The sequence below is a fragment of the Cinclus cinclus genome, chromosome 18 (assembly GCF_963662255.1).
Source record: "Cinclus cinclus chromosome 18, bCinCin1.1, whole genome shotgun sequence".
Classification (NCBI taxonomy): Eukaryota; Metazoa; Chordata; class Aves; order Passeriformes; family Cinclidae; genus Cinclus; species Cinclus cinclus.
The window spans coordinates 14,125,620-14,197,708 of NC_085063.1; positions in this window are offsets into that span (position 1 = coordinate 14,125,620).

The window sequence follows — 72,089 nt, forward strand, 5'->3', positions numbered from 1 at the left end:
GCCTGTCCTGCTCACTGGAGTAGAGGCAGCAGTTCTAACCCAAAGCTGTGGTAAAGCTGTAGTAACTGGGGATGCAGGAGGATTTTGGGGATGGCAGGAGACGTGGGGGCTGAGCAGGGAAGGCTGAGAAGTGCACCAGGCGTTCCTCAGCAGAGTCAGACTCCTAAGGGCCTCCAACCTATTTAAAAAGGATCATCATTCATCAGCACCATCATCATTATGTGCCGGATCGGGAGGAGGAGGGGAGTGATAATCAGCAGGAGATGATCAGTGCCTTATCACCCAGATCCTTCATTTTGGTGCTTAAACTGCAGGATTCTTTTGGGAGAGATAATTCATATTTTATCATTAAAAGTGCTGATCATAACCTCGTTAATAGATGGGTATTGCTAACACACACAAAAAGAGCTAACGTGATAAAATGTGAGGCTTCTATTAAATTACTTAAACTAGTTTACCTCACCTCGCCATCCCTCCCCTCCCTGCTGCTCCCATGCCATCACAGACACTGCTTGTACATGGCACACAAAATCTATAAACTCTTTCCAGGAATACAAAAGCATTCTCTATGATGTTGATAAGAAACAGGACAGTCACTCTCCCCTGACATATTTGTTCTTTAAAAACAAATCAATGGTGCAGGGATTTGGCACCTGAATGCAGAACAACGGCTTGATGAGGCAAAGATTGTCTTCATTAAGGACATTAATATTCATAGAGAGTAGAAAATCTGACACAAGAGAGGACTCACTAACCTTTTCTCATATTAGATTTTTACTTCTTAACACAATTACAGTCCGGCAATGACTTAATTAATGCTGCTTTTTGTCAGACTGCTTTAAAGAGCTGTCAATTTGGTCCTGCAGAGGCTGTCAGTGAAAGAGAAAGACAGTCATCTAGGCTAAAAAGACACAGGAAGAAATTCAAACACTTAATAACATTCAAAGTGCTGTGCAAAGTCACATATCAACCTGTATTAAGGGGAGTTTTTGTGTTTCCTCCCCTCGTACTCATGGTAATATTTTCCAGGTGGAAAGGGGGCTCAGCAAGGCCAGGGTTTGAGTTCCAGAGCACCAGGGCTGTCCCCAGTGCTCCGTGGGGAGCAGAGGCACCAAGAACCACCCCAGCAATCCTTAGGAACTGCCAGCAGAGGATCCTGCTGCAAAGGAAAAAAAAAAAAAAAAAAAAAAAAAGGTAAAAAAGGTTTGAGCCGTTCCAGCTTCTCCTTCATCCTCCAGCAGCAAGGGAAGGGTTTGGAAAAATCAGTCCCTGTAAGGCTGGAGGCTTCTGAACTGCTGTGGGGTTTTTAAGGTTTGGAAGTTGGTCCAAGGCTCCTTCCCAGCCCCAGTGAGCTCAGCTGGTGAGTGGGGAGCTCACCAAGGTGCAGGAATTCACCTGCTTGCAGTCACTGGGCCTTAATCTAAATAGATCTATAGGGAAATATTGCACAATTTTTTCACCTATGTGAAAATGAGCGTGGTGCTGGAATGTGAGCTCTGCTTAGATGTTGATTATTTATTAAGCTAATAAATATATTTTATTTAAAAATTTAAAGCACAATATTAAAAATATATATATTTTTAAAATCTACATTAGATTGGAGAAAGTTCACAATCTGTTTATTTTTTTTTTTTTTGCAACTGTTTAGAATCATATCATAATCAATACCTCAAATTGGGTGATTGAGTCCAGTTCCCTGCACCTCATAGGACCACCTAAAACTAAACTGTGGCTAAGAGTGGCATCCAGAATTTGTTGCACACCTGGGCTGGACTGTGATGCCCAAATAGGATGTTAAATCCAGCTTTACATCACATGTGCCATTTAGTTCTGGGAGCTTTGTTGGCTCCTTTGAGTTTATTTTAGTAAGTGGCTTAAGGGAATAATGTAAAAAAAAAAAAAATAATGTTCTTTATATACCAGCACAATAATAAAAAAAAAAATGTCAGGTAAAGCACACACCAACTTTGTATGTCATGTTCTAGAAGGATAATTATCTAGAAATGTAATTATAACAAGCACCTGATTTAATCAGCATGGTTTGATCCCTGTCAGAGGTACAGGGGACCAAAGGAGGGATGGATCAAAAGACATTGCAGAAAGTCTGGAGATGTTTTTTTTTCACGTTGAGTTTCAAATGTGAAATGCTACTTTCCATGGTGGAAAACGTCATGAAGTGCATTAAAATTCAAGCTGCAATATCTGCCCACAGGGTGTGGGGCTGTGCCATGAGCCCCCAACCCAGCTGCTCTCAAACAGAGGCACACCCATGAACCTCCTCTGGAAATGGTCATTTGTTAACTCAGGCACAGCTCCTGTGCTTGGTTCAGCTCTTCACTTGCTAATGCAACATGGGAAGGGAGAGGCAAGCTTTTGTAGAGATATAAATGTGACTCAACTTTTAAACTATTTACCTTATAAGCTGCTTATGAGGCACAGACCTCCTTTTCTCTGAAAGCCACAACAAAAAAAACCAACTTGTCTTATTTCAGAGAACACAGACAAACGTCCTAAAGTTTTACTGTTTGGAATATTTCACTGTGTGTGTGTGGAGGGGGGCTTGGCTTTCTGGAAATGGGGCCACACCTACAAGAAATCTGTCTCCATTCCAAAAAAAATCAGGCAAACATGGAGAGAACCTGAGGACTGGATGTGATGAGGACGTGTTTTCCTCCCTGGGAAATGTTATTTGCTTTGCAGAGTGGAGTCCTGGAAGATTTGGGCAGAACTGAGTTATGCAGTCTTAGTATGATTGAAGAACTATCTTGTTGACAAGTGCAGAACTGTAGATTGGAATCCATTAGCTAAAAGGGCCCACAAACATTTGAATAATGGCACTCACATTTTTTTTCCATGGGTTTATCAAACAAAGAATCCAACCAAAAAAAAAAAAAAACCACTTAGAATCTTGGAGTTGCAGTTTAAAGAGACTGAGTTGAATTTCCTTGCATTATAGATAAGAAAGCTTTATATTTTTCTTTTTTTAAATCTCATATTAGAAAGGGGAGGTTTGGTCTGTGCTTCTGCACTTAGAGCTGTGTATTTTTGGCAGCTGAAAAAAAAAGTGTGACTATTTTGTCATAAACATAAATGCCTTCTGCTTAAATCCAAGAGGAAAGCCATCACACGGATTCGGTATCGGAGCTGGAAGGAGCAGTGCTGATCCCTCTGGGACCCAGCCTCACCTCCAGGGAATTCTGCTCACCCTTGGGACGCTCTGCCTGCTCTCATCACCCCTTCCAAGTCTGCTCTATCCCGAATTTGTGCCAGAGCTGGCCAGAGTGAGGGTGTTGTGGCTGGGCTGGTGCTGGGGTGGACCTTCAGCAGAGTTCATGAGTGTGTAATTAGCAGCTGCCTCCTGAACCAGGGCATTGATTCCATCAGGAACGTCCTGAGCTGGGAGGGACTGCAGGGATCATCAGCCCTGCCCAGAGCCAGCAATCCTCGACTGGGCACCCCTGGCACTGCTGTCCAAACTCTGCTGGAGCCCTGGGCAGTGCCCAGCACCCCCCAAAATCCAACAAATCCCTCCTGAACAGCTCCAGCCATTCCCTGGGTGCTGCCCTGCACCACCAGAGCAGAAATTGGAGGAAGCTGCAGGCAGTGATGAGCTCTCCTCAGCCTCTGCAATTCCTTCAGGGCATTATAAGCTCCTCCTGTAGATGTCACCTCAATATTCCTAAAATTATTACCAAAAAAAAAAAAAAAATAAAACCAAACAAGTTTGGGAATTTGAGGTGAGTTCAGGAAGCTCCAATCCATCCATTTCACACAGATGGGGAATTGCTGTCGCACCAAGCAGAGCTGAAGGCAGCGGGGAAGAAGAAATCTTGTTGATTTTTTTGAGTCTCTTTCCTCATCTTTTGAGTTCTTCTCCTCATCTTGCAGATCTTTTGTGGGTGAGCCAAATGTAATCAGGTTTGGCTCACTTGGAGGAATTAGGATGACTGCAAAGTATGCCAGATTTCAAAACAATTTCTAACAGTTTCTGTGATACTGTGTAAGCAACTGAAAATTGACATGTTGTGTTGTGCCCAAGTCAGCCAACTGCTGTCACTGAATAATTAGATTCTCTAGAAGAAGAGAAAGGGTTTTTTTTTTTTTTTCTGAACAGAATTATTAGAAAATAATGTAGCAGCTATTTTATATAGGGATAGACTCAAGTTACTCTGCTCTTAAAAGCAATTTTTTTAAAAATAGTTTGCATCTCGGCCCCAAAAGTGTCTTTTATGTATTTTTATATATGAAAGTATAAATAAGTTGTTTGGGCATTTTTTGTCAATATGTGTGGTGCTTGCACATGGAGGAGTCATCGTTGCAGATGGTTTAATATTGTTTTTTCCTAATAGGAATTAATTATTCTCTTTAATTCTTTTTATTTCATATGGCACATCAATTCTACAAATTGAGTTCTAATATCAGACATAGGTCATGATCTAATTATAGCTGGATCTGTCAGGGAGTTATGATATTTGTGGGATAGATTTAGTGCCTGATTCCCCAGGAACTTCTGCTTCTGCCAAGTTCTGCTTTCCCCCCTGAGCTGGGGAGAGCTGAACTGAGCTCTCTGCCTTGGGGCCTTTGTCCTTCCCAGCCCTCTGACATTCCCTGATGGAATAACACAGCCAGAAGAGACAGGGCAGGAATCCTGGCCCTGGAGAACCACCCCCAGTCCCAATCCCAACCCTCTGGGAACACCGAACCACCCCCAGTCCCAATCCCAACCCTCTGGGAACACCGAACCACCCCCAGTCCCAATCCCAACCCTCTGGGAACACCGATCCACCCCCAGTCCCAATCCCAACCCTCTGGGAACACCGATCCACCCCCAGTCCCAATCCCAACCCTCTGGGAACACCGATCCACCCCCAGTCCCAATCCCAACCCTCTGGGAACACCGATCCACCCCCAGTCCCAATCCCAACCCTCTGGGAACACCGAACCACCCCCAGTCCCAATCCCAACCCTCTGGGAACACCGAACCACCCCCAGTCCCAATCCCAACCCTCTGGAAGTGCTGATCCTGTCTGGAGGGGAGATCTGGAGCAGATCCTCCTGGGATTCTGCTCCTCCTGACCCCCTCATCAGCTGGAGGTTTGCAAAGGGGCTGGGGAGCCTCAAATGCTGATGTTAAAGCATCTGCAATGAAATTGGAATAAGTTAAAATACCGGGTTTTGTTTGTTTGTTTGTTTGTTTGTTTGTTTGTTTTTCTTGTTCATATTTTCTAAGATGTCTTGTTGCTTGTTTTGGTGATTCTATCAAAAAGCAGCACAACTTTAAAACTGTTATTTTATTTTTATCTTAGCTGACAGCACCTTCTCATGTATCCCTAGTCTCGTGTATTCCTAACTGAATGGCCCCTTCTAATTTGTTGTTTGAGCTTTCTTCTCACAAGGACCAAGAGCAGTTACTAAAGCAATAGAAAGTCTAATTTTACCAATATTTTTAACAACAACAAAGCCCAGTGCAAAAACTTACATGACAGCAATTAATGGAAAATATTATTGTGGAAGTGGTTTTTTTATTGCTCTAACTCTTGACAGAGACTCCTCAGAGTGCAAATCTTTCAGAAGGTGATGGTAGGGATAAATGTTATGTATCTTTGAAACTTCTACTCCTTTTGCTCCCATTAAATGCAGCTGCAAAATTCAGTTAATGATACTGGAGAGGCTGGAGGTGGGATTTTTGTTTCTCCCCTGAAAATCCTCCCTTTTACTTCTTTAGGTCCAGCTGTAAAATTCCTCACACTTTGCTGGCACTCTTAGAAATGAGAGATAAATAATAAACAGTTTCTCCCAAGGCATCCAAAGCTCCATATATAAATCTATATTAAATCCAAGGTTAATGATGGCTTTTCTGCTTTATTGACAGTGGGGAGCACTTCTTGAAGGAGCTCCTGAGTGGTAAAGTCTCTTTTCAGAGGTTCTTAAGCAAAATGAGACTTTAAGTTTTGACCAACTTATTCTGCCACATGTAAAAGGAAAAAAAATAATAATTTGTTCTATTTGTCAGCTGGGGAAAGAAATATTTTTTTTTTTTATTTTGTCCAAATTATTTCATATCTGTGACATCCCTAATTTGATTTGGTCTTGCAGAGAGAGGTGCTGCTGTTCTCATTAGTACTTTGCAGTTCTCCCTTCCCTGGCTGAGGTGGAAGCAGCTTTAAATCATGTGGGAGAGCAGGGGAAGGGAAAAAGAGAGAAAACAAGCTTTTTGAACCCTGTAATGTAAATTTGCAGACAATTATTCATTATTAACTGCCTGAAGCATCACACCTCTCTCACCTTTGCTGGAATGTCTGAACATTAGGGTAAACAACACGCTGCTGTCTTATCATAATGCCGTTTGCTTCACTGCAGCAAGAACTTGTCAGAAACAGATTGTGATGTTGACTTCTCAATAGGGGAAAAAAAGGGGCCTAAATTAGACTTCTATAAAAAGAATATTGCATATTTATTTCCACAATAACGCCAAGGAAAAACGTTAGTCAAGAAGCAAGCAATTGGGTGAATAAATAAGCTTGTCTTTGTTCTCATCAATTAAGTTATTACATCAGTTGGAAAACCAGTGAATTATAATACAGATGTTTAATGAAACACTGCTGTGCCTATAAGTCAAACTCCTATTTTGTGGTGTGATTTTGGCTGCATAGTTTTGTGTGTGTTAAACCGTATTTATTAGCTGATACCCATTATTATTTTGAGCAAGGTATAATTCAGTTGTCAGGCTCCAGCTCTGGGAAGGAGATTTAATCAGTGAGAGCCCGCTTTGCTGCTGAGCATAAAACAATGCGGGTTTCATGAAGCAATCACACCAGTGTGAAAAAATGGGATTAATTAGTATTGTACAAGAACAGGCAGCATGCTCATTAAAACCTTGTGAGCTGCCTCTTGATAAACTGCCACTTGATAGGGCCGCATTAATGTGACAAGGCAAAGACTTTATTTCCAAATCCTTTCTGATTATATCTCACTTTTAAGTTACCTGAATCGACTCTCCAAGGCTTTTGGAATACAAAGATCAAAATTGCAGCGAGAGATCCCCAAGACACCTGGACAAAGGAGCCGTGCTCGGATAGCGAGGCTTCAAAAGACAACTTTATTTTTTTTTTTTTTCTGAACTCCCATTCAAACATAAATCAATAGCTGTACAGTGAGGCGGCTCCAAAGGTGGTAAATTTGCATTTATGCTCAGCAGGTTGGGCTGGAACTTGTTTGCTGATTAGCAGCTACCTAATGAATCCTCTCTCATCCTGTGCCTTACCAAGGCTTTCTTCACCTGTTTGCCGGGGCACACAGTCTGGTGAATGTTCCTACAGCTCCTCCAAGCTCACAGGGAAGGGGAGGACAAGGTGGGCACCCCCAGCTGAACATCTGTTTCTGATAGTTCAGCTTGGCCACTGAAGAACTCCTGGCCATATTTCTTTTTTTTGATCCTTTCTTTTAGGAAATAGGAACTAAAAGTGTAGATCCCTGCTAGTGGATTTGTTTCTACATGACAAAACATAATAGGAGACATGCCTGAATAGCAGCAGTAAATGTTGGAGAGGATGTATTTTTGATCTCGTGTATTTTCCTTTAGGCAGAATGTTTTATTCCTTACTGAATTTGTAGTGGTTCTGATGATTTACTTGCACATAGTCTTGGCTTTTTTTTTTTTCCTCTCCTATTTGAGACTTAGTGGCTCTAATGAAATTACAGCTGAACTTGTAATAGTTAAGCAGATCTCTCAGCTGTTTCATGATGCAGAGGTGCTCCAAGATGCTGACTTTCCATGTAGCTTTAGCTGACATTGTATGTAAGGCAATTGTAATGCAATAGAGTTACCTGTCAGCATATATTTGTAGGTGTGGAAAATGCCACTCAGAGAGCACAGATCTTGTATTCCCCAAAGCTTTTTCCCAACTATTTTATTTTTTAAGCAAAAACGTCTTGTTAAACCTCAACACCCTATTATAGCAATGCCATCCAGCACCCAGTCAGAGGATTCAGTCACCAATTTTGGATTGTTTGCATCTGTACAGGTGCAATCCCAGCTAGGGAAAGCAGAGACTGGAGGGCAAAGCACCTGAGCTGGCTGGAGAGGGACGAGCGGGAGGCTTTACAAAGTGATGTGTTGCAATATTATTAATTTAAACCCTTAGATTTCATTGTTTTGATCTGGATTGCATGATGCAATGCAAGGTGACAGCCATTGAATTAATAGAAAATGGGATTCATCTCTTGAAATTTCACACAAAATAGAAGTAGGAGACAGACAAAATAAAGGGAGATGGATAGACAGACTGATAATGCCATTAATACTTTTAAATTTAAACTGAATGGGGGAGATAATTTTAAACATTAATGGTATTTATCAACAGTGTGATAGCAGGGAGGGGGAATCACACTCCCTCCTCTCCCTCTTTCTCTTTCTCCCTTTCGTTGATTGCTTTGTTGAGCAAGTCAGTGAATATTTTACACTTTGTTTCTTTTATTTTAGCAAATGAACTGCCTCGAGCTAATGTAGTGTAAGTGGAAATTTCAAGCACCAATGTCTACTGCATGATCCAATAATAGGAACTTTCCTTCCCTCCCAGCTCTGTAAGGCAGTGTAACAGCAAACTCCCAGTGCCTCCAGGTAGTCACATGCCTGATTTATGATTATAAACTACAGCTCTGGAAGAGGTTAGCTAGGTAGTTTAAATCACTGCTTTCTCTCTAATGAACTGGGGTCACAGAGAAAACACTCCATGCAACAGCCTCAGCTGGGTGTTACTTATGCCCTACATCCTCCTCCTCCTCCTGTTTTCAGCTGGGATCATGATTGGTTTTTTTTTTCCCCCCTAATTGTGAATGCCAGTTTGGGAAATGGTGTCCCTGGGCATTAAGAGAGATGCTGCTGGTGTTTGTCGTTTGTCTTGGTGCAAATTGGAGGCAGGTGCCTGTTCCAAATGTGGTGTGGGCAGCAACAAAATGAATAGAAAAGAAAAAGTCAAGACAGACACCACCCCCAGAGAGTGCAAGGAGTTTGCTTGTCCAGTAACAATGAGCTGTGGTGGTGAACTCCTCCTGTCTGAAATGTGTGTCAGATCATTGCACCAGCATCTAAACAGAACCACAGCAATGCTAAAGATGCTGGGAGATGGAAATGTGGGGGCAGTGAAGGCACTGGTGCAGGCAGAGGCTGATTGCAGACTGGTGTCACTGAGGGCAGAATTCAGGGCAGGTGGGGATTGTTGAGTGAACTCCAGGCACCCCTGGTGCAAAGCAGGTCCCTGTGAGCCTTCCCGACCTTGACAGCAGCGCCGTGCTCGTATTTTCACACAAATAAACTCTTCTCAGGGGATTCTCCCCGTGGATTCGGTAGGGATGCACTTTTCCTAGCACAGTGCCTGCTAACCCGTTGTCACTGACTGAAGTCTGGTATTTGGAGCCTTCCCACACACAGCACAGCCCAGCTTTCTGTTCCTGTGCCCCTCTCTGGCTCGCAGGAGTATCAGACACTGCATGCACATCCACACAGCTCTGGTCATCCAAGTGCATCAAAGCAACTGGTCCTGCCACCCTCTTCCCAAAGCAGCCCGTTCTGGGGAACTGGGGAGGTAAAATCCCCCTGGCAGCAATTCAGACCAAGACCTGGGGAGCAGAGGTGTCTGTCCAGTGGTGTTTAGATTTGAATGGCTGTATTTAGGAGCAGTTTTAAGCAGAAATGGAGGATTATTTTAGTAATTTAGTAGGATCTCCTTTCTTCTGTCAGCCATAGCTTGAGGTGACATCAGTACCTGGGGCTGGCTCTTGTTCCACGTCTGAGGTCCAGCTGGAGGTCCAGATGGAAGCTGTGCAGGACTAAGCAGTCCCTGAGCTCTTTTATACAGAATTACTCCTCTGGTTATTCCCTGTTGGATGCTGCTGCCTCCATGGAATTTGATGCACTTGCCCCTTTTGAACAGCTTCCTATTTTTCACTGCTTCTCTGCCTTGTCACCATCATTTTGGATTCTGATCTTGTACCCCAGCTCACCCACAAGCTGATGTTGTCTGCAGGTGGAATAAGCAGAATCTGTGCTGTCAATGAGGTCACTAATGGAAATATTGAATAGCCCCAACCCCAGCCCCTGTGGAGCCTCACTTTGCACAGCCCCGTCCTGCCCATCAACCTTTGATAAATACTCTGAGTACAGTTTGGGACCTGATTTTGAATCTGAACTAAGTACAAGGTATCCTCCAGCCAGCAGGAATTTCTCCAGAAGGTGTTTGTTGCTTTTGGTCCACACAACCTCTTGCCTTGTAGATGTAAATTCAGCTTTCATGAGCAAAATGTTAAACTCTTTTGCTTGTTCTCTTTACAGAATACAGAGATTTTGTTCCACTTTTCCCATAAATTTAAAAGAGGGAAATGTCTTTATAACCTCCCACTAAGTTCTTTTCCTTATTCCCTTGACTTGTGTGTTTTGTCACTCTCCCCATTCCCCAATATTTCTCAGGAATAACTTTTAGTACCTCTGAGCTTCCATTGTTTAAATGGAGGATGATGGAGAAAGGATCACAAAGCAGGGAAGCTATTTCAAAAGAGCTAAATTGCCCAAGTATTTTCTAGGCTTTCTTACCTAAGACTGGAACATGGTGGTGACACTCCACTCACTCCCAAAAAGAATTAAATTAAACCCATAGGCCATCCTGAGGACATCTGCCAAGGCTTTCTCCCCCTTTTTCAGTTGAAGCAAACTGAAAAGCTTGTGCAAACCAATTTCACTTGGACTTCCCTATGAATTAGTTAGAGGCAGCTTTTTGGCTGCCATTTATTTCTCAGTTTGTATCTTGAATTTTCCTACTCTGCTCCTTGAACCTCACCCGAAGAGTCAGAATCTCTCAGGAGCTTTGCACTTTGAGTGTCCCATTTCTTCACCATGGTTTGTGCACCTGATCTTTTTGGTTTGGTGATTCAGGGAGGTTCATTCCAGCAGGGACAGGTAAACACTGCCCCACCTGCTGCCTCCATAAGAGCCCAGGAGCTCTCTCCTGTGGGTTCAGTACTTTATTCACAATCTGCTCTTTCCTCACCAATTCCCCTGAGTTTCTGGCATAAACATTGAAGATTGGTTCTAGGCTTGGAATTGGATTCAGCAGTGCCTGTGCAAACTGCAGGAAAAGGGCAAAATCAGAATTGTTCCTTCTCCCAGCTCAGCTGCTCTCAGGTGCTGGATTGACACAGAGCAGTCCTTCAGAACTGCAGCTGTTCCACCCAAGATTCAATTTGGGCCTTCTGGGTAGCAGGGAGAAATATTCCTCTGCTGTAAATCACTTAGTTCAGACAGAATCCTCAAGTTGTTTTCATGCAGAATCATACAGGGACCTAATTTTCTGTGATGGCTGCTTCAGTTATTGCATCACAAAAATTCCTCACTACGGAGCAGCAGGTTTCATTCATTCCAGCACCACCTATAAATAAGGGCTGTGACTGGAATAGGTCATGAGTGTTCCTCCTGGGAACACCACACATCGCATTATCTTCGAGGAAAATGTGTTTTAAATTGCATTCCTCTAACTCCATGCTGCCTGCTGCAGAGCTCATCTCTGAGCATGCTAAATGGCATCCTTAACAGCAGTGCTACAGGAAGAGCAGCTTTCCACATGCTCATGGAATAATTCAGGTTGGAGGGCACTCCTGGAGGTCACCTGGCTGGCTTGGAGGAGGTAGCAGTTGACACCTCAGAGCTGTAATTGGGAATTTAATTTCATTCCCTTTCCATCTGCTTAGGTGCCAGGACTCTTTGGGCTTGGCATAGAAATCAGTGGGAGTTTACAGTAAAAACTCATGGATGCTTCAGCTCACCCTATAGGAAAAGGAAATCTGTTTAGAGACTCTTCACACTGAAATTCCCTAATCTCAAATTATTCATTATTTTTTCACGATTTTGGCAATCTGCTTGCGTGCACTAAGGAATGATCCTGGAAATGTTTCTGTTGAGTCTTGTCATCAGCTGTCTGTGAGGGAAGATGTTGTGCTGGCTTTATGTGTGGACAAAGCAGAGGAAAACATGAACTAAATTTGTTTTCTTTCTCTGACTGACCCTGTGTGTTTGGAGCTTTACTTCTGAGCTTTGACTTCCTCACATTGCAGTCCACCTGACCATGGACAAGTGGGATCAGTGTTGATCAGGTTTTCCAGTTTTTCTAAGGCAGTTCTGTGTGGTGATTCTGGATTTTATGGGAAATACATTTTTAAAAATAATAATTATGAAAGTATTCTGCACACAGTGTTACCCAACTGAGGATGCTGGGGGAACTCGGACAGGAGCACTCCAACGTCAGGTCAAGTCTGGGACAGCTTTTGTACAAGCAGTCAAAATAATCAGCAGGTGACGAAGAAGCAAAAATCCATTGTGGATCTCCTGGACTCTGAGTGGGGTTCATCTGGTGGTGTTTTAATAATAAAGGGGCTGGTGTTGTGCTATAAACCCTGGCAGGGTTTGTGCACCTGGTGTGGGAATGCCCACGATGTCAGAGTTTTGGGAAATGCCTCAGCCCAGGCTGGGCTTCCCACAGAACACTGCTCTGCCACGGGATCCTTTCTGTGCCCTCTGTATGCGACTCCCCAGGTGCCTGCAGCCTGCTTAGAAAGGCTCCTGAGAGCAGCTGAACAGCCCAGGCTGTTCCTGGGGAAGTGGAAATCGATGCTGTGCCTGTTCCAGGGAGGAGGAGCGGGTCGGAATGGGCTCAGTCTTACGGGAAGAGGATTTTACACAAATTCTGTGGTGTGAGGCAGGTGCTGCAAGGCTGGAGCCGTTCTGCAGTGGGGTCTGCTGCCCTCCCCTCATGAATTTTACCCTGGTTAGGTTTGAGCTGAGCCTGAGCTGAGCCCAAGGCAGGTGATGCTGCACCAGCCCCTTCCACCCAGCTCCCCCAGCAATCTCTCCTCATTTCAGCATGGATGGATGGATGGATGGATGGATGGATGGATGGATGGATGGATGGATGGATGGATCCTTCAGGCACTCCTGGTGCACTGGACGCCAACCCCCAAAAATACGAGTTGAGGTCGTGGGCTGTGCCCACTTCTGGGGCAGAGTTTTCTCACCCCTGATTTATACACAGCAATCTTGTGACAGCCACTTTAGTCCCAGGGGATGTAAATCTCTGGATTTCTGCTCATCTGGAGAAGTTTCTGCACTCTGAATTCCATGGATTTTTAGGGATTACTGGTGGGGCCCCAGTTCTGGATGTGATCTTCTATCTTCACTCGTCTCCAGTTATCCAGAGATAATCAGATATTAGAGGAGGTTAGAAATTTGTCTCCTATTAATAATTTAAAAAAAAAGTGATAAAAGACTCTGATCTTGCCAGTGTCATAAGTAATGTCACTTAGTAAAGTGACTGGCATTAGCTGTAGGCTCAGATATGCCAATTATAATTAAAGCCATTATTTTCAAATACAGTTCAGTTTATTCCTGGGGAAAAGTAAAGAGAATTTTAGAGTGACAAATCTCTCTGGAAAATGCAAACTTGACAAAAAGGCTGTGCTTTTAGACTACCTGTAATAATTTGGTTTCAGGTTGGAAATTAATACTGTGTTAAAACATATCCTTTAAAATGAGTGTTGACCAACCTAGCATATTGTACAACATCCAAATATCTTGCGTCTGTCAGAATCAGATGGAGGAAGCTTCAGTGACTTACAAAACAGAAATAACATTTATTCTTAGATGAACAGCTCTCAAACATCTCTAGTGAGGTTTTCAGAAAGGCTCTGGACCATCATCCATTACAAATCTGATGCCCATTCACAGATTGAAAGATAACCAAATTCCCACTTATTTTTGAGAGTTAAAACCAAAGACATAGTGCTTTTTTTCCCAGGTAATTATGGCCTGTTAATAGAGAATTGTTGATAAAACTGGAGGTTGCTTCTTTCCTCCCTCATGCACAGGGAATTTTGGAAAGCTGTGGAACACCCTGAGGCACCTCTGACCCTTGGTGGGGGTTTTGTGCCTAAACCAAAAGGGATTCTCAGAGGTGACCACAAGAGATACAAACCCCAGCACAGCTCCCTGAGCAGCCACACATCCCATGGAAAAGAGAAATAGGAGAGGAGAGGAGAGGAGAGGAGAGGAGAGGAGAGGAGAGGAGAGGAGAGGAGAGGAGAGGAGAGGAGAGGAGAGGAGAGGAGAGGAGAGGAGAGGAGAGGAGAGGAGAGGAGAGGAGAGGAGAGGAGAGGAGAGGAGAGGAGAGGAGAGGAGAGGAGAGGAGAGGAGAGGAGAGGAGAGGAGAGGAGAGGAGAGGAGAGGAGAGAGGAACATCAAGGATGTCCCAACAACCCAACCCAGGGCACAGCCCAGAGGATGCAGCAGGTCAGGGGCTGAGGCTGCCTGCAGGGGATGAACAGAAATGCTGCCACTGACCTTTGCCCGTGCCAGTCCTGCTCAGATCCGTGGGGATTCCTCTCCTGGGCTGCCTGTGGCTCCATGGGCTCAGGCTGGGATGGGAGCAGCTCCCCTGCCCAGGTGCTGAGCTGGACACCAGGCGCGGATCGAATTCCTGCTTGCACTGCAGGTGACGGGGATCTAGGCAAGGAAAGTTGCTGTAGCTGAATTTTTTTTTTTTTTTCATTCTTGTCTGCTGCACCGGGCAGATATTTTGTTGTTATTGGCAGACTGAAAACCTTGGCTTTGTTTTCTGCCCTGTAATCTCGTGGCGCTGTCCCTCCTGTTCCCAAACCCTCTGGTTAAAAGTGTTTCCATTTGATACGATTAATAGCTCGTGGGAGTGATCTCTATTAAGGACTCAAAGCTCAATTTCAAATATTTTTGTGGCGCTTCTGGTGGGCCTTGCTGGGATAAATTAAGCTTATTTTTCCCCTGATTGCTTCGTTGGATCTCTTTGTAACTTCACCTTGTATTCCTTTCTGTTCAATACTTTTCAAAGTACTGAGAGTTTAAAGAGGTACAATAAATCCCAGATCAGTTTTTAATGACCATGGTAAGCCTGCTTGTAATATGTCAGTAAGCTGAGCCTAAAAGCCAATGGGGAATAGGCCATTTCTGCCTTAGTAATTGCCTCCACAGAAAGATTTATAATGTCATTATCTGAATCTACAAGAAATAACTCATAGAGCTGAAATACCCTAAAAAAATATTACAATTCTCTTAAAATCTAGTCATTCATAAATGCTAAATCATAAAACTTCTTTTTTTCAAGATGGTTTATGTTAAAAATAAAACACGGCCAAAATATAAACGTACTCTTTTTTCCTGATCAGATCCCGTTTTCTTTATGGATCCGTTTTCGGGCAGGGGAACGGTGCAGAGCTCAGCCCTGCTGCAAACACCCAGTGCTGAGGAGAGGATGAGCCCTCCCAGCCATTTCTCTTTATTTGTGTGCAGTTCCAGGGGGGAAGCGGGTTAGTTAGCGCCGCAATAAAATTAATTTTAGCAGTTAAAAAGCAGGTTCCCCCCCTTGTCCTTGCACCCGTGTTTCCATGGAAAGCCCCACTAAATGTCCTGATGGATGTACTGCAGCAATGGGTGAAGCCACTGCAGGCAGCTTCCCTTGCCCTCAGCATTCCCCTATCAGAAGATATCATTCATTTCTTTCAAAAAGCAGGAAATGTACTCTTCAATTTGTCTGGTGTTTAATAAAGTGCTAGAATTACCATAGCTACCCTCATCTGCTGCTGCTTTAATACACTGGGAGATTTATACTGATTTCAGGCAGGCTGTATTCCTCAGTGCAGCAAGCTTGTACACTTAAAAGGGCACTGGCAGGGGGCTTTTTTTTAGTTTTTTTTTTAATCATGAGCTCCTATAAGTAAGGACCTCATTTCAATTTCCCTGAAGATTTTCAATTAGTTTATTCTTTTTTTTTTTTTCTGTGCTGTTTGTCCATATAATGTCTGTTTTTTTGCCGTGGCTTTTTTTTTTTTTTCTTTTTCAATTATCTTTCACCCGTTGTTTAGATAAATATTATTCCCTGACATCTCTGGAGATGTGTTGTAACGCAGTTGCTTCAACTCAGTCGAGTGGCTCCTAAAATCAGTGAGAGCTTTCCAGTCTGACACAGTCTGATTCTTCCCTGAAGTTCAAATTAAACTTTTCCAGGGTCCAATATCTGCTCTTAGACTGTAAATTATGGAGGCTAACACCCTTTTAAAGTGTGGCAGTTCTGTTATTAACTTGAATAGGTCCAGGATTTCATTCCATGTCCCATATACTTCAGAGCACAGACATATCCATAAGTAATAAATTATTACTCATTTCTGGTGAGCATTATAAACTTTCAGGTTCTTTGCCTCAAAGAAATGAGCTTCCTGAAACAGAAATTATTTCCCAGCCAGAGCACTCTCATCTTCATAAAGTCTCCTGCATCTGGGGTCTGGGAAAACAATACTGATCAATTTATTTCCTGAGCTTAAAAATTATGTATCAGCAAGCAAATGTGTGCTTCTGCCTCTGGGTGTGTGCCTCCAATTCTTACTGATATTAGTGGGAGCGTTCCTTTGCACAGAGATCAAAACACCTTGTAATACCCCCACCATTTGTCAGCCTCTACTGAGCACCTTTTCAGCTTTACTTTTAAATATTTCCCTAATTTCTGGGGCAGTGTGATGGGTGCTTTTCAGCTCTGAGCCCCCTCAAGGAGTCAGTGACAACTAAATGAAACTGGAATTTTGTGTGCTCGTGTTAAGTTGATGTGTTTAGGAAAGGGGGGAAACAAAATCAGGTGTTGTCTGAAAGCCTCTTTTCTTTAAGAAATGCTGCACATTGAGTACAGACAGGTTTCTGATTTGAAGTAAACTTGGTTTATTGTTCACCATGAGCTTTTAAAGCTAACCTGGATTGAGATCAGGGTGTAGCAACTAAAATGAAACCCCTTGCACCGACTCTAAAAGCCCATGGATAAACTTGCAAGGTGACAGCCTGGACTGAGCTGTCTGGGGCCACATCCTGAAACCAAGGGGCTGCAAATTCACTTTCATCAGGATTGCTGGTAATAGGATTGTAGCAGGGAGAGCCCCACCACAATGAAGGCTGAAAGAATACAAAAAATATCCTTTTGCTCCTGGCTTTGGAATCTCATCCTGTGAGAAGCAGGGGGCAGTAATGACTGAGCTGGGTGAGGACTGGGCTCTGGTGGTTCCCTGGGTGCCATGCTCCCTCACCTGTGTGCAGCAAATGTTTCCTGACAGGCTGACCAGCAAGGAGGAGGGGATGGAGGCTCTGGGGATGTGCTGAGTGTTGCAGTTGTTGCTGCCAGCCCGGGGATGGGGTTTACCTTCGCCAGTGTCACAGGTGACCATGCCCAGAGCACAGGCTGCTCCTGGGGCTGCTCTGACCCCGTGGATTCCCAGGGAAAATTGATAAAATTGCAGAAATGTGATGTGTGGGGGCTTTTCGCTGTGCAGCAGTTGTGGGGAGGGTGGGGAAGAGTTTTGATTTTGATTCTCCCTCCCGTCATCCATTCCTCATCTCACGTTGGAGCTGCCCATCACGTGTGGTTTTCCCTGAGATCTTTCAGCAATGATTAGCAGCTGTCACAGTGAGGATGTTTGCAGCTGGATGGATGAAGTCTCCTGGGATGTGGTCCATTGGCAAGTCTGCATCCAGAGATGCAGAGCTCAGAGCAGCGTGCCAGGGAGGCTTTGGACACCTGCAGGAGGCAGCTCCCTGAAATCGAGCTGCTTTTCCTCCTGCCGTGATGTCTGTGGGATTCCCAGCAGCACAGGACAGGATCTGGCTCGTGTGACACTCAGAGCTCTCTTTTGACGTCCCCTTTTGACCCCGGGCAGGGAGAGCTGCACCCCAGTCCCGCATCGCACAGCCCTGATGCTGAAGGCTGCTTTTGTTCCTCACTGCTCACAAAAAAGCTGTTACTCCTTTAGGAAGTGCCCTGTTGTTGTTTTTCCCCCCAGTGCTTCAAAGAGAATGACAAGTTCACAGAGCCTCGGCACTCAGGATGCCCAGGTGAGAAGGCAGCACGCGCTTCAGGACTCGGGGATGCTTCCAGAGCATTTCAGGAAAGCTTTTCCATTTATTTTCCCAGAAATAGAAGGGGTTGAATTAAGCAAATTGCATCGCTGTTAGTGTTGGGAAGGAATGCTTTGGTCGGTACAAGTGGAGTAATTAGTTTTGGGTGAGAAATCTCATCATGAGACATCTTGAGACAGGGAAAAAGGACCCAAATAACTCATAAACACACAGCCAATTCATTCTGTGCTTCCCTGAAGAGGACAGCTGTGGGAGGAAGGTAAATGGAGAAAATTAAGTTGCTTGTTGGAGACATTTAAAGCAGGAAAGAGAGCTGGAGAGAGAGTCCATCTCAGGGAGGGGCAGGCAAAGTGCATGACTTAAAATTCCTGTGCTGTGATGGCTCCTACACAGTTAACTGAGATTTATTCTACTTTCTTTTCATTGTATTGTACAAATAGAAAATATGCAAAAATTTTAGGTGAATTCTTTAAGATTAAATCACCTGTGATTTATTTTTTTTTTTAGAAACCACAATTCTGCACTGCTCTGTGCAATTTAAGGCTCTTATTCCTGTCTGGCTTCCTGCAACTTTCCACTCTCAAAACCAACTGCACCAAGAGTTTGGGTAAATTACTCTAATATTGGCCCATGTTGAATGTATTCTAATGAAATATAAGTGTACAGGTCAAAAAAGAAATATTTAATGGGGGTGTTTACCAGCTGGTGATGGGAATGGAGAGCTCAGGATGCACCAAGACAGAGCAGTCAGTGAATCTGTCACAGACATAAATCAGCCACACTCCCTCTGCATTTCTAATTGTCTCCCTAAAAAGGTTTTACTCAACCCCTTAAAATGATGATCACACAAATGCATTTTTATATCGCCTGTTTGCTTTTAGTTATGCAAATTTGTTCAAGAGAAATGATGCACTCAAAATGCTGTAAAATTTTTAAACCCTACAGATGTCTGTAGTGTGAGAGAATGCTAAGGAAAAAAAATAATACTTTTTATTCAGATGTGGGAGTGCTCTGATTTGGGGCTTAAAGCTGGTTCTGGGTAGAAGTAAAGCAGGGCAGGAGCAGGGACTGGGGACTGTTGCTGTGTGGGTGTGTGGGATTCTTCAGGCATCCCATTTCAACAGCAGCCTGCTACAGAAGTGAATTAAGCTAGAGATGAATGCAGCCTCCAATCAGGTATTTTTGTAGCATTATGAAATGAATTTATTAAATATGGTAATTGAAATGAAGTTTCCAGAGTGTACAGGATGCTTTTTAAACAGCCAATTAACCCTCTGTGCCATCCCAGTGCCACATCTCTGTGTCACATCCCTGTGTCACATCCCTGTGCCATCCCTGTACCCGTCCCTGTGCCATTCCTGTGCCATCCCTGTGTCACATTCCTGTGTGACATCCCTGTACCAGTCCCTGTACCAGTCCCTGTACCAGTCCCTGTGTCACATCCTTGTGTCACATCCCTGTGCCATTCCCTGTGTCACATCCCTGTGTCACATCCCTGTACCAGTCCCTGTACCAGTCCCTGTACCAGTCCCTGTGCCATTCCCTGTGTCACATCCCTGTGTCACATCCCTGTGTCATCCCTGTGTCACATCCCTGTGTCACATCCCTGTACCAGTCCCTGTACCAGTCCCTGTGCCATTCCCTGTGTCATCCCTGTGTCAAATCCCTGTGTCACGTCCCTGTGCCATCCCTGTGCCATTCCCTGTGTCACATCCCTGTGTCACATCCCTGTGTCACATCCCTGTGCCATCCCTGTGTCACATCCCTGTGTCACATCCCTGTACCCGTCCCTGTGTCACATCCCTGTGTCATCCCTGTGTCACATCCCTGTGTCACATCCCTGTACCAGTCCCTGTACCAGTCCCTGTGCCATCCCTGTGTCACATCCCTGTACCAGTCCCTGTGCCATCCCTGTGTCACATCCCTGTGTCACATCCCTGTGTCACATCCCTGTGCCATCCCTGTGTCACATTCCTGTGTGACATCCCTGTACCAGTCCCTGTACCAGTCCCTGTGCCATTCCCTGTGTCACATCCCAGTGTCACATCCCTGTGCTGGAAGCTGAGTTCAGAGCATTTCTGGAGGCTCCTGTTCCCTTGGCTGTGCCAAGCCCATCTCCTTCCAGCAGCACTGGGTTTCCCATCACACGCTGGTGGAGGATGTGGGAATCACAGTGCTGTGTGCGACAGTGATTTCAGAGAGCTGGTGCTGCTGCCGTGGGCACTGCTCAGCCCTGCTCTGCCAGGCCTTTGGAATCCAGAGCCGAGCACTCAGCCTTTGGAAAACAGCCTGCACCCGCTGATTTACAGCACGGGAGAGCTGATTAAAAAGTCACTCGTTAAAAACGTATCTTTTATTCTAATTGCTAAATATTTTCTAGTGCTGCTGGTGGGACTCACCTTTAGGGTGATGGATGGAGCTGGCTCTCCTCCCGAGCTGCCCAGCCCTTGGCTCTGAGATTTGCACCCCAGTGACAGAGGCTTCGCAGTGCTCTGCATTTCCAGCTGCTCAGTGTCCTCAAACAGAGGAGTAGCAGCAGGGTAGGGCAGGGTATGGAACCCTGGCTTTGTGTCCCGTTTTCTTCTCTAAACACAGAAATTATTTAACTCCTCCCCTTCCCTCTCCCAACTTTCGCAGCTGAACATATCTGTCATTAAATATTCCAGGATTCCTGTATAAAAAGCATCATTTCCAGCCAGCTGAGGGTTGTAGGATTGAATTTTCCCAACCTTGGGAAGCTGGATTGCCAAACAACACGAGAGAAACGTGGGTGTGGCAGCAGCGTTTGCTGGAGCAGGGCACGAGGGAAACGGGGAATTTAAAATATAAACTGATTGAGGGGTGGAAAAGGTATTTTTCAGCATCATGGGCGCAGATGTGGTGGTTGTGGTGCACGGGATGGAGATGGGGTAGGCAGAGGGGTCAGAAGGAGCCCAGGGAAGCAGGGCAGCAGACCCTGGCTGTGCCAGGGGTACCAGGGGAACCTCGTGGCTCTGCTCAGCAGGGCAGGGCTGAGCTCTGCGGGCAGCCCCCAGGGGAAGGAGATGGAATCTGGATCTGTGAGCAGGGTCCGCGTCAGGACAGATCCCTACAGAAGCCACTTCCCAGCCGAGCTGGCATCTCCAACTCATCTCAACTCTAGACTGCTCTCAGCCCTCCAACATCATCCTCAGAATAAGACACTGCTTTTCTAGCAGAACAAAAGAACCATTAATGACACCAATTAACCAGTGTAATTCTCATTTACACCTCTTTATTACCTTCCACACACAGTATGTGATACATTATACATCCCATTAATTGTTAACATACATGCAAGTCAAGATCTTTTATTATCCCGGGTCATCTATCATTGATACAGAGATATAGATATTTTATAGCTGAGCCAACTAACACTGGTGTAGAGCAGAATCTATAACCATTCCCACAGCAAATCTGATTGTGTTATTGAGCCCTTCAGAAGTGCTTAATATGTCATTTGGCCACATCCCAGACAGCTTTTTAGAGAGGGAAAAAAAAAAAAAAAAGTGGGATTTGGGGTAAATAGTGATAATTTTTTATGATTTTTTTGAGAATTTTAAATTGTTTTTACCATTTTAAAGGCAGAGGTGTTGAACTGTAAATTCCACTGATTTAATGAGTGTGATTGTTTTCTTTTAATTAACAGACAACATAAAAGAATTAGTGAAGGAGTGACATTTAAGGGGAAACTAAGAGGGAATTATTTTTTAAAGTGCCAACAACTTTTGCATTTTCAAAGGACAGAAAAACCCAAATGATAATGCAATAATTGAAGCATCATTTGCTTATCCCCTGTACAACTCCACTTACCAATGGGCTCCATACTGCCCACAACTATTGATATATAAAATTGGGAAACTTGCTTTAGCTACCCGGTCCAGATATCTAATCTGGCATATTCTGGTCTTAAACTCCAACTGCATTTTCCTCTCTTCTTGCTCTGTAAGACACCTCCACATCCCCTAGAACGCTGATTCCCCCTCTAGAGGGAACAACACAAGCACAGGTTCTGGTTTTTTTTCTTTTTTCCGGCTCTGAGCTGGGATTTGATGCCTGGTTTCTCTTACCCCCCCAGCCTTGCCTGCAGCATTCCCTGTGCTGGGGCTTGCAGCCCTGGTAGCCACAGCTCTGCAGGGCTGGCCAGGATCCCCAGGCAGGGCAGCACAGGGACACCGCTGCAGGACGAGCAGCTCCAAGCAGTGTGACCCTCCTCAGGGATTTTCTTCTGCATCAGTTCCCAGCACCCTGCCCAGACAGGAGTGGGGCAAACCTCCCTGAGAGGGGAACAAAAAAGTGGGTAAATTTTGATTATTTTTTAGGATTTATTTTATAATTTAAAATTATTTTTATACAGTTTTAAAGGCAGAGGTGTTGAGCCCAGCACCCAGCAGAACAATCTGATAGGTTTGAGGTTGTATCTGTAATTAAAGCAGCTCTGTCACTTAGCCAAAATAATCAGCACTGTTCCAGCAATGCTGAGTTTAAATCTGAGGGGTTCAGCTGAGGAGGGGCACGGGCAGTGCTGGAGCTGTGGGGAACAGGAACCAGCAGCTCGGGGTGGAGATGTGGCCCTGGCTGGGATTCAAGGGAATCCAGGGTCTTGTCTGGAACCCAGGAGGATGGAGCAGCTGGGAAGTGGTCACAGCACCAAGCCTGGCAGCTCCGGGAGTGTCAGGATGATGCTGTCAGGCACAGGGAGTGATTTTGGGGATGATGAGGATGATGATGAGGAGGAGGAGGAGGATGAAGATGATGATGAGCCCTGTGGTGACACAGAGGACAGCACGCCTCCATCTCCTGTCTGGGCAGCTCCAGCCCCTGGGCAAAGCTGCTCAGCTCCCAGCAGAGCTGTAGAATCTCCCTGCCTGCCCCACTCTTCTCTTGTTCACTCTCACACGAGTTTAGTGCATAATAATAATAATAATAATAATAATAATAATAATAATAGAGAGAGAAAAGCATCCGTGCGTCTGCTCTGCCGACTCGTGTTCCCAGCTCTGAAGTTCTGCTTTAGGCAGAATTCACGGGCTCTGGAGGACCTGAGAAATGCTGCTGGGAATCTCTTGCCATCCCTCCCCTGTCCTGGGGAGCAGCCCCGTGCCCACCTGGGCTGGGACCTGAGCCTGCTGCACCCCAGGAATCGGCTCCACCCCGTTCTAAATCCAGCTCCCATTAGCTAGATTCCTTAATTAGAGCCAATGAATACTAATTATTCATGGCTAGTGTTTTATCAAAGTGAATGGCAGCGGCAGTTGGAGACTTTGCCCATTAGACTTTTATCTGTTTCACACAAAATGTTGATATGTTCACGATTCTGGAGTGCATTTAGGCTGGGAGTGATTTGAGGTTAATGCAGAGGCAGTAAACAATTAAATAACATTGCCTGAGCTGGGGACGACCCTAAAAAGGGAACACAACGTTCCAGGGAGGTTTCTGTGAGCAAAGCCCCTGCAATAAATGTGTGCTAAACCATATTTAAGCTCACAGAGGGTTGCTATGTGAATAACTGCCCAAAAATTGACAGTTTTCATTGTCTGCCGTTTCTATGACTGGTTTTCTTCATTAGCCTACACTTAAAATTTAATTAATTGGCAAAAAAGAAAAAAATCTGTAATGATCTGGGTTACAAGAGGTTTACCTCAAAGAAATTTGATGCTTTTTCTAATTATATCTTGTACCACATCTGGGCTTTTTTAGGTGACTCCTCAGACCAGTATCAGTAAGTTCTCAATAATTTTGTACTCGCCCGTTAAAGAAAGCTGTACATGAATTTTTAGAGCTATCCTGGTTCTGTGCAAGGAAGTACGAGAGCCTTGGAGTGGTTTGTGTGAGCTGACACTGAAGAGCAGAGCTCTGCTGCTGAAATCACAGCGGAGCATTCTGTGACTGCAAGGCAGCCTGCCCTGCTGAAAACTCAAAAATCCCTTTCAGTTCTTTTAAGGAGGTGTTTAGCACTGCACATAAATCAAATTTCCTTGCTGTTGTTTTAAGAAGGGATGTTAAGGTTCTAAGACACAAGATTATTCCTAGGGAGACATTTAGAAATGCTTAAATTGGTAAGATGATTAGCAATCAGATTTTTAGCAGGCTAAGGAATTTTTTTAAAGGCAAAAACCAGCAATTTTGTTGGATGTAAATGTAGGTTTCATTCACATTTGCTGAAGGGTTGTTCAGACTGCTTTTAAGTGATTTTTGTACAGCTGGTGGGCTCTGCTTTTATTTCTCTCTGTGCAGCCCTTCCTGGTGTCTTTTCTTTGGTGAATTATCCCATAAGGTTTTTCCTAACTTGTTTAAATTTACCTCCCTTTTAGCATTAACCACATCCTATCTTTTAACTATTTCATATCTTACCCTTATTTTTTTCCTAATTTAAAATTCGGGGCATTTATTGCCATGAATGAATGAAAAGACAACGAGACCAAACCATAGTTTACTGACAAATGTAGCATAAATAAAAATCTTGAACTTCCAGATTAAATTATTCATTCCAGTCTCTTGCTTGGCTCCATCTCCAGCAGGTTGAGGCACAGCAGCAGCTCTGAGGCTGTTCCCAGAAGGATTGATGCAGGAGTGAGGCAGTTCCCAGAAGGACTGGGCACAGCAGGAGCATCCTTTTATTCCCACTTAATTGCTTTTAATCATTTCTGAATTTCAGGGATGAGGGTGATGAGGATCAAGCAGTAAATCCTTGCTCTGTCCTGAGCAGGGCTTGTTGCATTCCTGGGCTGACCAGAAACTCCTCCTGCCCCTCTCTCCACCTCTGGAGGCTCCAAATTCCCTCTGTGGAAGCTGTGAGAGAGGCTGAGTTTGCGGGCTGTACCGACAGAGACCTAAAAATGCATTTGAATAACAAAATAGCAGGTGGGGAGTAACGCTGTGGATCTGCTGAGCCGTGCCAGCTCAGAGACACAGGAACCTGGGACGCTCCAAATTTCCAGATAAAACCCATCATTCTCGCTTTTCCTCTCTTTTTGGTTTTTGGTTTTTTTTCCCCAGCAATCCACAGATTTCTGATTGATCATGAGAATTGCCCCCATTCAAATCAAGCAAAGCAGTAAATCTTTAATTGCTATTAGTACATACCAAGTCTATTAGCAGCATTTTTGTTCCCACTTATCTTTCATATCAGCTCAAGCCCCACTCAGCAGCATTTTTATTTTTTTTTTTTAAGTTTCCTCTGCCCACTGGTAATTCTGGAGAGTCAGAATTAGCTCCTTTCAAAACACCAGCCTGCCCTGCAAAGAGGGGAATGGAAAGGCGAGATGGACAAAGATGAGCAGAGCTCCTCAGGTTGCCCAGGAGCATTAAAAGTGTTTCATTTGTGAAATGCCCAATTCCTGCAAGCCTGGCACGGTGCAGGAGGGGCCCTTGCTAAGGCAGGGCTGGCACAGATGGAGCTGGGAGAGGGGCTCTGTCTCCATCTGATCCATCTCCAAGCTCCACTTTTGCAGGTGCGTTCCAAAATAAGAGAGCAGGTGGCATTTTTAAGGATTGCAAAGCAAACCTGCAATTTTAGTGGAGAAAGGTGATAAAACTCCAGAAGGGGACCAGGGTTTGCAGCGACTTTAAGCCAAGTTTTATATCCTGTTCAACCAATGGAAGATTTTAATTTTTTTTTAATGGATAAAATCCCTCTGGTCCCTCTGGATGTTGAGATTCATGGGATGTTGTCAGGGTAAGGAAATTTCTGTTGTGTTCTGGAATATCCAGCCCTCTGAAAATGAGGTGGGAAACAGGGAACTGGGACAGCTCTCAAAGAGTTAAATCAGAAATTTCAGGAGGAAGTGTGGGTTGGAAATGAACCTGTCAAGCTGAGAAACAACCGTGATGATGATTTGGCAACCAAAGCAAGCAAATGGATCCAGCATCAGCACAGCCACTGTCCTGCAAAGAAAGGCTTTTTCCTGGTTTCCAACCAGCTGGAACCCCAGTTTTTCAGATTATTTTCTGTAGAGCTGAGCTTTTACTACGTGAGAGAACCCGTGAAGTCTAATAGAGATCTTTTTAGAAAACCTTACGAGGCTCTAATCTCTCAAAAGCTCCCATGTTCTTCTCCTCTGTTCTTATTCAATTTTTAATAAGAACAATTCCATGCAGCTCTAAAGCATGGCTCAATTAAGAAATATTCCTACCAGGCATCTTTGAAATCTTGGGAGGCTTTTCCTTTTTTCTTTTTTCTTTCTTTTTTTTTTTTTTTAATTTACCCCTAGAAATCTCAATTTTGGTTGGCTGGAGTTGAGAGGAGGAGTTTCTCTTTAATTGCAAGCTCCACTTCCCACTGTTATTTACAAGTAGACCAAATAACTTTCAAAGTCTTGTGTTTTATGCTTCAAGGAGACCATCGAACACATTAGTTCTGTATTCTGAAGTTACAAAAAGGATCTTTGATCTAATTCCCCAGACATTATCTGTCCAAAAAGTATCTCTAGGTCATGAGATGTAATTAAAAAACCCCAAGTCTGAATCAAAATTTCAAGCCCAGGTATTTTATAGCAATCAAACCTTAACTGCTTTATGATTCACTTTTATTTTTATAGTGTGTGGCACTCTTCTTGCTGCTCTGGTTAAGCTTGGATCAGCATTTCCATTATAAAATGCTGCTTTCAGGGGTTTAGAACTTAGCTGCAAAAATTTACTCGGAGTTTAAGACGGCATTATGACCTGAGTGGAAAATCATGTTTGTAGAGAATACGTGGCTGCCAATATGCATAAAATTTTTGGAATCTTATTTTGTGCTTTTGGAGCAGATCGCAATGGTCGCGTCTCATCAGAACACGCGTTGTTAATGATGAGGGAAATAAAACTGTGCCTGGAGCCATCTCCCCGTGGCTGCGGCCGCTCTCATTTTCGGGTGCGGTGTTGGCTGAAGTCACCCAGAGTCCCCCGGACTCGGGCAGACCCAGGGACTCCTCCTGTCCCACATCCTGCTGCCGGAGCAGCTCCGGCTCTGCGTGTGCTCATCCCTGCGAGCTGCTCCGCTGGCCTTGATCCGGAGCTCAGCGACGGAACAAAAATTGTGTGCTGCCTCTCAGAGCTCGGGGTGTGCTGCACATCCCCGAGACCCCGCCGTAGGCTGGGCTGGCTTTTTGTGAGCAGCTGATGGTCTCGGTGTCAGGGCCGACCTGAGATCTGTAAAATGCCTTGCTGTCTTCTCCAGAGCATGGAGATGACAAAAGAACTCCTGGATTCACCTGCTGCAGAGCAGTTCTGCTCTGCTAAAGGGAAGCAATATTCTCTGTACCGTTTCCTGGAAAGGTTTCCTGTACAAGGCAGTGCCTAACTGGTTTTTTTAGGGATCAAAGTCTGGATAGTGTTTTCTAACCTAAACTCCACAAAATTCAATCTCTGGTTTGTGGTGTGGGGATCTCTTTGGCTTTTCAGCAGATTGAGAGAGGGGCTGTGGCCTTCGTTACTACCACACTGGTTTTTGCTCAGTCCTTTGGTTGAGTTTCTTTATCATTTTCTCATGTTTGTGTTTTGTTGGTTGTTTGTTTTTGTTTTTTTTTTTAACTTGAAGGTAAATGGCAAAATGCCACAAACCATGGAGATTTAATTTTCTGCATTCCATTTTCTTGTGCGTTTGTATCTTAATGAGAAGCAGCTCCAGGAGTTGTCTTCCCAGCCCCTCAGCTCCCAGACACTTTGCTAAGCTGAGTTTTGGGATCCCATCTTTCATTTTGTGCAAAACTCCCGCAGACAGTGGCCAGCTGCTGCCAGGTGTGGCCACCTCTTATTCCCAAATAAAAACATCATTGCACTCTCTGCCAGACTCATTTGAGCATCGTTAAGAGAACCAAAGCTGCCAGAATTGGGATGCTGAGTGGGAAGAGTTCCTGAGCCTGCTGATGCTTTGGGTACCCCATGATCACCCATCGGTAAAAAAAAAAAAAAAAAAAAAAAAAAAATCCTGGATGGAAAAGAAAAGGGACAAAGAGCTGGAGGAGAATAAAATGCCAAAAAGGGAGGAATTAGGGGAACTGATCCGAGGGAAAAGTGGCAATACAAACAGCAGAGTCTGTTTGAGGTTTTTCTCTGCAGCTCGCTGTTCCTGTAGGATTTTAGCAGAGGAATTTTGTAGTTTGGGGGATTCTGTTCCTCCCGTCCTGAGCAGCATTGGGCATCTCTGGGCCAGCCTGACCTGAGCTTGGAGACATCACATCCCTGGGGATGCTGAGGGGTGTGGAACGGCTGGGCAGGAGCCAAGTGCTGCCTCGGTCATTTTTAGAGGGGCTTGGGGCTTTTGTTTTGTTTTTCACAATCGAATTGATTTACCCCAACAGAGGAAAAGCTGGTGTGGGACAGGCCATGGGATTGCAAAACTTTTGGTTGTCCAGGAACAATTCCAAACAATTAATCTTCCAAAAAATGAGGAAAAGTCATCAAACTGACAAAACTGCTTTTAATAGGGCAGGGAAGAGAACCCAGGCAATCACATCTACTCTGGCAAGTGGGGAAAGGGCAGAGTCTGACCCAGAGGGGGAAGAAATCACAAGATGACATTTCTGGAAAGTTCACAGAAAATAGCCAGACTTTTTTTTTTTTTTTCTCACCATGGATTTAGGTACTCTAGGTGTAGTACAGCTTGTTTGTTTGATATCGTTTTCTCCCCTGAATTTTTCATTTCTGTTCTTTAATCGATGTTATTCTTCTAAGAATCACACTCCACTTGCCAAAATCCCCTGAAAAGAAGAAATTTGTTTGCTTTGCCAAGGACACCTGATTTATAGTGTGTCATAGCCCAAAACCAGCCCAGTCTTGGAATAGTTGTGAAATCTCAGCCTCACTGAAAAGCCAGGAGCTTAAATCCATTCTGTGCTTACAAACAATGATTTCTGTCTCACAAGTGGCCCGTGCCCTTACCCTGGGTTTGCCAAACTTGTGCAGGGCATCAAACAGGAACAGGCCACTCTTGGAGATGAATTTTCAGTGCTGATCTGGTGCTTTTATTTAAATTATTATTGTTTTTAAGGTTTGATAGAATTTAACTCCTACCACACCAGTAGGAGGAGTCATAAAGGCAGAAATGAGCGGTTTTGATTTTAAAAAATTTGAGTGTAAATTTAATGAAATTTAACGAATTCAATTAAATTTAATTCAGATTTAATGAAAATTTGAGCATTTTCATTAAAGAAATAACCCAAACCACAAAGCCAACCCCCTAAACTTACAGCTCCCCGGGACCCACCTCTTTATTTTGCTTTCAAGAGATTTTTATTACCCTGGGAAAAGCAGCCAGGAGCCTTTCTGTCATTAGTGAATAATGCCCCACAAGTCCCTTGTGGCACAAATGAAACGCAGGATACTTACTGCCTCTAAATATAGCATGCTTGGGTAGAGAAGTGACTTTGAAATAACAAATTCTCTCACCTGGACGTTCATATTACACCTTAATAAGGCCAAAATAACTGCAGCAAATCTCTGATTTCTCTAAAGGGCACGCATTGGAAATTCAGCTTTGTTGCTCTGCCTCGCTCGGTGCCCCTGCTTTACTCAGCCTGAAGAGGAGGAGCAGCAACTCTCGGTAGTATTTTGATTTAGTAGTAGTTAGCCCTGTGTAAAACCCCCCTGGTTGTTTAATGCTCTCTGTCAGGCTACCACATTCCTGCTGCAGACTGGAAACAGCACCCACGGCCAGTGGGCTGCAAATTGCAGCTCAGTTCATCACTCAGGGCTCTCCAGCACATGATAGTATTGCAAATATTTATATTAGCAGCTTTTGTGCTTGACTGGAAAGATTAGAGATCTTACAGGGAGGACTGGAGGAATTACAGCTCTGGGGGCATGCAGAGGAGATGGATCTTTGCTGGAAAAAATCAGCTTTATTTCAGAGGGGGAGAAAGTGTAAAAAAAAAAAAAAAATGAAATCTGCTGAAAGTCTTTGCGGTTTAGAAAGTTTCCCTGCGTTGTTGGGAAAATGAGTGTGTTGCTCTGCAGTTCAGAACTCAGTCAGGTGTGAGGGGGTTTTCTTGCAAGTGGTAAAAGGTGTCCTTGAGCCAAACACAGGGAATTTTAGTGAGGAAGGGGAGGGATTTTTGCTCTTGGTGTTTTGTGGTTTTCTTTTTCTTTTTCTTTTTTTTTTTTTTTTTTTTTTTTTTAATCCAGGCAGCGCAGCACTAACATCATCCACTATTGTCAGCACAAATAGGAACTCTTATTTTCATTGGGAGGTAACCTACTTTTAAAAGAGCACCTTGAATGCTGAATTTTATATTACCTAGAGAAAACCAAGGGGGAAGAGAGTCTCATCTGCTGTTTCAGTGCTATGAAAATTACATTTATTGGATACAGGAAAGGGGGTATGGCCAGTCTGGTGATGCTGCCCTGTGGTTCTGTGATGGAAGGAGCTGCTTGGATCTGTGGCAATTCCCTTGATGGGCGATCAGAAATGCGGGATTCCTTCTCTGTTGATACCTGCCCCTGTCCTGAGACCTTTTTCGGCTAAAAGTGCTGTAGGAGGCAGAGCAGTGGAGGTTTATTGGTGGCTGAACAGGAGATGTTGTGGTGCAGAGGGCCACTGCTCTCTTCTGCTCCTCAGAAATATGAATAATTTTTAAGGGGGAAAAAAAAATAAGGTCTCTTCACTGCAATACTGAGGGTGTTACCCAAAGAAACCTGTCCTGCCCCAGCAGTGCCAGGACAGCACAGTGTCCCCAGAGCCTGGTGGCTGCAGGGACAATCAGGGATCGAGGTGAAAATGCTGCTTTTGATCCGTTAACAGCACGGGAATGGGGATATAAGGCTCTCTTTCCTCGAGTTGAAATAAAGAATAGGCTGTCCTTGAGCCCAAATGCACCCAGCGTTCATGAAAAATGCAGGCACTGATGGAATGGGGTTTTAAAGTGAGGTTTTTAAGAGCTGGGTCATCAGATGAGAAGAGTTTCAGAAAATTAGGGAGTGACCATTAGAAGAGTAAAAGGAATTCTAGAGGGAACGTGGAAATTGGGGATGCAGCCTGAGGTGGAAATGCAGCTGGAGTGCAGGCACAGTTCTGATAAAGGAGAGAGGTTTGGGTTTAGTGGTGGGACAGGAAAATAATCAGCTTAAAACATTTGCCATGATCCAAAACTCCTGCTGAGCCTTCCCTGCTGGACAAGTGGAAAATAACCTGAGAAACTGTGGCAGTTCTGGATCCCTGGAAGTGTCCCAGGCCAGGCTGGACACTGGGGCTTGGAGCACCCTGGGACAGTGAAGGGTGTCCCAAGGATGATCTTTTAGGGTTCCTTCAACCCAAACCATTCCCTAATTCCATCACGTGTGGGTAGGTAAAACCAGAATGTCTTAATTCCACTGTCATTTTATGGTCCATGGATGAACCTGGCTCATATTCTTCTCTATATGTAGAAATATTTAAAAATTTCTGGAAAAAAACTTGCAGCTTTATCAGCACAAAATCCTGCATTTCCTTGTCAGTCCCATATTTAGCTCTGGGAGCAAAGCACAGGATCTCTAGTCCCATAAATTAAAAAAAAAAAAAACTGGATGTAAGCTCATTAATACACAAGCACAATTTAATGTAGCAGAATTTAGCAGGCAATGCAAGGGTGCAGGTGTGAGCTCATGTAAGGGCTGAGCTGAACACAATCCTGCAATATAATTTCCATTGATTTTAATTGGTGCCAGGCTTGAAGGGAAGTTGACAGCTGATAGATAGATCCAGCTTTTTCTATCGCTTTGTTGCATCCAAAAGGCACAAAAATAGCAGGTGAAAATACCGATGGTCCCTGCCAGGAGTTGCCGTTCAAAATAAAGCTGGAGCCATTCCCTGCGGATGGTCTCTGTTTCTTCAGCACAGGATTTTGGGAGAGTTTCACAGGACATCCCAGGAAAAAGCCTGGCCCAGAGGAAAAGCCCAATTAGTCTAAGAATTCCCTTCAGAAATCCTTGTCCGTGGCTCCCTGTAGAACTGGAGGGAGATTTAGGTGGTTTGGGTAGCTCTGGTGATGTTTCATTCTGATGGACCCGAGGAAGTGCCTGAACTGCTCCAAATGGCACAGACGGAGCAGGGCTGTGGTTATGTTGGACAGGCCTGGAATTCCAAGTGAGATGAGCAGGGGAAATAACCTGGAGAAAAGGATGGAGCCCAAGAAAGGCGAAAAATGCAGCGTCCTGCAGCTCAGTGAGGAAAAACCACTGAGCCAGGAGAAGGAAAGAAGCAAATGCTTGGAGGAGTTGGTGCAAGGCGATGGGGTGGGCATGAGGGGAGTGAGAGTGCAGGGCAAACTGCAAGTTATTTTAAGTTCTAATTTACTGTTCTAAATGAACATGAAACTATTTTGCAATATCAGTGCGTTTCTTAATTTATACAAATCTAATTATGCTAAATTAAAGATTTATTTAGCTAACTTGGTAATGCTAAATGCTTAAACATTTCAGATGTCCGAGATAAACGTAATAAAATGAGTCTGCTTAATCTACAAATTAATCCAAAAAAATAAATTGCATTTTAATTCCATTGATAAGGATCAAGCCCAAGCATGATTGGCATATTCCTTCCCTGAGACAGAGGGAAGCAAACGCTGTGGGACAGATTCAGTTTATTCCCCACACTGGAATAAAAAAGCCTGGGGGTTTTGGATGATTCTGCTGAGTTCTGAACATGCATTTCTGACTTTTCCTAATCGAGCTGCACAAAATACGGCCTCGTACCTGAAACTGGTCCAGCACATTCCTACGCTGGGGATGATTCCAGCAAGGAAAATCTGTCTGGCAAATGAGTCACTGTGAAAAGCCTGAGCTGAAGATGTTGGAAATCAGGGTGATGCATGTGAAAATGAGATTAATCAATATGAAGATGAGGATCAGCAGTCTATCACAGCGGAGCTGTTTGATAATAATGGGGCTGGGGAAACAGGGAAATAGGGAGAAATGTCAGATTAATAATGAATTAGGAGCTGTTCCCAGAAACAGGAGAGGCTGAGTGTGCAGACAAAGAAAGGTGTGCTGGGGAGCTGGGATGCTTGAAACACTCCCAGACCCGGGCAGAGCTTGATGTGAAAGCACAGGCAGCAAAGGAGCAGAGTTATTCCAGTTAGTTCTGGCTGTGGTTACTGCCCTGGAATTGTCAGGCTGGGAAATTCCTGATGGAAATGGTGTTCCAGGGTGGTGAGCAGAGTTGGCAGCCCTGGGTGCAGCTGTGGGGTTCTGCACGTGCAGTTTTGGGGCTGTTTGTCCCAGAAGTGAGCAGGCAAAGCAGCTGGGCCAGGCTTGGGCTGTGGCAGGGTTAGAGGAGCTGGGGGCCATGGCTCACCCCATGGCTCAGGGGTTTGTGCCTTGGCTCTTTGCTGCCCCTATAACTCCTGAACCCACAGCCCCAGGCTCCCTTCTCCCCTCCCAGCCTCTTTTGTGGCATTTCTCTGAAGTTTTATCCCACTTGGCTCTGTCTGGTCTCTGCCTTGAAAATAAAGGGGCAGGTTTTTACCTTATCATGACTAGATATGGGCATATTTATTTATTATTTATATTTTTAGGCCTTTTATATAAATATTATCACGGTAAAAGTGAGCAGAGGTGAGATACAGGTGCCCTTGGAAGTTCTCTCTGCAGTGGGACACCCTTCACCCCCTTGAATTTAAAATGTAAAATTACCAGTTTTCTGATTATCGAAGATGTAAAGTTTAACCACCCAATAATGGTGTTATAAACCAATGTTCCTTTGCTCAATTTGAAAATACTCCACGGATTGAAATTTGTTGGACACGGGGTCCACAACTTGAAAATCACTTCAGAGGGATGGAGGAAGAGAGCAGGGACTGATTTCTTAGAGCTCATGCAGGAGATTTTGTAGAGAAAGGAGAGCCTGGGTTTGGTGTCCCATAGGATAAATCTTAAATGTAGCTGGAGTGGAAACAAAAGAAAAAACAAAACAACAAAAAAAAATTAAAAACAAATAAAAAAAAACCAAACAAAAAACACAACAGACAAACAAAATCCACAAGGAAACGAACACAAAAGTTGGAGGAGCTGAGAGATGAGGCAGGGGCTGATGGAATTTGGTCACTTTGATGCCTGTGGGACATCCAGGGTCCATCCCAGGGATGGGATGATCCCTGGGCAGGATCTGTCCTGAGGGGTCCCAGAGGGTCAGCACAGATCCTTCAGAGCATTTCTCCTTTCCCCAGCACTGGGATGTGGGATCAGTGTGAACTGGGAGAGTCTGAAACTCTTACTAAGGTGCACTCTTAAACTATAAATATTCATGAGATTAAAAGAATATCAGATATTAAATGTCTGGTATTGAATATCAGATATTTATCTGACAAATAAATATTTATCAGATTGTATGATAGAATTAAATAGTAATCCTACATTCCCAGGGGCTGTATTTCAGTGAGTTCTGTATTAGAAATGTTTTTATGTCCAGTGACACACCATTTTTTTTTTGTTATAAACCCTTTCAGTGTTGTGTAGCTGCCAAAACCTGGCTTTCCTACAACGGTAGACCAAATTCAAAGTTTTGTATATCTATAAGTGCTTCCAGTATGGATTTTAAATGCTGGTGTTTCTTTGCTATCTATAGCAATATGACTTTGCAGTTAAATTTTATTTTCCTGTTGCCTAGCCTCCATTCAAGATAAGACTTTTCTATTTCTTTAGAAGCTGTTGCCTTATGTGAGATAGTTACAGCACCAAACAGGAAATTTTCTTCTTGATTTGGACTTCTGGTGGATTTATTTTATGTAAATGCTTCAGGTAATAGTAAAATAAAGAGCAATCTATTTTTTTCTATATATTACCTATGACTGACCCTCCCTGGCCACTCATCTGTGGGCACAGGGAAGGATTTCTTGGCCACTTGGAAGGATTTCTCCAACACTTTCAAAAAGTCACTCTGAAGCTCGGGTTTCAGTGCTGGCCACCGATGTTTTTTGGGAATTTTTCAGCCATTCCTGAATGTGATTTATGCTCTCTTTTAGGTGCATTTGCAGTGCCAGGGATGAGCAGGATTGTCATAGCTCATGGGAGACTCATCCCCTAAATTCTGTCAGCTCCCATTTAGACTTAATGGGGCCTGCAAACTGCTGAGCAGGTGGAGTTCTCTGAAATGCCCCTGCTAGGCACCCATGGATGAGGATTATTCCTGCATTTAGAGCTCCTGGAAGTTCCTGGTGATGGGTGTTGTGGGGACTGGCTTGGGCTTGTCTCAACTTTGAGTTTGAGAGGGTTCCTACAACAAAAAAATCAAAAGATGCTCATTCCTGTGTCATTTTAATGGAGAAAAAAAATCTCTCTCTGTTTTGATTTCTTGTGTTCCTTTAAACGGGACTGCAGAGAAACAAAACTGATTGTTTATCAAATTAGGTCTTGGAAAACGCTTTTCCCCCTTGAGGTCAAAAAACAAAAAATCATTCCAGTCTTGTAAGTTATTTTGGCTTCATGCTTCTTTAAATCTTCTCCAACTTTTCCTTCCTTTGTTCGTTCTCCAATACCACAAAAATGTAATAACAGCAGAAGTAGACAACACAGATTAGACAACCTGGATAATATTTAAGTAAGTGCTCAAGTATTTTCTGAGTGGGTTGAAGGACTGTGCTGGAGTGCTCGTGGCATTTCCAGCTCGATGGATGAAAGCTGTTTCCTCAGATTCCAGGGACAACAGAGACCTCGCAGTGAAAAAAATTTTTCATTTTGTGACTTCTTGCTCTCTTCTTGTAGTTCACAAAGTGTCTTTTCAAGTTGTGTTAAGTAAAGAACAAAAAGTCCTAATAGCTCCTCTATTTCTAGAAAAAGGCCGCAGGTTTCTTGAAGGCAAAATTAAAATCACCCCGTCTGATTTAGTAAAGAAATATTTTGTGAGGTTATTGCAACGAAATTATTTTCAATTGGGAAATACTGATTCAGTAAAACCCCAACAAGTGTGTGCCCACTAATCTGATTTATGGAGGGGGAAGGAACAAGAGCTCTTTATAAAGAAACTCTGCTTTGATATGGATTTAATTTTTTTAAGATTTTTCGTCTTGTTTTGAAATTTATTTTCAATTTATTTTAAAGTTACAACCTCTACACAGAAATATACTCCCTGCCCTTTTACCTGATCTCTGTGCTTGTTTCTAAGGACTCTCTTCAGAACAAAGATTTTTTATTTTCTTTTTAGTGGGGTTTTCCTAATCAAGATGCAGAGCAGGAGGGTGAATCTTTCAGAATTTTCCAAACTGTCTACTAGAAAATGAAAATTCTTCCTCTGCTCAGTTTTTTTTTTTTTTACCTCTCTCTTGATGAACTTTGCAAACCCTACCTGTCCAAAAATCTGTAATTTTAGTCTGTGTAGTCCTAATTCCTGCCTTTTTGTGCACACGCAGGTCTGTGTTCCCATAGCAATTGCTGCTGTCAGGATCTGGGTATCAAAACTAAAAACAAAACACAAGGCTGGGCTGAACTAACCAGGCATAAACTGGGATGAAATGCTTCTTGTTTTATTTTAGGATTGCATGGAAGGCTTGCTTGGAACTATATATCAGCTTTAAAGATGGTTCAAAGAAAAACTCTTCATCAGCAGAACAGGATAAGCTGCTATCATTTTTAATTTTTATTAAGCCCTTTTAGCACCTAAGATGACCATGAGGGAAAAACAGATAAAAATATTGCCCATTGTAATAAATAATTTGTCTCAAATTTCAAGCCTGTTATTAAATGAAATTTGAGGTAATCTTCCAAGCAGAGCTCCAGGGCACCTGTGACTTTTAAATGGAGCTCTGCCGTTTCTAGGGAAATCCATACCTTTAAAAATGGAGCTGGAGGCTAAAAGCCTCCAACAATAAATCTCCCTGAGCTCCCCTCTCTGGGGAGCTGCCTCCAGCAGGGCACTCAGCCTGGCCCTGGGTGTCTGCTCTCAAACTCCTTTCATGGGGAACATCTGCCTCTGTCTAGACCTTTCTGAGGCTGCAGAATCCAAAATATCTCCTTTTGATACCAGCCTGGCTGTGGGCTGTTTGGGTGCCTGCTGGAGCTGAGGAACTCAAAATGTCAGGCTATTTGTGGTGCTGTGAAAATAACGGTTTAACCCCAAAAGTGCATGCAGTTTGCTAGCATAAATCAGATTTTTAGCGAAGAAACAGGTCCAGTTTAGCATTCCGTGTGTGGTTTGGGAATTGCAGCTTCCCTTTCTGTGCTCAGGAGAGCTCAGGAACTCAGGAGATCCTCCCTGAAACAAATGGCTTTGTCTTCTGAGAAATGTTTAAGTACTGGGAAGCTGCTAAACTGCTGAACCATGGAGCAGCTGCTGATTAATTTAACACTGCCCCTTCTGAGCACTTAATACAGGAATCCTGAGGAAAAATAAAGGCTGTGTAATTAATGCTTCAGGAGGAAGGCATGAAAATAAGATCTCGCAGGTGCGCGGATAAGAACACACGACATAAATTGATACAGTGAGGATAATCCCAGCCTCTTTATGTGGTGGCTCTTGCTGTTGTAGAGTGGAGCCAACCAGAAACGTTGCAGCAGCTGGTGATGCCATGAGCTCTGCAGCCACATCCCCGGGCACAGGAAACCCTCAGATTATTGGGATTTGGGGATTTTGGTCAATATTCCGATCGCTTGTATGACAGTGCTGCCTAAAGCCTCAAGGAACAACGGGAAGGTACCTAGAAAGGCAAAATAACTCATTATTGCCAGTTACCTGCTCATCAAAATCCTAAAGGGGCTGTGACCTGATTGTAACTTTCCCCCAGAGCCCTACAATAATTTTAGCTGTGAAAGGAAATTTTATGGCATGTAAGATTAGCCCACACTAATGCAAGGTCAAAAATAATAGAATCAATAAGCAAACTCAATACTGTTAACATTTTGAGAAAATTACTACTAGAAAACAATGTCAACAACAGATTGAAATGGGTCTCCAAAGTTGTCCTATTGATTTCCTTTCAGATTCATGACAATCTAACTCTTTTTCCTTTGCAATATGGTATCCATTCTTCTTGGTGGGTTGTTGGCCTTTTTTTTTTGGTTTTGTTTTGGTTTTTTTTTTTGTTTTGTTTTGTTTTTTGGTGGTTTTTTTGTTTGTTCTTTGCGTTTTACAGCCCATTTTAACTATGAACATTTGTTGGTTTATTATTTAAAAATATGGCAAAATTACTATCTTTGAGTTTTTATTCTGAAATAGACAAAAGGCTCCGATCCTGCTCAAAAGTGCTTGGAAAGCCTAAGGCTATTTTCAAGTTTTAATTCTGTTAGCGATGCACCAGCACCAAGTGTGGGGAGGAGGAGGGAGGAAATTGAAAGCAAGTTTGACATTTGTTTAGAGCTGTCAGAATTAAGTATACTGAGAATGAGAGAGAAGTCAAAGCTGCAGTGTGTATTTAAGTATTACATTTCATATCAGAAATGGTTTGCACCAGCAATGGCATCACAAATTGGCCATGGCATGTCTTGGAAAGGAGCAAATTGTGATTTAGCTGTAAAATGGTGCTTCAGCAATGCCTCGGGTCTGTGTTTCCATCAGGAACTGCTGAGATCCAAGGTTTTCCAAAGCTGAGCCCTGCGTAGTGTGGGATTGTGGAATGGTTGGGTTTGGAAAGGATCTTAAATCTCATCGCACTCCAGCCCTGCCATGGCCTGGACACCTCGCACTGTCCCAGGCTGCTCCCAGCCCCAGTGTCCAGCCTGGCCTTGGGCACTGCCAGGGATGGAGCAGCTCCAGCTCCTCTGGGAATTCCATTGCAGTCCCTTCCCATTCTCACAGGGAGGGATCCTTTCCTAATGTCTCTATTTTCTAAATGTCACCTCTTTCCATGTGAACCCTTTACTCCTATGTTTACACTCAGACATATCTTCAACGATATTTTCACTTGTCTGGTGGCTGAAACACAACGATTTCATGTTGGAACATTGAAATTGTGGGATGGAAAGTCAGCAGTTTCACCTTGGAGCAGTGAGATTTTGGGCTGGAAGCTCAATGGTTTCACATTGGAACAGTGAGATTTTGTGATGGAATCTCAATGGTTTCCTGTTGGAACAGTGAGATTTTGGGCTGGAATCTCAATGATTTCATGCTGGAACAGTGAGATTTTGGGATATTCCGGAATCTCAATGGTTTCCTGTTGGAACAGTGAGGTTTTGGGATGGAATCTCAATGGTTTCATGCTGGAACAGTGAGATTTTGGGATATTCCGGAATCTCAATGGTTTCCTGTTGGAACAGTGAGATTTTGGGATGGAATCTCAATGGTTTCCTGTTGGAACAGTGAGATTTTGGGATGGAATCTCAATGGTTTCACGTTGGAACAGTGAGATTTTGGGATATTCCGGAATCTCAATGATTTCCTGTTGGAACAGTGAGATTTTGGGATGGAATCTCAATGATTTCCTGTTGGAACAGTGAGATTTTGGGATGGAATCTCAATGATTTCCTGTTGGAACAGTGGGATTTTGGGATGGAATCTCAATGATTTCATGCTGGAACAGTGAGATTTTGGGATATTCCGGAATCTCAATGATTTCATGTTGGAACAGTGAGATTTTGGGATGGAATCTCAATGGTTTCCTGTTGGAACAGTGAGGTTTTGGGATGGAATCTCAATGGTTTCATGCTGGAACAGTGAGATTTTGGGATATTCCGGAATCTCAATGGTTTCCTGTTGGAACAGTGAGATTTTGGGCTGGAAGCTCCACGTTCAGTGGCCAGGAGGGTTCCAGGCAGGAGGAGAGGGAGGGATTCACCCCTGGTGTAAGGGAAGGGCTGATCTGCTTCTCCCTCATCACACCAGGCCAGCAGAGAGCATGGCTGCCCCCCAGGTGTGAGGTGAAATAAATTATCAATATTGTCCAGCTCTCATGTAAACCTTCTTCAAGCACTCCTCTCTCTCCAGGAAAGAACCTGAGCTCCCACTTTCCTTGCAGAAATCGCTTTCCCCAGCAGGGGCTGATGTTTGGGGAGGAGAAGGATGGGTTGGGGTCTGGCTCTTGCAGGCTCTGGGTGCAGCAGGGACAAGCTCAGAGCTGCTGTTCTCACCCTTTGAAGCCCAAACGTCAACACCATCAACACTGGGATTTTAATTTAGATAGACCTCAAAATAGCTTTTATTTATAGATAATCTACTTTGTGTACTCTTACAGTTGTTTTTCAAAAGTGCAGTTTTAATTATGCTCTAAAAATCTATTTATAAGCTTTTTGTTCTATAAAAAATACTGTGAGGTTTGAGATGGATTTTGGTCATCTTTGGCTTTTCTGTACTGTTTTATTTTGTGTGGATACCTGTGATAAGCATTTTGTGGTTGCAAGACAACATGTGCTGCTTGAGAAAAGGGAAACATCAAAATCATCTTTTCTGTGTATATATCTACCTGGATTTTTTGCTGAATTATCATTGATGAAAATTATATCTAAGAAAAACAATTTCATTTTTCCAGGTCCAGACTGGAGATTAGAATAGAGATTTTATTTTAAAAAACCAACAGATTTCTTATACTTAAAATGAAAGCAAAATCCCTTCTGATTTCTTTCTGCTGGAGACCTCTGCTATGGCCTGAGTTTGGGTTTCTAATTCCCTGTTTAATGAATCTTGTAATATTTCCTCCCGTGAGTTTAGGGGATTTCCTTCTGGGTTGTACCAAACCTCTGCACAAAGCTCAGCAGATCTTTGTTCACCAGAGCACTGAGGTTGTCTTCAGACCGCTCTGTGGAGCAAATTCAGAATATAAACTACAGGGTGTTTAATTTTATAGGTGCTCTTGTGCCCAAATTCACTTTAATGGCTGCATCCAGGGCTTTGTGGGATTTCATGGAATGTGCTTAAGTTCATCAGCTTTGCTTATTTATCTGACATCTCCCAATCCTTTTCCCCTTCAAACAGAAGACGCTTGCTGGCTTTTATTCGCACTGAGTCACTGATTATTTCCAGGGCAGAAGTGCTGTGCAGGCCTGATGTGTCCATTGCTCTGGCAATGTCTGTGTTTGCAGCAAAGCAGGAGCTGCAGTCCTGACAAGATGGGGCTCCACTGGCAGGGCAGCAACCAAAATTTGATTTATTCAGGTGATTCCTGCCAGCCTCATGCTGGACACGGGGCAGGCAGCAGCTCTGCACGCTGCTCCTACACAGCAAATGGTGGAGTTTGTGCATCTGAGCAAACTTTGACAACATCCCAGAACTTACTTGAAATGCATTTCTTGTCATTGCTGGAGAGAGGAAAAAAAAAAAAAATAGAAGAAAGAAAAAACCAGCACTGAAGGGAGTTGTCACACAAAAGTGTGTGGTATGAACCCGGGGACCTAAAAAATCAATCATGGCAATTATTTTACTAAATTATTTTAAACTGTAGTGTGTCCAGAAGTCTTTCTGTTAAATGTCTGCTGTCACAGCAACAAGCTGTGCTGTTTCCATCTCTGACCTTTTCCCTGTTAAAATGCGTGTCAGTATGTAAAACAGAAGCACTCCACACACAAGCTGACTGTGGCAGTGCTTTGCTTTGCTGCACCGAAGGTCCTGCAGATCCAGATTTTGCAGGAAATGAGGATAATGGGACAATTCGCCATTTAGTTAGAGGGGGGAAAACACCCACCAACAGCAAGCAAAGGTTGCTTTTTTTCTACATTTGTTTTGTCACATTCCTTTTTGCTCTGATGTGTTGGAGGGAAGGAGTGGAAGACTTAAGTGGCACGTGCAGGGAATGGATGAGCTGATGATGAAGTGTGAAATGACCATTAAAGCACTGGCCGTTTATCCCTAATACTCCATTTGGAGCCGAGATCCGACTGAAATGAGTTTAGTGGTTGCAGTTCAGTACCTGGTGGACAGCAGTCCATATGTCACTGGAACCTAAATCAGCTGCTGCACTTTCATACCAATAACAGCATTGATTCCCAAGAGATGTGGGTCAGACTGGTGGATAATAACATTAAAGATGTGCAGAGCCTCACAAAGGATTTTGGGCAAACCCCTGGTGAGCTTTCAGGGCAGGTTCCAGCATTTTGGTTTCAAAATCTCCTCCCGCATAAGCATGAAGTGCCCCAGCAGGTTCCCATGAGTTCTCTGGCTTTGAGTTCTCTGTCAGGTGAGAGTGGAAGAGGTTCGAGTACAGGCACGATGGAAGAAATCCTGAGCATTGGTTCTGATTTCCCTTAGCAGTGCAGGATCTGCAGCGATGCCTGGAGAGGCTGCCTGGAGCTGGGGCTGGGCAGAGTTCAAGGAACAGAGCAGGGATTTATTAAAAACCCTTCCAGGGATTCCCCTCGGGCAGTGCGAGAGCCCGGCTGAGGTTACACCCAAGATGGACAATGGGTCACGAGTTTCACACTTTGATCAGTTTGGGTCCATTTCCATCTTGGGGTTCATTGTCCAACCCCAGCTCCAGGCTCTGCAGTCCCACCCTCCCAGATTCTGCCCTCAATTCTCTGCCCTTTGCACTTTTTGGGGCTGCAGCTGCAGCGGTGTCCTTGGTTCTGGGGCTGGACAAGGATTTTTCTAACTACACTGTGAGGAGAACTTGGAGCACTGTGTGTGAAATTCAGAGTTGTGCACTAATGCAGTACAGAATGTGGGAAACATGAAAGCTCACACTTGAGGCATCACCTGGGTGAGACCAAAACTCCCAGGGCTCCATCCTGAACTCCCACAGGTCCCTGCAGAGGGGCTGGGGGCTGCTGCCACTTTACATCACATCAGTGGCTTTGGTTTGGTGCTGTCCCAGCAGCTGAGTGCTTTTATCAAGGCCACATTCATGAACAATTGGAAAAAATACTTGGTTTAGTGGCTGTGGTGGTATCAGGCTGGGGTTAGAATTGGTGATCTTGGAATTCCCATCCAGCCTTAATTGTTCTGGGATTCTAAATTATAATCTGATTGGGGGAAATATTATTATTATTATTATTATTATTATTATTATTATTATTATTATTATTATTACTACTACTACTACTACTACTACTACTTGAAGGAACTCCAGACCCTCATCAGAGCATCCTGTCATCCTGTGCTCTGTACAAAGTAAAGAATTATCCTTCCTGAAAATCTTGGGGTCTGTTCTAAAATAACCTCAACCAGAGTTTGTCCCAAAGTTCTGAGGATGAATTTATAAAGCCATGGATTGCAGCTGATGTGGGGAAGGGAAATCCAGCTGGGAGATCCCAGTCTTGGACATTTCCAAGATTTCCACTCTGAAGGTAAATTTTCCAAGGCCTGGTGAAAGGAACTTTTTGAATTGCACAGGCTGCCCTGCCAGGACTGTGGAATTACCACCAGAACATTCCTTACATCTCACCAGCCACAATAAAGTCATTTCAGCATAAATCTGCTTCATGGTTGAAATTAGAAAGATTACATCCGCTGAGAGAGATTTTAATTCAGGGAAGTGAGGTTTGGTGTTATGGTTTCTTTCTTTTGAAATTTAAATTGATGATTAATGAAAAATAGTATATATAGTAGTAAGTCACAGGGAAATCATATCCATTCTGGGAAAGAATGGATGGATATAGATATAGATATAGATAGATATAGATATAGATATAGAGATATAGATATATACAGATATAGATAGATATATATCCTCTTTCCCAGGAGTTTAGGCTGGAAATTTCTGGAAAATTAATCAAATAAGATGTAATTATGTGATTTCATGCAGATGATGGCACGAGCAGCAGTGAAAGCTTGCCATCCACTAATCAGAGAGTGGAGAAATTCCAGAGTTGCTTGTCTGTGGCTGGGAGCTGGAGGGAAGCAGGGGATGCACACTCCTGGGATGGGAAGGTGCTGCAGCACCTCCAGGTTCCCCGGGGTGGAGGGGGAAGGTGAGCAAGCAGCTTTACTGGGAGCACTGGGAGAAGCCTCTGCTGGCTGTCCCTCAGCCCTGCAGGAGGAGTCGTTCAGGCTGATGAATGCATTTGCAGGAAAAGCACCCCAAAAGGGCTGAGCAGACTTGGGAAGGGTTCCATGTGTGCAAACACGCCTCAGCTGGCGTGCCGAGATGTGTCTGAGCAGGTAGGAGGGGAGCTGAGTCAGAATTACTGGCGTTTTTTTTGTAATTTCTCATTTAGCTTTGCGTTGGTTTCACAGCACCTTATCTCGTGGGTGACACTGCAGCCAGAAATCCCTGGCTGGGATCATTATTCCAGCTGAAATCCAGCCCTGTGGAGGAAGAGGAGCGTGCCAGCAGCAGCTCTGCAGGATCCTGGAAGGCAGGGCTTTAGGTTGAGCTGGAATGTTCCTTTTCCCTGGAATCCCACCTGAGAGAGGCAGCTGGGTCCGAGCAGCAGAATTTGAGAATTCTGCCCTGAAAGAGCCCTGCAGCTGCAGCAGTGGGAGCTGTGGTGGCACACAGGGGTTGTCAGGCCCTAAAGAAAGAGGGGTGGGAGAGATGGGGTGGGAGAACAGGATGGATGCACTGCCATGTGTGCTTTACAATTTAAACTTAGCAATCCATAATGCAGGAGCAGGCTTTCTCACTCTATTTTGGTATCTGGAAAGTTTCAGCGCTGGCACCATATCAATATTTATTAATGCATTGTGAACCAGAACCTGTGATTATTACTCATGCTATCTCATACTTTACAAGCTTCAGCTCTGAAGAACAAAATCACATCTGCTTTTGCTCTCCCCATATTTTATTCAATGTTTTAACAGCTTTGCCGTAAATATCTCATCCATTATGATTCAGTTGTGACTGTATCAACTTCACATCTCCTGTTTTATTGCTGTCATTATACTTAAACAACGCACTGTTAATTCTGTTAACTAACAAGTTCATTGTTCTCTGCAGTCAGCAGTCTCTGATTGTTGAGTCCACCGCATTCCAGGCTGTAAATCTCTCCTGGGCACCGAGTGAAGCGTTTTCCTTGGCTTGGAAAATGAAGATATGTGCTTTCTAAAGGCTGATAAATAAAGGGTTAATTGTGTTCTAAAGCTTGCAGGGCAGCTCTGGCTTACCAAGGATGAAAACCGTGATTCTGTTCTCTTTTGCCTCAGCCCCCAACAACAGCAATTTTCTGATACACTGAGTGGTAAAAGTTGTAAACTTAATGGTGGGGGGAGAAGGAAACCACTCCAGTTGTGACCAGTTCATCACTCAGCTTCTGTGCTCTGGGTTCTCATTTAGAAGGTGCTGACAATAATAATAATAATAATAATAATAATAATAATAATAATAATAATAATAATAATAATAATATCTGTTTGGAGACCCCAATTTCTTAATATTGCCCATGTGTACAGTGCTGAGGAAGGTGCAGAACCAAGGGGAGAAGGAAGAGATTCCCACAGTTCTGAAGGGAAGGTTGCCTCGAGTTTTGCTTTCAGCATTTGCTGCTTTGTGAGATTTTCTCCAGTCTCACAGTAGCCCTGGTTCCTCTTGCTGCAAACCTGTGTTCCCTGGAGCTTTACTGGGATCTTGGGGTGCGGGGTGAGATGCAACACAGGGAATTGGAGATGGAAAGGAAACTCAGGAGCAGCAGCTTCAGGAAAACAGCTGTTTCTTATTCCAGGTCCTGTTCAAACGGGGAGAAAGCAGCTGCTCAGGTGCCGTAGTGAATTTAGGAACCATCACCCCCTTGCCAAAAGAGGTTGATTTAGGAGCCCCACGAGCCGTTCGATAAGAGATCTGGTGCTCATCCCAGGGAGGGCAGCTCGGGGGGTGCTCAGGGTGAGAGGGGCTGTGGATCACAGCGTGGGGCCCCACCACACCAGAGCCACACCAGAGCCACTCCAGAGCCACACCAGAGCCACAGCAGAGCCAAACCAGAGCCAAACCACAGCCACACCAGAGCCAAACCACAGCCACACCAGAGCCACAGCAGAGCCACACCACAGCCACACCACAGCCACACCAGAGCCACACCAGAGCCACAGCAGAGCCACACCAGAGCCACACCACAGCCACACCAGAGCCACAGCAGAGCCACTCCAGAGCCACACCAGAGCCAAACCAGAGCCACACCAGAGCCAAACCAGAGCCACACCAGAGCCACACCAGAGCCACACCAGAGCCAAACCAGAGCCACTCCAGAGCCAAACCAGAGCCACACCACAGCCACACCAGAGCCACAGCAGAGCCACACCAGAGCCAAACCAGAGCCACACCAGAGCCACACCACAGCCACACCAGAGCCACACCAGAGCCAAACCAGAGCCACACCAGAGCCACACCAGAGCCACACCAGAGCCACACCAGAGCCAAACCACAGCCACACCACAGCCACACCAGAGCCACACCACAGCCACACCAGAGCCAAACCACAGCCACACCAGAGCCAAACCAGAGCCACACCACAGCCACACCAGAGCCACAGCAGAGCCACACCAGAGCCACAGCAGAGCCAAACCAGAGCCACACCAGAGCCACACCAGAGCCAAACCAGAGCCACTCCAGAGCCACACCAGAGCCAAACCAGAGCCACTCCAGAGCCACACCAGAGCCAAACCAGAGCCACACCAGAGCCACACCAGAGCCACACCACAGCCACACCAGAGCCACACCAGAGCCAAACCAGAGCCACACCAGAGCCACACCAGAGCCAAACCAGAGCCACACCAGAGCCACACCAGAGCCAAACCAGAGCCACTCCAGAGCCACACCAGAGCCACACCAGAGCCACACCAGAGCCACACCAGAGCCAAACCAGAGCCACACCAGAGCCACACCAGAGCCACACCACAGCCACACCAGAGCCACACCAGAGCCACACCAGAGCCACACCAGAGCCAAACCAGAGCCAAACCACAGCCACACCAGAGCCACACCAGAGCCACTCCAGAGCCACACCAGAGCCAAACCAGAGCCACACCAGAGCCAAACCAGAGCCACACCAGAGCCACACCAGAGCCACACCACAGCCACACCAGAGCCACACCAGAGCCACACCAGAGCCACTCCAGAGCCAAACCAGAGCCACACCAGAGCCACAGCAGAGCCACACCAGAGCCACACCACAGCCACACCAGAGCCAAACCAGAGCCACACCAGAGCCACACCAGAGCCACTCCAGAGCCACACCAGAGCCAAACCACAGCCACACCAGAGCCACACCAGAGCCACACCAGAGCCACACCAGAGCCACACCACAGCCACACCAGAGCCACACCAGAGCCACTCCAGAGCCAAACCAGAGCCACACCAGAGCCACAGCAGAGCCACACCAGAGCCACACCACAGCCACACCAGAGCCAAACCAGAGCCACACCAGAGCCAAACCAGAGCCACACCAGAGCCACACCACAGCCACACCAGAGCCACACCACAGCCACACCACAGCCACACCACAGCCACACCAGAGCCACTCTGCTGGTGAATACTGGGATGGAGCCCTGGAACTGGGAGGTGCTCAGTGCCATCTGCTCTGAGCTGAGCTAATCCCGTGGGCAACGGGGAATGGATGCTGCAAACACCTGTGGCTGCAGGGTGGCACTCGCCCTGTCAGTGTCCCCACCTGCAGGGCCTGGGGGATGATGACCACTGGGACGGGAGAAAATCCCACGTTTTTACCTAATACAAGCAGCTGTGACAAGGTGACAAACTTTCACTCTGCTCCGCTGCTGTGGCTGCGGGGAACGGACGGAAAAGGGTTCTTTTGGGGCTGGCAGGGCTGGAGGGATTCTCCTTGAGATGCCTCCCCCATCTCCTGGCTGGGGCTGCTCAGGTCAGATATGGGATTTACAGGGCTGGATCCACCCCGAGGAGAGAGGAGAGCAGGAATTTCCCAGGGGTGACCTCCAGAGTGGGCCCAGCTCTGTGGGCTGGGGAAGGCCATTAATCTATGCCAAACACCCCACCACATGTGATCCTTGTACCTCGTATTATTTAATTTCAGTCCAATTATTCCAGAAAAAAAAAAAAAAACAATTAAGAAAATGAATAATTATAAAAGTAAGGTCAACTCAATTTTCTCTACTAATGTTTTTAGTTACTGGACTCATTATTGCTAATTTCTTTCATAATCTTTGCCATCTAACCTCATTTGTTTCATTGCCAAGTGGCAAGAAGGGAGCATCATAAAACTTCCCTGAAAACAAAGCAGAAAAATCATGACATTTTAGCGATTTCCTGAGAAAGTAATTATCTGTTGTTAACCTTTATGGAAAGAATTCTTCTGATCATCTTCAATATAGCTGTTAAATTTCCATCTTTCCATTTCTGATTGCAATTTTCCAAATTAAAAGCATACAGCTAGGTGGGTATTTTAATTTCTTGTCAGCATTTCTTCTAATAGTTGTATTATTGAATTATAAAGTACTTTAAAACAAGTTTTAGAACCTTAAAAAAAAAAAACCTATTTGCTGTATCACTTTTAAATGTATTGAATTTCCCAGCACCAATTTTTTTTTTTTCTGACTTAATTCATTTGGGCTCATGAAAGTACCTTGATTTTTTCTTGTGATATTTGAGAGCTGAACCAACACACTCTGTAGCCAATGGGAGCCTTTCTGTAGGTTTTGGAGGGTGAGAAATCAGGTTATTTCCTCTAACCTGTAAATCAATATTCAGGGGTAAATACTCCAATTTTTTGGAGCCCTGTTGAATTCAGTGCTGGCTCCTGTGTGTTAAATTCTTTGTCTTCTCTTTCCATCCCAAAAACAAAGCTGGAGGAGGAAACCTTGGAAATCAGGTGAGGGTGGCAGAAAAGAAGAGTCAGGTTCCAGTTTTTTATCTGTTGAAATTAATCCAGCTGCCTTTCACTTAGCAGAAATTAGTATTATTATGCCATAATCTTCTTTAAAACTTTAAAATAGCGATTTTAATTTTTTTACTTGATTTTTTTTTTTCATTTTCTTGGGGTTTGTGCTCTTTTTAAGAAAACATTCTTACCTTTGAGCAGGATTTCAGTGTCTGTACCAGCTACGCATTAGCAGTGATGAACTCAGAACGAAACAGGGCTGAATGTTCTGGATGGTTTCGATAGATCTGGCTGAGAAATTTAACAATGACACATTCACAAGGGCCTTCCTGATTCCATAATTGCACAGAAAACGTTCTCCAGGGGTGTGAGGTGCAGAGGAAGCTCCTGGAGATGTTGAAGGGAGTACATCCCCATCGAGATGCCTAAATTAAAAAGGGTGAGGGGAGGTCAGGAGCAGCTTTCAGTGCTGATGGATTGATGGAGATGGAGGGGACCAGGGGAGCAGCCTCCTTATAAATGTCTCTGGCTATCAGGATCCCAAGTGAAAGGGATTGTCTTTATTTTTCCTACTTTAATCTTTCACTTCTAATTGTAATTAAAAGGTGATTTCATCTGCGCCCCCTTCTCTGGCTGCTGGGGTATTTTGGGAGCAGCAGGGTGTTTCTTGCCTGCCCTTGTGCAGAGGGGACAGATTTCTGTGTCTGTAGCTGTGCCATGAGCAGGGGAAGGGGACACAGAGAATAAATCACCCCTGGCTGATTAATGCCATTTATGTGAGGGGGGAAAAGGAATCCTCCAAAGATCAAACCTTTAAAATAGCAAGGAGATAAAGGACTGAATTTATCCCAGAATCACTGAGGATGGAGAAGAACTGTGAGGCCAAGCCAAGCCTTCTCCATGAGCCTCTCCCTTCCCATTCACCCTCCCCTGTGTGTCCCCACCCCTCCTCATCCCCCAGGGCTTCCAGCAGCCTCTGCCCTGGCCGGGGAGGTGGGGCTGGGGTCCCCCAGGATCCCCCTCTGTCCCAGGGCTGGGGTCCCCCAGGATCCCCCTCTGTCCCAGGGCTGGGGTCCCCCAGGATCCCCCTCTGTCCCAGGGCTGGGGTCCCCCAGGATCCCCCTCTGCCCCTGGGCTGGGGTCCCCCAGGATCCCCCTCTGTCCCAGGGCTGGGGTCCCCCAGGATCCCCCTCTGCCCCAGCCCTGGGGTCCCCCAGGATCCCCCTCTGCCCCTGGGTTGGGTCCCCCAGGATCCCCCTCTGTCCCAGGGCTGGGGTCCCCCAGGATCCCCCTCTGTCCCAGCCCTGGGGTCCCCCAGGATCCCCCTCTGTCCCAGCCCTGGGGTCCCCCAGGATCCCCCTCTGCCCCTGGGTTGGGTCCCTCAGGATCCCCCTCTGTCCCAGCCCTGGGGTCCCCCAGGATCCCCCTCTGCCCCAGCCCTGGGGTCCCCCAGGATCCCCCTCTGCCCCTGGGCTGGGGTCCCCCAGGATCCCCCTCTGCCCCTGGGTTGGGTCCCCCAGGATCCCCCTCTGTCCCAGGGCTGGGGTCCCCCAGGATCCCCCTCTGCCCCTGGGCTGGGGTCCCCCAGGATCCCCCTCTGCCCCAGGGCTGGGGTCCCCCAGGATCCCCCTCTGCCCCTGGGCTGGGGTCCCCCAGGATCCCCCTCTGTCCCAGGGCTGGGGTCCCCCAGGATCCCCCTCTGCCCCAGCCCTGGGGTCCCCCAGGATCCCCCTCTGCCCCTGGGTTGGGTCCCCCAGGATCCCCCTCTGTCCCAGGGCTGGGGTCCCCCAGGATCCCCCTCTGCCCCTGGGCTGGGGTCCCCCAGGATCCCCCTCTGCCCCAGGGCTGGGGTCCCCCAGGATCCCCCTCTGCCCCAGGGCTGGGGTCCCCCAGGATCCCCCTCTGCCCCTGGGCTGGGGTCCCCTATGAGCCCCCTCTGCCCCAGGAGCTCCTTTGTGGCACACTGGTGACACCCAGACCTGTCCCACACCACCTCCCCCTGCCTGAGTTGGAGCTGCTGAACTCCAGCCCTGTGGTTGCACGGACAAATGAAGGAAAAGAAATAATAATTAAAAAAACAAACAATAAAAAAAAAAAAAAACACCACCACCAACAAAAAAATCCATTTTGGTTCTGTGAATTCCAAGTGCTGTGACACCTCTGTACAGATTTCCATATTCAGTCCCTTGACTAAAACTAAGCTCTGGATCAACTTAATATCTGAAAGACTTCCTGCCAGGGATTATGTCCTGCTAGGGAAGGGAGCTGGGCTTAGTGAGCTAATAGATCTTCTCTATCTCTAACTACTGCCAGTATGATTATGGTTTTTTAATCAGAAAAATGTGTTGCTGAAAAGTACCGAGATTAAGCACCACAATTGCCTGTAACAAAAGCAAGTTTTGTTGGATGAGCAGAGATCTGATGAATGACATGATTTGAAATGTTTTCATCCTAATGGCTTCCTCTTCTGAAGTTAATTTTTTTTGTCAGTTGCCAAAACATTTATGAGCAGATTTGTGGATAATGACATCTTAGATGGGGGTTTAAATAAAAATCTGTTCCATTTGCAACCTAAAAGACCCAGTGTTACAGCAGACAAATGGGTTTGGAGGCTGATTCTTCTCGTGGCAGTGTAATAGATGAGCTGGGGTCACTGGTGGTGCACAGAGAGCAAGACACAAACTTTCAGGCCAGTTGTTTCTCCCTTGAAGAAGTTTAACAGAGGAAGCGATAAATATATTTAAAATACAATTTTGTAAGTAATGTTCACTGTGAAGGGCACGGGGCTGCAATCTAGGGGAGTTCTTGTTCCCTTTGTGCACTGAAAAACAGGTAAAGAAAGAGAAGATAGAGGGCATTATGTGCTGAATAAATACCTACATTTAGAATTGTTCCCTTTGTTCAACATCTGGATTTGTAAAAGGGACAAGAAAACCCATCCTTTACCTGCCCTTTTGAAAAGGAAATTTGGCCTGTGGATCAGTGGTTGAATAATGGACTGAATAGAATAATCCAGGTTTGTATAAGCCAGGAGAGGTTATTAGGGAGTTGTTTGATCACAGAACTCTCATGTCAAGTAAGGCACCACACAGAAATCCACACCAGGCAACGATTCACCGCTCAAACCACGGGTAAGGAGAAGCAAGCACTCCAAGAGTCCCCTAAAAAAGAAAAAAAAAGAAAAAAAAAAAAATCTTGTTTGGCTCCTAGTAAGAGCGGGCAGAGATCTGGTGTCAGCATTGGGGTCAGTCTGTCCCCGAGGCACAGAAGCCCTGGGCCAGTCCCTGCTCTGGCACTTGCCAGGGACTCGTGGAGCCCCAGCACGGCTTGGTAGGACCCCAAAGCCCCCCCAGCCCAGCCCTGCCACCGCAGGGACACCTCCCAGTGCCCCAGGCTGCTCCAAACCCAACGTCCAGCCTGGCCTGGGGCATTCCAGGGATCCAGGGGCAGCCCCAGCTGCCCTGGCAGTTCCATCCCGGCTGTGCTGCCCGTGCACCACAGTCCCTGTCGCTCAGATACTGGCAGGGGTCTTCTTTTCTGAGCTAATTTAAAAGTACAAAACCGATCCCCTGCTCAGGGCTCATTTTAAGCTCTTCCTATTGCACCAGTGCATTTATAACTGCCCCAAAACAGCAGCACTGGCAAAATATTTTGTATTTACAAACACAACACGTGGCCGCTTTGCTCTTCGTGTGGTGAGGCAGTTGCAGTTGCGTTTGTTTTCTTCTCCCAAATTCAACCTACATTTATGTCCTTCATCTAAAACAGGAATGCAGCCCATTATCCCACCAGGGAATGGGGTGAGGCTGTGCACAGGGATTTGCCTGAAATGCTGTTTTCTTACGGCCACTTTTCCCTACCTGCAAAGCATCAGCTGTTCCCGTCCTCCAGGATGGCACTGAAATTATTTCCTGGTGATAATGTGTATTTTCTGCTCCTGGATTCTGAGGTGCATCTCCGTCACACTTTGCAGGATTTCTAAAACACGTTTGTTGCTCTATTGTCCCAAATTCCACCTTTTCAAAAGCTTGTTACGCTTGATCTGGTCTTTTACTCCAGCTCCAGAGTCTGGATCACGTGGAAATTCAATAATTTCTGTCATTGGAAGGGCTGAATACAATTTTCCTTCATTTTGTGAGAGAATTGACAAAAAAGGTAGAAAATTTAGAAGGCAAATTCCAGGAAGTTCAGCTGCTTTGCAGACATCTGAGGCACATTGCAAATACCTTCAAAACTCTCCCTACGATACTTCTTTGGTTAAAATTAGCTAAAATTTGTCAAAACACATTCCTTCTTTGAAGTCAGCTGGGTTACCAAGATGAAATTAGAGAATTTAATCCTGGCTTTAATTAAATAAATGGTGCAACTCCCCTTCATGTTATTGCTGCCAAGATTTCAGCCATAAGGTTTTTAATTTTTTTTTGTTCCAGGTTTTACCTATGCACTCACCAAGCTTGTGCAGGGATGTTTTTCACCATAGATTTTCTAGAGTTTATTTTCTAGACTCCTCCTAAGCAGTGGGGCTTTCCTTTACTGTCCAAAGTACATTTATTCCACAATCCCATAGATTTTGTTCACGCTGGACTTTAAATCAACCAGAAAATGCCCACAGGTATCTTCAAAGGCTTCTGGAAAAAAAAAAAATAAAGAGAAAAAAAAGAATGGTTTACAGGGGTGTATTTTGCTTTGCCAGGGTTGTGATTTGTTACCCATCTCGTGGATTTTTGAGCAGACCCCTGCACTGAGCATTCCTATTAATGGCCTGGCTGTATTTAGCTGGATAAAAACCATTCAGCCCCGTGTATGTAATAGTTACATTTCTGTGATATACATACTGGGTAAAAGCTTTCTCATTTTCATCATTCAGACAGGTAGGCCCTGGTAAATCATGTGCAGCACTCAGGGCAGGATGACAGTGTGGTGGGGGGTAAGGAAAATAGCAGGCAACTGCTGCAGGAGGCTGTTTCTGAAAGCCTTCCTTGAATGTTTAAACCCAAAAGAGGCTGAAAATTGTATTAATTTCTTTTCTTTTCCTCTTCTCAAAAGAGGCTGTGCTTGCCTTGCTCGTGTCACACTCAGGATGGGCTCCTGGGTGATTTTACTTTTCATCACTTTGTCTCAGCACCTGCTTTCCCAAAGCTCTGCATTTCCCCAGTCCTGAACCAGTCCCAGCTCTGCAAACTGGGAGCCTGAAATCCCCAACTGGGCGACTTTATCAGATACTGCCTGGAATTATCTTCCCTTCTGCATTTCCCAGTCTATAAAGAGCAGTCTGTGTTCAGCTGCCTGTTTAAAATATTTGGAATACTGGTTTTAAACCCCCCTTGCCCCTTGCAGCCTCCACTAAAGCTGGGTACCTCCACAGCACATGGGGAGCAGAGAAATGACCAAATAATCAAACAAATAATCAAATAATCAATCAAATATCCCCCAGGGCCAAATTCCAGCAGAGTGAGGATGCAAGTTCACATTTAACCTGGCTGCTCCGACCCAAACCAATTCAGATCCACTCCACTTTACACGGGACAAAGTTTGGCCCCCAGGTAGAATTTCTACACTTGAATATCTTCATTTTCTGCAGTGTCTCTCACGTATTTATGTGTCTCTGGCCCAGCTTAAGCTGTAGTAGCTGAAGTGCCACAATCAGTTTGGAATAAGAGATTTCCTGCTCATGATCTTTATCTGGAGGGGGGGGAAAAAATCAGTTCATTATGTGCATAAACAGAGCCAGGATTCCTGCAGGATGAGGGAAATCCAGTGAACAGCAGCAGAGCACACCTTTTCCATCTCAGTGCTCTCCCCTAAGCTTTTACATCATTTTCTGCTTACTTATATTTTGATCCCTGTTAGTTTTAATTTAACACAACCTTTTCTCCAGTTGCAAACATATAATCAGTGAAAAATGCCATGGTTTTCTCTTTTAATTTGTGTCTCCTGCCTGCTCCTCCTCTTCCCTAAGCACAGGATTGCTTCTGCTCTTTCACGTGCTCGTGTGTGTGCAGGTTTGTGCTCTCTTTGTCCTCTTGCACTTCTTGGCACACCCTCATCATCTTTAGTATCTCTGGTTTTATCCTGTAGAAAGAAATTTCAGACAAAAAACTACAGGTTTTATTCTGTAGTAGAAATCTTTTTACAGGATTTCTTTCTACCCTGCAATTGTGCTGTTAAACAGGAGGGGGAAAAAAGTAAAAAAAACAGAGAGAGAGAGAAGCTTTAGCTTACCTTGGAAGCCCTGCCAGCAGGAGTTCCAGTGTGAGAGAAAATGGAAATAATCAATAAATGCACTTTGCCATCTGGTCAATGTCGATGGCATTCATTTGGGTTTTGTCTCAAATGATCAGAATCTCTTCACTTTCTCAGTAGCTGCTTCCTGATAAAATACACACAGCATCACTCTATGTGTGTGAAAACACAGAATTTTTATTTTCCATATACCTTCTAAAAATCCCTCGGAATATTCCACGTGACCTGGCCTGTTCCAGCCATGTGTTACGAAGAAGAACATCAGTGTTTTCCTCTAACTCCTGAAAAAATTCAAAGTCACAAACGGCATTTCTCCAGCAAATCATCAATAACACCTCATGTTAATAGTTAATTGTTGATTGCTGATCCTTCTGCTGGTCCCACAGCCTCAACGTGCCTGTCCTTTCTCTGAGGTGCTGCGTGTGCCACATCTCCTCTGTCACTCTGGGCGGAAATTCTGATTATTTATCAAGGCTTTACTTTGATGCCTAACTTTCTGTGAGACGTGACACCAAATTAAACCTGGAGCCTGTCCTGCTGGGAATGGGAGCTCATTAATAGGGCCAGAGTTAATTGCCCCCCTCCAAGCCCCAAATATGACCATGAATTGTCTTACCTAGAGGTTTGTGGCTAAAGTTGTTGTTTTAATGAAAAGCCTTTCAAATTCTCTTTAAGAGGATATGCTTCACCACTTTTATTAGTTGTTAATTCCATTTTTAACTACCTATTGTTAGCAGTATCCTCTTTGCTTGAATACAATCTCTTTTCCTAGCGACTCTATCCATTTTTAGTTCATTGATTCACTGGGTTGTTTTGTTTTGGTTTGGTTTTTTTTCCCCTGGATTTCTAAAGCAGGAGAAGTTAAAAGAAATTCTTAATTGTTTACTTCATTGTTTGGGCACTGGTATCAGCATTGACATCTGGAGGAATATAAACAGATTTGAAAGACTTCTCCTTGCTCCTGTACTGTAGGGAGCTTTGCTATGTTCAGTTGATTTAAGTTCCCAAATATGGGTCAGATAAACTGAAATAATCTTTCCTGAGTTAATGTTGTTCTTTCTGGCTACTTATATGTAGGGTTTTTGGGTATTAAATAATGTCAGGGAGGCTTCAAACATCATCAGGATCTGAAATCATGGAGATCAGTGGTTAACCCTACAACAAAGGCTTGGTTTTACTCCACTGTGCATCAAACCTCGAGTCTTGGAATTGCTGTAACTCCCACCACAACTCCTTTCCTTCTGTGGCCGAATTTTGAGTTTTGCATTTACCCAAACCGCTGGGAATTTTGTGGCATGTTTTCAAAGGAGAGAGGCAGAGGAACCCCAAACTCAAATTCCCAATTCCCCCCCAGGCAGCAGGGACAAGATAAAGATCTATTTATGTGAGATTTCCATGGGGTGTATGAGATTCCCGTGGTGTGCCTGTGGTTTTTCATGGAGAAATGGGAGAGAGGCTTGGAATCTGCCTCGTAGCCTTTGCCTACAGACAAATAATTAACAATTAATGTGTTTCTCTCGGGATTCCTGTCTTTAGATGCTCACAGCACCTTCTGCGGTGTGAACAAGCAGCCAAGGCTGGTGGCTGTGGGCAGGGAGGAGCTGCTGAGGTTTCAAACTGGTTTGTCTGGAGCAAAGCACTGGAACCAGTGGGAACATCACCAGTACAGGGCATCCCCACCCATCATTTACTGCTCAGCTCTGGGGGATTCAGGGCTCAGCCACTGTGCCCTGTCCCCAAAGGTGCAAATTCCCCAAAAACCCTGGGGGGTTTTTCCCTTGGCATTTCATCTGGCAATCCATGGGAACGTTCCATTTATTTCCTGTAACGTCTAAATCATTAAAAGAAAAGCTTTGGGGTGCAATATGAGAGTGACAAAGATAATTACAGTTTTAAAGCCTTAAGAGGTTTCATGCATCATATAAAATTTTACATTCCACCACCAATTTAAATCAATTACGATCTTTAAATCTATAATTGTGCTATTTAAAGCATTTTAAAGGGCACAATGCATGTGGTATTTCACTGCGTTCCCGAGTATTTTCACAACAGATCTATTTATTGTGTGAAAGCATCTAGAGGCTATTAAAAGCTGATCAGAGGCATTATTAACTCTTTGGTCTGCCTCCTTAATGCAAGAAGCAGATATGCTTAAGCATTATTTATCACTTAGTCTCAGCTGTGCTGAATTTCTCAGCCTTTAGTCCCGGTGATTTTGGCAAAGCCTGGGATGGATCTTGCAGTGTCCTCATCGCTGACACCCCTGGGCTTGGCTGAGCAGGGATTTGCTCTCCTGCTTCACCAAAGCGAAGAAACAGAGAATTTCCTCATTTCTTCTGTTCATGCCGGCTCTAGATCACCGCACAGGTAAAGGTGGTGCCCTTGATAAAACCTTCTTCCTCTCCGTATTTACTTTATATCAGGGCTTCGCCCTCCCTTTGAGCTACTTTGTTATCACCGCTCTTAATTTTAAAAAATCTGATTGTCTTTCAAAAATCCCAAACCAGGAGTTTCAAGTGAATATAGTTTTGGTGAGTCTCTTATAATTTTTATTTTAATGGAAGTTAAGACATCTGATGTTTCTAAATTCGTACCAAAATTGAATTTCTGATCAACATCTTTTCCTTCGACTTTGCTCACTGAGATTTTTAACTGTACAGAAATAAGGAAGCACAAGTGAAGGACTGGAAGGCAATCGAATTAAAATGTCTAATTAAACAATCAAATTAAACAGTAATTGTGGTTTTTTTTAAATATGGTGAGTCAAGGGGGTCCATATTTCCTGTAATTCTACGCAGCAAATCTTGGCTGCCCAGCTCTTCATATATTCAGGATTAAAAACAAACAAAGAAAAAAAACACCCCCCCCACACACAAACAACAAAACCAGCCAACCAAAAATAAATAAACAAACAAACAAACAAATAAACAAAAAGAGAAAACAATACCCCCAATAGCCACTGTCTTTCATTAGCAATTACTGCTGGTGAAAATTTGAGCTATTCCCATGTCCACATCTCTGCAGCTCCCATGGTTGTTAGTGGGAGCTGATGGCAATAAAATACTCCTCAAATAATTAGTCAGCTTTTGGGGAGGGCTGAGGAGAGGGGAGCTGCTCGTGCTTTTCAGACATCACCTGAAGTGGGAGTTCTGCTGCTCTGCAGGCAAATTCCAGCCCCTTTCCCACAGGAATCTCCATTATCATGGAAACAGTTTTGAAACTGTCCAATGGACACAACCTGCGTGTCCTTTCTTATAAAAATAGAGCTGTGGGTGAAGTTCCCGTGTGCTGCTCGGAAAGATCCTTTTTTACATCAATTCCAAACCCAAACAGCCCATAATACCAGCAGCAAAACCTGGTTTTCTTCTGAAATAACTCAGATTCACATGTTCAGGTGTTCCCTAGGAATCAGCAGTGATGAATGCATTTGATTCTGAAAGAATAGGCAGGATTTTCTGTGCTTTTATATATATATATACACATATAAATATATATATATATATATACAGAGAGAGAGAGAGATATGGATAGATAGGTAGATACAGATATGTATATATATGTAATATTTAATATATATAATGCTATATATTATTTATTATATATTGTATAAGATATATCCTTATATAATATATAGTGTATACAATATATAATATACCATATATAATTACTATATTATATTATATTAATTATATTATATTAATTATATTTATTATATTATATTATACTGCTATACTGATGTGTAATAACACAATTATGATAATATTATATAATAAATAGTAATATATAATATTTTAAAGCTAATAAATAAAATGAATACTCCCAATAAATAAAGAAAGACTTTTTTAAAGCTAAGACATGATTAAGTCAAGGGGCCCTGCACTCTTCCTGCCCTGGGAAAGGATTGTCCTGTGCCCAGGTCCCAGCCTGGAGCTGCACATTTGGATCAGCTGCCTCTGTTTGTGACTTGGAGAGGAGCTGGTGCTGTCCTTGCGCTCACAGGGACACAAAGCCCTGCCAAGACAATTAATTCCCAGTGAAATTAATTGTCCCAAGCACTGAGATAAGGCTGGGAGAGCTCTCCCTGCGCAGCACAGGGACATTGGACGCAGCCCCTTTTTTCCAGAGGATTCCCCTGGGAGCAGCAGCTGCAGGAGCTCTTTTGAGACCATTCCCTGGCTGCTCTTTTGTACCAAGGACAGGATTTTTTTAGTGCTCCAGCATTTCCAGCACTGACTTGCATGGAAGTCACAGAGCAGGGAGGGGAAAATCCAGGAAAGCTGCTTCCAGAAGCAGTGTGTGACCTCAGATGTGCCCGTGCCTGCTGGTGCGAGGGTCAAATATTAATTTCTAACCCTGTTCCCATCTGCCAAACTTTAGGACTGCAGCAGGGTGCTTCCAATAAGATTTATCTTTTTTCTTTTTTTCTTTTTTTTTTTTTTTGCTTATTAAAAAAGGGAGCAGATTGATGTGTTCATCCTGGCTCCTGCCTGCCACAGCCACTTTATTTTCCCTCACGGGAGGAATCTGGTGCTGCCCTGGGCTGTAACAGCAGAAGGTGTCGGTTCCCCTCGCGTGTCACCAATTAGGAAAAGCTCCAAAAGGAGTCCCTGTGGCAGGTGGAGGGAGTTTGGCAGAAATTCTGCATCCCTGGCACTGCCAGCCCCCAGCCCCAGCTCTCTCAGAGCCAGAGCTCAGCTCCTCCCTGGGCTGCCTTCTCCACAGGGATTCGGGGTGGACAAAGCCACTCCTGGGCAGCACAGAGGGATTGCATGAAGCTGTGGCTCTCAGCAAAAAGCCAAGGCCATTAAAAATGGCTTAAAATACGTGGTGGGGAGTGAAATCAGATTTTTGGGTATCAAAGGTGTCAAGTGGTTCTGGCTGAAGTTGCTGCATTAAAAAGCAGCAAGGAAAACACCACAAACGTCCAAAATGGGAGAGGTCGGGCATGAAGAACCATCAAGGCTGGAAATTTGGGGGAAATCTGGGATTTATTTTTTAATCTGTTGCTTTGAGGGCAAGCTCAGTAAAGCTCTTGGTGTTGGAGGTTTAATGCAACAATCTCCATTATGAAAATGCCATCCAAGTGGAATATTTCACAAAGAGCAAAAATACCACAAAAACCCTTACCTGCATTAAGAATACTCTCCCCCCAAAGTATCCAGAGAAGCAGCCCAGTAAATAATGTCACTACAGGCTAAATAGATTTGGAGATGATAGGTCTTTTATTTTTGCTGTAATAGTAGCAAATAAAAAAAAGGCCATTTAAAATCTGCACAATGTTGTTTTTTTTTTTTATGTTCAAATAACAAATATAAATTTCCAAGTGGTTATCTCCATATTTCTTAATGGTAATGCATTCCCAGTTCTAACTCCAGCAAATACCCATTTTCATTCCAGAATTAAGTTATCCTATAAAGTAACAGCAACTGATAGGAGGAATTTGTAGTGAATATAGAGATTCTTGATTCTTAGTGTATAAAGGATTCACAACACAAACATCAGTGGCAAAATATTTTTGCATTTTATTTTTATATTTATTTGGAGAGTCAATAACTGCAATGGCTTATTTTACTAAACTGAGAAAGTATAAAATGCTTTGGAATGCTCTTAGCAACAAAGGTAGTAAGTGCTTAGATTACGGATAAAATGTGGTTTTCTTTGAGTAGAATACATCAGAAGAATCAGTTTAGGTTTTCTGAGCATCATCATTCAAGGATATTAATTTTCCTCCAAGTGCAGCAAAGCCAAAGCATGTCTTAGAGCTCTGTGCTAACCATCAGAGATGGACAAACAACCAACAGTGATCATCCTGCAAAGTAATCTGACTTTTAAACAGGTTCTTAGCAGTCCTGACCAACCCCTTAAATCCCTTTTAGATACACACAAAAAGCAGAAAGAGCTTTTACAGGGGAACGGCTCCACTCCCATTTCCCAGGATTTTTTTTTTATTTTTTATTTTTTTTTTTCTGTAAAAGAAACCACTGTAGGAACACGAGACTTTTAAACTCACAAAAATAACTCAACGCTGCCCTTTTAAATTGTTTCCAGTGACAAGCAGAGTCACGGTGGCATTTGTTCCTGCAGATCCCAGCACACACATGTATCCATAATGATCCATCCCTCGGATGGCACAGTTCTTCTGTGCTCGCTACCTGTCAGGCTTGTACTCCAGAACCTTGAATATCAGTGACTCACTAATGTTTTATGATATTTTACCTCACTTTATGGTAGTCATTTATGACAGGACCAGAATGACATAAACTGCCATAAAGCAAAGCAATGCAATCACACAAATGACCATAAATCAAGATAGCAACAGAAAAAGGTCATAAAAAGGGAAGAAAATTGGAGAAAACAACATTTGAGTTCAGATTCTGAAGTCTGGAGTTAGCAGCAGCGAACTTCAGGACAGATGGATGTGAGCAGGCAGAGAATTCAGTGTTCCACTGATACCAATCATTCTGGGGGGCTCTGGCAGTGATGCATGGAGGGGCTTGCGTTACTTCTGAAGCTGTTGTGGTGTATAAAGAGCTCACTGCACGTGTGTGAATGGGCTTTTTTTTTCCTCCTGTGAAGTTATCTGAGCTTTGTCCTACACCCCAAGCAATTCCCAGCTCGGGTGACCTTTGGAACAACTCCTCTGTAATCTCTATTTCTCTTTTGTTTTAAATGAAAAATGTTTTCCTGGCAATCAAGGCCACGTGTAAAGGAATGGGATGGTGATGCTCTTCCCTTTGGAAGGTTCTTCTCGGTGTCCGGGAGCAGCTCCTGACCCCGGTGGGAATTGGGATGTCCAGGGGTGCTCAGTAGGGGTCAGACAGATTTAGGATTGCTGAAAGCTAAAGGGGCTGGGGCTGGAGCTGTGTGTTTGTGTGAGGTCCCCCAGCTGGTGGGGACAAGAGCAGGACCAAGTGACATCAGGGAGGACAGGGAGCTCAGGATCAGAGCCTAACGGGGCAGCAGGAGCTGGAAGCAATGAGCTGGAACGGGATGTAAACCACACCTTAAAGTTATACCTCCATAAAAATGAGAAACTGCTGGTGGTGCAGATAACAGCATTTATGAGGAGAATTTATGGGCTGCTCGTGTGGTATAAATATATACAGTACACAAACACCAGTGGGAATAAATTCCACTGGACAACCCTGTTATTTTAACAGTAACCTTGAAAATATTATGTTATTTAACTGAAGAAAGTGTTAAAGGAACAATACATAATTTAATCTCCTCCTCTCCCCTGTCCTGCTCACCTCTGTTTTAGCAGCAGTGCAGCTGGAAGGAGTGCATGAAGATAAACACTGGTAGTTAATTGCATTTATTTTAACATCCCCGTGCTTCTCCATCCACCCCCTTGTCCTTCCAGCCTGTTTCTGAAGGAGCTGAAGTGCTTGAAAAACTCTGAGGACATATTTTTATCCCTAATCTCCATCCAAGATAATTCTTTCTCTGCTGTGCTTCTCTCTTCCCAAAGTGAGTTGCTTTCCTCTCTTGTGGTATCACTTGTGCTCACGACTGCCAGAACCATTTCTGGTCATTCCCTTGAATTCTTCCTTGTCGGAGGACACCAGAGTAGTAAACAGAGATGACAGAAATGTAGCAGATAAGGGGGAAAAAAAATAAAACAAAAAACCACACCTCAAATAAGTCAGATCACTTGAGAGCTGCTGAGCTGGGGGGACAGGACCTCAAGTTGAGGGGTGCAGCACAGGGGTCACAGCTCCTCCAAGGGACTCGGGGACAGCTTGGCTCCCTTCCTGCCCCTCTGAGAACATCTGGAGTATCTGGGATGGCTCCAGCTCTCTCCTTCTCAGGTGTCACCTGCGAGCCCCACCCTGGCAGGGCAGGGAAGGACACACAGAGAGAAGGAACTGGGGATCCATGAGCAGCTGCGTGGGTGCTCCACCTCCTCCCAATTCCCTGTGGGCTCCCTAGCCAGCATTTGGGAAAGGAAAACGCCATGCCCTGCACTTTAGAAGAAAATTTGTTTGCCTTTCCGACTCTTTCCAGCTCCAATTTCAGGAGTTATTCACCAAGGTGTAAATTCCCTTCCTCTGCCTGTGCTCCTGCTGCCAAGAAAGTAAACTAGGACAAGTTAACAGAGTGATCCAAGAGGAAAGGAAAAGCTGGGGTCTTAATTTTTGATGCAGTCTATGTGTTCTCATTATTACATTGTCTGTTTGTATTACTTTTGATTTATAATGTAATTGGGGAACCATAGAAATGTTAATGGGAAAGATACTGTTCTGAATATGACAAAGTTGTTTACTAATTGTTGCCTTTAACTTGGGCTAATTTTGTAGTATTGAAATATTTAAAAATGTTTTATTTCTTTATTTTTGGGTTGTCATGAAAGCGTTGTTTGGTTCCAGCACCATTCTCAGATGAGCTGAGCTCCCTCCCCCTTTAAAAGTAGGAAAATAATGCAGATTAAAGATTTGTTACACTGGAGTTCAATCTCAAACCTTTAGGCAAGCCCATCCATTTTGTTAAATATTTAGATGAGAAATTGTTGCTTGGCTGTTTATTTATTTATTTTTCCAACATCCACCGTGCTGCTCATTATCTTAGGGGAGATGGAGAATATTGCAATGATTATTAGTGAGCCTGGTAATGAGATTACTGAACCATTTGCAGTTGACTTTTTTTGTGATGCGTAATTACAGGAGTTTATTTACAGTGCCTTTAGAGGGTTTGGTTTTGTTTTTGCCTTTTAATGATTCCCATTTATATCCTTTGTTCTTGGTGGAAAGGATGAGATTGTATCTCTGGGTGTTTTGCATTTCTCCCTTCCTATCCCTCCCCCTGAAATGAATGTTGCACTTCAGATGGAAGAAAGGAGCTCTTATCCAGCCAGGTGATCCCCAGCCTGAAGTGTCTTTTATACCTGAGTAATCTGGCTGATGTTAATTGGGAATACTCAGGTAAACAGGATTATTTGTGCATTTATCCTGGGTGATTCTCCCTGTCCGTGCTCAAGTCAATGGAGAGAGTCTCATCGACTCTCCCTGGCCTTGTGTGTCTCATAAATGTGATTTATTCATAGAAAACAGTGGAAGGGAAGAGCTGCTCTGCAGGCCTTAAATATCTCATAACTGGGAGTTGTTAAGGTTGGTCACATCATTGTCACATTTATTACTCCCATTCTCGGCTGTTGCCCACTTTTCCACCAAAACAAGTTGTGATTTCAGCAGTTTCTGGAGCTTTTAGTGGAGGATTCCCGATATGGAGGGGAAGAAAGAAAAGAGATTTGGGGCAGTTACTGGGAGCAGGTACAGCAAAGTCCTTGGGGAACAGGGATCTATGGAATAAAGACGGTGCTACAAGACTTATTCTGGAAGTTATTCCCCTTTATTTAGAGATCACAAGGGTTACACATGCGAAAATAAAATATCTTTGTTTGCCTGGTGACTCAAAGTCTGTAAGGATGAGTTAAAGGTCTCCCATTGCCTCAGTTTCATTGTGAGGCAGTGAAACCCGTAAAGCTCTTTTTGTCTCCTTGTTTTGCCAGATTTATTTACAATAGGCTCAATTCTAAGTTCAGGTGGAAAGAGGCAAAAATGTTACGCACCCAGCTTTTATCACCTAAATAGTGCACAGGCAAAAAGATGAAAATTGAGGTTAATATGTGACATTAAAAGTATGACTCTGACCCAAGCTATTATTTAGAAATCAGTGGGATGTTTCATTTGTAAAAATTGCAAGTTCTGGGATTCCTTTCATGTTGAAAAGCAGATCTGCATTGAAGACTTGAAATTTATATAAATCCACTGTTAAAATGCCTTAAATGCAACCTTTAGTTTTTCTTTCAGCAGCAAGCAAGTCACTTGCTGTAAAAACCCAAAATCACACAGAATATTTCACTTTAGCTGAAAAAAAATAGAATAAAAATAATAATAATTTTTAAAAAAAATTTTAAAAGGAAAGAAAGAAAGAAAGAAGAAAGACAAGAAGCTCCCAAATAATTGCATTTCCTTACAGAGTAATGCCAAAGCTAAAAACATGTTTATTTTATCTCAGGACATGTCTGCTCACTGCTTCATTACAAGAATAAAAGTGCACCACAAAAGGATCCGTGACTTATCCAAGGGAATTTAGGGGCAGATCCCAAACACCCGGGCCATAACAGAAATAAATGAAATGGATCAAGCCTGGGAGAGCGAGAGGAAGGAAGATGATCACTCCCAGTGTTTAACTCAATCCCAGCCACGAGCTGTAATGCTGAGCCCACCATAGTCAGCCTTAAGAAGCCAACACTCCCCTTTATTTTAACGTGCCACGTGTTTGTGTTCCTCTGAGCTGAGGTTGTGTGAGCTGCTTCCCAGCATCGCTGAGTTCTGCTCCTTTCCTCTCTAAAATAATCTCATGAATAATCTCACCTGAGGTGCAGGAGGCAGTGACAGCCCCCACGAACACATTTGATTTCTGAACTACTGCATTACAAAGCCAGAGAACCTCATTAGAATCAAACCTTCCTCAGAAAGAAAAAAGCCCCCCCAAAAAACCCTATATTGAACATCCAGGGTTAATTTTACTCTGTGAAATTCCAGATTCAGCTAAACTGCCATCACCTCGTTGGGATAACTTGTCACAGTGCTAGAATTTAAGCACCAGAGATCCACTGGGAGTAAACATCCTCCTGTACATTGCTAAAGGATGGGCACCCTGGGGTTTCTACCAAGCCTCCAACACCATATATTGATGCTGGGCTCGTTCCTTCCCCTGCTCCTGGAACACAATTAATCATCCCACTAAGGTGCCCTGTGTGGTCCATAATTAATATTATACATTGACTTGGGAAGAAAGCTTTGGGGGGGACTCTGGATGATCCAAAAGAAATATGGCACCTCCTTTATATTCAACAGCGAGCTGGAGCTGGGTCTGCGTGGGGAAGGTTGAGCTGCTCCAGTTTGAGAGACGAGGAGTGATGAGAACATTTCTTTTTTATCCCTTGCCCCCAACGCTTTTGTAGAATTCTCTCTGTTCAAACCCTGCCCCGGTGCTAATTTTTGCCAAAAGGGAAAGAGAGGGTGAAAAATCATTAATTCAATTTCTCACTGGTTTGCCTCTGGTGGTTGCTGTCACTTCAGGTAATAGCTTGTCTGTGGTTCTGACCCAGTTCTTACACCAGTCCTTCCATACTCAACCAATTAATCTAATGGTTCATTAATTGCAAACATCTGAAATCATTAGAACCTGATTGAGCACAAAAGCATCAAATCCTGCGAAGCTGTGACTGCTTAGCCAGCAAATGGTCTCATTGCAAAGGAATGTCAATGTTTATAGTAAATGTAACCTAAACTGGGGTGTTCATTGACATATCCCTCCATTTGTATACAACGGCTCTGACATCTATCAGTTCAAGAGTGCATGATTTATCCACTGCTATATCCTGGAACTGACAAGCCAAAGATTACAGCTTAACCTACATGAAAGCAGAGGCTGTATGTATGCCTAAAATAAATATTTAGTAACTGACAAGCTCTGGTTAATATTAATTCCTGATAGAAAGCAGTCAATTTAAGCTTACTTCATGCCAAAATCTATTTGTATTTTGTAAATCATTTTTCATTAATATGGTCTAGAGGATCTCGAGGAAATGTGTGAGTGGGGGTGGGTGGCTGCCTCAGTTGTATTTTATATCTCCCCCATCTGCATTAAGGAGAACCCTTCGTGTGCCTGGGAAGTGGCGCAGAGCTGGGGAAGGGCACACACAGCCCTGGGATGGCAGCTGGAGCGTGGAGACTCAGGTAAGAATTTGGTGAATGTGAAAATGCCAGACCGGGCACTCTGGAGTTCTGGAGCCTCCTGTTTCTCCACGGGGCACCCAGCACTAAACATTCACTGCCAAAGGGCATCAGGGGTTCCTCTGTCACCTCGATGTGGAGACAAGTCCAGACCTTGTCACGTGCACTCACAATGTCTGTCTGCGATTTTTCTCTTTTTCTTTGTTTTTTTTTTTTCTTTTTTTCTCTTTACTGCTGTGCTGTGGTTGACAAGGTGGTGACTGCTCAGAGGCTGGACCTGATCTCGGAGGCCTTTTCCAACCTCAGTGGTTCTGTGATTCTTCTTCTGTTTGTTTTTAGAGGCTACTGATTGTTCTGCTGATAGATAAACAGGGGAAGAGATGAAAACATCTATTAGAATGTTCCTGAGCATTGGCACTCCCCAAAATGTTTCTGCCTTGCTGCTCTGGTGACAGCTGCCTTCCCACGGGGTCCAGTCTGGGACCGCTTGTCACCACTTGTCACCAGCATGGCTGTTGCAAGGGGGGGATGATATTTTCCTGTTTTGATCGATGTCTTCATAGGAAAACTTAGCGGGCCGCTCAGTTTATGGTTCCAAGTGTGGAACTTTGTGCCTGATGCAGAGATGAGCTCATCCTGCCCCTGCCCAGGACAGGTGCTGACTGGTGGTGTAACAAAGGTGAGCTCTGCATGTTCACCAGACAGGACAAAATCTGAACACACCTGCCTAGGTCTGCATTTGAGCCCTCCGGGTACCTCAAACACAAATGTTTACACAAATTTGTGTGTAACTCCTCCCCCAGCAGAAGGGAAAGGTTCCATCCTTCCCAAAGTGCAGCCCCAGTGGTGTGCAGCACTGAGATATTCCCATTAAAAGCTGGATAACAGAGGGACAGCAAAGGGCTCGAGGCTGTCCATAGGAGCAGGAGCCTTCTGCTCCTGCAGATACCAGCAGGGAGGGCTCGGGGAAGGAGCAGGGAGAGCCAGGAGGGAAGGGAAGGAGCAGGCTGTGTGCTGCTGGCAGGAGATGAGCAGTATCAGTAGCCCTAATGATCCAGGGCAGTGGCCTGAGGAAGTCCTTGGAGTGTGGTTTCCTTTATCACTTTTACTGGGCTGCCCTTTGGGGATGAGTTACGATCTGCTGGTTTGATCTTTTGTATTGTGGCTGGGGTTATTGCACCTTTTAGTTCCTGACAACAGTAGTAAAGCTGCCAAGTATTACTTAAAGTGTGGGAATGTTTATAAGAACTCAGCAAAGGAGAGTGCCTGGTGTTCAGAGAACAAGAAACATCAGCAGCCAAAGGGGTGCTGGGTGCAGCACCTCGCTGGGGAATGACCTTTTCCAGCTGCTGGAATGAGCCTTCAGCAGAATCCAGGGGCCAGGAGCGATGCAAATCCTGAAAAGCACAATTCCAGGCTGCATCTCTGCTCATTTTTGAGGAGAAATGTGTGTGATTCTGTATATTCCTGTATGTGTTTCCATCTGCCGTGGAGTTACTGCAGATGAAATACCAAAGTGTGTTTGTTCTGAACATGAAATTTTCGGTTTTTGACAGTGTTCTAATGGAATCATAGTTCAAAATATTCAGTGAAAACATTACACTTCCCCCATCATTAAGGTGAATTTTGTTTGCATGCTCTTTTCCCAGAACACTGATGTTAATTTTTGCTTAACTTTAGTCTTACAAGGTATGAAGCAATTTAACAGACCGGGTAACCTTTCATTAAAGTTCAGTGCAGTACTTAAGCATGTTGGGTGCATTAATTGTTAGCTGACAGCTATTATTTCTTCGAAACCCTTTTGTAGGAAAATTTCTGCTTGATGGATTGGATTTTACAAAATTTGCATTTCACTGAGCCTGAGTTAACTGGTATTTAGAGCTAGAGCAGATATTTAAATTGGAAAACAATCATTCTTCAAACCATTTTTAAATATCTGTTAAAACTATGAAACTTGTTTGGGATAAACTTGATTATGGATTATTATCGCTGCAGTGCTGGCTTTGACATATTATAATAAAATCGGGTGTTAATACAGGGAGAGCTGAAGTGTGCACCCAGTGCCGAGTGCTGGCACAAGGGAGAACCGGGCACACCAGCAGCCTGGGGTGTTCCCGAAGCCGAGTTCCAGAGAGATGGATTTTGTATTTCCTATTAGGTGGTGACATGCAGGCTGAGCAGCTCTCCCAGGTGCTGGCGAGCGTGGAATTTCTCAGGTAGTAAACTCGGAAGGCTTGGATGGATTAACAGAGTTTTCCTGGCTGTGACTTTGCAGTGACCCTAGCACAGCAGCCTGAGCTCCCGGAGCTCTGCAGCAGCCACGGGAACGCTGGAGCATCAGGGTTTGTCCAGTTTGCTCACTGGGGGAGCACCAGCACAGAGGAGGCACGGGAAAAGGAGTGGAAAACACCAAACCTCGGGAAAAACGAGCAGGAGGAGGAGCTGGCAGTGATAAAGGAGGGGTAAAACAGCCTGCGAAGAACACGAACTCTGTTTCAGCCAGCTGGGTACCAGTGCTCCAGGAGAGAAGGAGCAGCTGGCAGGGGCTGGGGGGAAACAAGGATTTAAAAAAGGCAAAGCTCTCACACACAGCACACGAGGCCATTGGATCCGTGTGGCTGATTGTGCTAACCTGCAGTGAAGGTGCCGGGCGGGCTGAGCAAGAGGAAACCAAATCATCCAACAACGAGGATGGGATGAGCTGAGCTGGGCTGAGCTGGGCGAGGAATTGCAGAGCACAAACCAGTCCTGAATTGATGAGACCAAGTAACACAGAGACATTTACTTCTAAGTGTGGAGCACTAGACCTGTGTTGTTATATACGCTCTGATTTTATCAGTGATCCACCTGCATTAGGAGCAGTTGAATTTATTTTTATTTTTTTTAGTACACATCTGTGCATTCTCTCTGATCACAGCTCCATCCGTGCCATCCTCATTGCTGGTCACCAATGCATTCCTTCCATTCAGTGATATCTTGTGATACAGAAATCCAGGAACATGTTTCTGAAAACTCACGACCATAAATATACAAGTAACAGCACCAATATTGCATTCTTTTTTTTTACTTAAGTGGTTAAAAATGCAAGTCAATTTTTCAGTAATGACAGAATAAATTAATATTTTTTGATGATGTCAAAGATCTGCGTAAAAGTTGAGTCATGCCTACCTGTCAGTAAATCAATTATGTGCTGTAATTTGGTAAATTTAGCTGACTTTAACCACTAATCTTGGATGCTTTATTAAATACAGAAGAGTAGCAAGAAAATCCTTAGATCATCATTATTACCTCATCAGGAGTGGAAAGAGAGTGTTATCTCCTTCCACGTCCTAGAAATCTGATGGGAAAAGGAGAGACACAGACAGAAAAGCAAGTGAATTATTCAAGAAGGAGTTTCCTCTGCAACAAATTCCTCTCTCAGCTCAGCCAAACCTTGTCAGTCCACGGCTTCTAATTTCAGGAAGAATTTGGATAGCAGGTCAGAACTTAAACATTTCCCTGCAGAGAAAATGCTCAAGTATTTTCACTTCTTCATTAATTAAGGGCTCCATAAGTGTCTCATGGTGAGAGCCCACACCCTCCAGTCCTTTCTGTGTTCTCTTTCTTCAAAATTTTTTATGGTCAAGAAGGAAAAGAGGAGAAATAACTCAATAATGCTGTGATTTTAGCAGCATCCACCCCACTGTTCTTTCCATTCCCGGGAGTCCATTATCCCACAGGTCCCTGGCATCTGTCACAGGATGGGAACGAGCCCCTCGGGGGGAATTCATTCAATACCCTGACCTTCAGCAAAATCCTTTGTTTGTAGCAAGGAGACAACGAACAACAAAAAACATATTACATGGAAAAATAGCATTTTCATGGTGGGTAGGGCACCAGAATCCATGGAATGTGAGTTTGGGCACTGCTTGGGAAATGGGGACAGCATTGTGGGGTAGAAAACATGGAAATGTGGGATTGCTCTGGATGTGACCTCTGGGGTATTTGTGAGACAAGGCTGAGACCCGTCACGTTTGCACTCTGCACCCGTACACAGGCAGTGACTTGTCCAAGGCGTAATGTCTGCTAGAAAAATGAAAATAAAAAGGAAGCAGAGCTCATTTAGGGAATCTTCGTTATTGGGTGTGGCAGAAGAGGAAGACCAGGAAGATCTACAAAGAGCTCAAGTGAAGCAGAGCTTGAGAGATCGATTTTACGTTGGTTAAAGCAGAAAATTGGCCATATTTTCATAAGGGAATTGTCATCATCATGCTCTCGTGTTTTTAAAATGAAGCATTCCCCAAGGCAGGGAAGGCTGGGGAAAATATCTCTGTTGAAGTGTTGGGCTTTAAAAAATATAAAAAGTGTGTTGGTCACTTGTTTGGTGCTCTGAGAGTTGAAGTTTTGGGGGACATGAGACAAAAAGATGTTCTTGGGACGTGCAACACACCTTGTGATGTGACTGGGCTGGCTGGGAAATGTGGAAAAAACATGAACAGGAATGCTGGCGAGCAATTTGTTTGGGGGTTTTTGGTGAAACTGTATTTTGATTGAAAGTTTTTGAACAATTCTATAAAAGAAAAGCATGAAGTCTTCAAAATTTCTGCTGAAACGAAATTTCTTCTAGAAATGTTCTAGGAGTGGATTACAGGGATGAGAGAGGACAACTCCTCCAACAGCTTTGAAAATAGAGAAGTTAAAGGAAAACATGCTCTGTTCACAGTCTGTGACCTTAATAAATATATTTTATTTCTTAATCAAGCACATATTTCCAAATGAGGCAGCTTTTTGCTCAAATAATGTTTCTATATCAGAATCTCTGTGGTTTAGTCTACCTCATTTGTAAGGAAGGTAGGGAGAGGTAAAATTCATGACCCCAGGCCACTTTTCCTGCAAAAAGGTGCTTGAAGAAAATTTTCCATTATTAAATACAAGTCATATTTGGGAAAACTTATCCTAGTTAACTTTCCTTTTGAGTTCTTTATAAACTCTTGTACTTTTTGCATGCTCAATCCTAACAAGAGATAACCAAAACATTCCAACCTCAGCTTGTTTTAATATCAATTTTTCCAACAAAGGGTAAAGAAAGAGTAAGAAGAATTTATAAAATGGGAGAAGCTTCTTAAAAGGAAATAGATAAATGGGAAATATATCCATTTTCCCCTGCTTTTATCATCCCAGATTCTAAAGACAGCTTGCATTCTTCATTGACAAACAGAGAGCCACTCACTCCAGGAGTGTAATCAGAGTAAAATTCACAGCTAGGATAATGTACAACTGCAATTGTGTCTGGAGGAGCTGAGGTATGCCTTGGAGGAATGCATTAGATGCTATGGTTAATTAACTAATTTACTCAATCAAGTTTAACAGTGGTTTTAACTTTAATGGCACCATTACATTTTAATATGAAAATAGCAGGCTGGGTTCCTGCGCTCCCTGCAGCCTCCCCCTCCCCAGCAGCCACTCCACAATTGGATTTTGATTTGTGAACTTTGAAATTCCCTGGTGGTGCCAAGCACTCGTGTTCCGGGGTGTGCAGGAACCCCCCCGTGCCCGCCCTGCGTCCCCAGGAATCACAGAGGTGGAACACGTGCAAATAAATACACGTG